At 43.6% G+C, this 72089-nt stretch overlaps 1 protein-coding gene across 1 annotated transcript; it reads right to left on the bottom strand.

Annotated features, from left to right (window-relative positions):
- Nucleotides 1-34110: 34110 nt before the first annotated feature.
- Nucleotides 34111-48605, bottom strand: LOC311590269 (peptidoglycan recognition protein 3). The gene is made up of 9 exons (XM_084769166.1): nucleotides 48278-48605; nucleotides 47884-48062; nucleotides 45434-45543; nucleotides 43454-43655; nucleotides 41152-41270; nucleotides 40097-40249; nucleotides 38575-38773; nucleotides 36770-36888; nucleotides 34111-36081 (listed from the first exon to the last, which is right to left on the bottom strand). The coding sequence occupies exons 3-9, from the start codon at nucleotides 45480-45482 to the stop codon at nucleotides 35903-35905; spliced, it is 1020 nt and encodes a 339-aa protein (XP_084625292.1). The 5' UTR covers nucleotides 45483-45543; nucleotides 47884-48062; nucleotides 48278-48605; the 3' UTR covers nucleotides 34111-35902.
- Nucleotides 48606-72089: the final 23484 nt, after the last annotated feature.

The raw sequence follows: 72089 nt of genomic DNA, 5'->3' as shown, positions 1-72089 counted from the left end.
CTGGAAGCAGAGTGCCTGTAATGCTAGCAAGCCACCAGGACTACAGAAGAGGGGCGGGGGAGTAACAACTTCTTTAAAACTGTCCTCTCCCGCCATCCCTTTAGCTCTTCTGCCCCTCCTCAATCCTTTTTGCTGAAAAGAACCTTCTCAGATTTTTAGCTGAACTAGCTAGCAGAGGTCCAAGTCCGCTTACATGTTCTGACCAGAGAAGAAAGAGCCAACCCGTGAACAAGAAACCCCCCACCCCCAACCTCCAACCCCCGCCATGTAATCTTCCTGCTCACTGTAACTCTCTCCTTTTCTTTCTCCTTGAGTCCTTACTCGTGACCCATGGTATACAGAGCCTTGAGGCAACTAATAAATAAATCTTCTGTATCTTCTCAAGACTGCCAGTCCTTGGCTAAACCTGCCTCCTTCCTACCAATGCAGCTTTCCCGAATATTGATACTGAAACAGGGGGAAGCCTGGCTTTGTTACTCTTAGCAAAATACTACATCATATTCTCAAGAGCCTCTACAGTGTGTTAAGCACTCAACCGGCGATCTACAGGGGCAGAAGGCAGCCCTCTTGAAGGACTCATCAAACTTGAGAAGGTACATCATAAGTATGTGAGATGCTCATCACGAGTACCACAGAGGGCACTAGAAATAAGGGGAGCCTCCCGAATAGCAAGCAAAAAGGTAGAGCTGTTCTCTCTCTCTCTCTCTCTCTCTCTCTCTCTCTCTCTCTCTCTCTCTCTCTCTCTCTCTCTCTCTCTCTCTCTCTCTCTCTCTCTCTCGGAAGTGTGAGCCAGATCCTGCTTTACAAGTCAGATTTGATCAAAATGTTAACTTACTGGTTTACTCAAATTAATTGTGCTACGTTATAAATCCAATGTTCCTTTCTTATATTTAGTTAATGTTAGAAATAAAAAGGCTTGACCCGACTCTTCCATATGGAGTCATCACTGCCTTCATCGTTGGCTTCAGAGAGAAAGAGCAAAGTAGTGACCTCAGTGGCATGGTAGTCCAACCATCACATTTTTTTATTAATTAAATATATTTTTCAACACGGTTATACATGCATATAGTACGTTCTGATTACTCTCACCACTATTCTTTTCTATCTCCCAGCTCCTATCAGTCGTTGTCCTCCCTACAAATCCCTTTCCCACATTCTTGTCACTTGCTTGCTTGGTGGCCCACTGAGTTAACCAGGGGCATCTGTTATGGTCATGGGTTTGGGACTGTCCATTGGGTTCTAACTTGGCATACAGCTGAAGCTAGTGACCCCCCTCCCCCACAGAATCTGTCAGTAGACAATAGTTCAACAGGAAGTGCCGGGCTCCATGCAGAGCTGATGGTTGACATGACCAGTCTTGTGCAGGGCTAGGGCAGGCAATCACAGCGGCTGTAGGCTCATGCTGGCGATGACTGCGACACAGTGAGCAGACGGTATTTTGAAGTCTTTCTTCCCCGTCTTCTGGCTCTCGTGTTCTCTCCAGCCCCCTCTTCGAGGATATCCCTTGAGTCTTGGAGGAATGTGTTGATTAGAACTGAGTGCTGCAGTTGCCATTTGTTTTCAGCATCTTGAGCGGCCATGGATTTCTACATTTAGTTCTGTACAAAGAGAGGGGGCGTCTTTGGTTTAAGTCTGAGAGCAGCAATTCCTCTACGAGTATAAGCACAGAAGTTTAGAAGGCAGTTTGATATTACATCAATTTAGCTCAGAAACAGTAGTAAGATTTCCCCTAGGGTGATGGTTCTTAATTTTTTTTTATATCTTTTTAATCATTTTTTCGTCTATATTTTTATTTATTATGTATACAGTTCTCTGCCTGCGTATACGCCTGCATGACAGAAGAGGGTACCAAATCTCATTCTAAATGGTTGTGAGCCACCATGTGGTTGCTGGGAATTGAACTCAGGACCTTTGGAAGAGCAGACAGTGCTCTTAACCTCTGAGCCATCTCTCTAGCCCCCATGGTTCTCAATCTTCAGGGGTCAAATGACCCCTTCATAGGGGCCATCCAATATCTTTGGGAAAACAAAGATATTTACATTATGATTCATAACAGTAGCAGAATTACAGTTATGAAGTAGCAACAAAATAATTGTATGGTTGGTGGTGGTAGGCGCTCACCACAACATGAGGAACTCTATCAAAGGGTCGCAGCGCTGGGAAGGTTGAGAACCACTGTCCTAGGGTCTACGGCTTCCCTGTCCGCCAGGCTTACAATACCAGGCATGGCCTCCTTCCTCTGCATCAGGCTGCCAACACAGAGAGCAACTAGTCCCGCCCCCACAACAGTTGTGCTTCTGTCGCACAAGTGGCACATCTTGTCTTGGTGACTCATGTTGTAACCTGAGGGGTTCGCTGAGGGATCCCGTTGACACTCTCTCTCCCCTAGCATCCCTGACCTAGCGTCCCCCCCTCCCCCCGCACTCCGGAAGATAACCCAGCAGAGAGAAAACTTCTAGCTCCTCGATTTCTTCTTCGTATCTTGCGACTGAGGTAAGTGGCAGGAGTCCTCAGCAGTAAGGTATTGCTCATAATATAGTTGTAAATATAGTTGTAGTTTTAGAGTAGCTTGTATTGGTTTGGGGGTTCTGGGGCTTCCCTAACCTACCACTCACAAGAAACTATTCCATGGTGTTACCTCAAGGCCCAGCTATACCACTCCTGGGCGTGTACCCGAAAGATGCTCCACCATACAACACGGACACTGGCTCAACTGTGTTCATAGCAGCCTTATTCGTAATAGCCAGACTCTGGAGACAACCTAGGTGCCCTGCAACTGAAGAATGGATAAGGAAACTGTGGCACATTTACGCAACAGGATACTATTCAGCTATCAAAAACAAGGAAATCTTGAAATTTGCGGGCAAACGGGTGGAATTAGAAAAGATCACCCTGTGTGAGGTAACCCAGACCCAGAAAGACACGCATGGTATATATTCATTTATAAGTGGATATTAGCCCAACATAGATGTCCTCTGAGAGACATCACCCAGTGGGGGACCGGGACAGATGCTGGGACTGGCAGTAGGACTCTGGGCGAAGCTCTAAGAGATGCATGGAAGAGTTAGGGGATGGAAAGACCAGGAGGGGTCAGGAACCCCACAAGGAGACCACCAAACCCGGCAGATCTGGACCCAGGAGGCGGGGCCGGGGGTAGGGGCGGGGGTGGGGGTGGGAGAGCTGCACAAGCAGATGCACCAACCACGGACACTGCAAGCAGAGAACCTAGACCCCCTCCTCTTCTGATCCAGCCCGTGGACAGCTCACGCTCCACGTGGGGGGCTGGGTGGGATGAGAGCGGGGACCACCTATGACATGGACTCTGGTGCCCGTGATTTTATCACTGCCCCTTGGTAGGGTGGCCTTGCGGTCACACAGAGGAAGGGGATGCAGGCTTATCCTGAAGAGACCTGATTAGCTGAGGTCAGATGATGGGGGGGAGAAGCTCATCACTGAGATGTAATATGAATAAATTATAATAAACAAAAAATCTTTTTTAATTATTCCACACAGAGTTCTGGGGTTTGTTTGTTTGTTTGTTTGTTTGTTTGTTTGTTTTTGGTAACCACTGATTCTAGAAGCATCAACATCCAGCCGTGTAGATTCGCTCTCTTAAAAGATTCTTTAAGCTACATAAGATACTATGGCATAGGATACCACATTTTCATATAGATTTGTCATATACTCCTCATTTTGGTTGGCCATCATGCCCAATCTTTGTCTCTTCCCTCACCCCACCGCCCCCCAACCCAGACGAAACCTTTCAACCCTGTGTGTTACCTCTCTGATTTCATTTTGCCTCTATTGTACTATTCAACTATCCTAAGCCATCCCCCTACCAATATCTCTTTTCTGAACTGATAGCCCACACCTTTACATCCAGCACTCAAGGCAGAGGTCGATGTATCTCTGAGTTTAAAGCCAGCCTGGCCTACACAGTAGATTCCAAGCCAGCCAGGACTATGTAGTAAGACCCTGTCTCAAAAAAAAAAAAAAAGCCCACTCTTAGCTTCCTAGTTTTCACTTGACTATGAAATTAAACACACAAAACTAAACATTCAAAACTAGCACCCACATCTAGGTTGGAACATGCAGCACTCCTGTGTGGACCTCTGTTGCTCCATCCAGCATAGTCTCACCCTCAAATGCTCATAATTTCATTTTCTTTAGTGCTGAATAAAATTGCATTGGGCAGCCGGGCAGTGGTGGTGCACGCCTTTAATCCCAGCACTCGGGAGGCAGAGGCAGGCGGATTGCTGTGAGTTCGAGGCCAGCCTGGTCTACAAAGCGAGTCCAGGACAGCCAAGGCTACACAGAGAAACCCTGTTTCAAAAAAACCAAAAAAAAAAATTGCATTGGGCAATGTATATCACATTTTCATTATTCATTCTTTGTTTGATGGACATCTAGGCTGATTTCATCTGCAGCTATCGTGAACAAAGCAGCGATGGGCATGGGTGAGCATGAACCTCTGTTAGGATGCAGAGTCCTTCAGGTGCACTCCCAAGAGGCTGAGTCACTGCGAGCTGTATCTCTAGTTGTTGTTAGTAAATTCCCACACTATTTTTTTTTTAAGTGGCTGGATTCAAGTGTATAATGATTCTCCTCACTCCCCCACCCAAATCAGCACTTATTGTCGCTTGTATTCTTGGCAATGGCCATTTGCACTGGGGTGTCCCAGGATTATTCCGTTTTAACCGTATGGCTCTGTAGTTATGGCTGGGAGGGACTACTAACCGCTCTCCTCCCTTTGCAGCCTGTGGGGTGTAAGCGAGACCACAAGGAGGAGGCTGTAAGAATAGATCTAGCTGATACAATTTGAGTTTATGCCCCGGTGTTGCTTCTGCAATAGGGGCTTACCTTCAGCCTCTAAGAGGCGGCCAAGGGCAGCAGCTTAGCTTGCTCCTGTTTCCCCCTCCCCCACCACCAGGTCCTTAAGACTCATCATTAAGTTATTTATTTGTATTCCCTCAGGTTTATTATTTAGTATATGCACTTAGCACTAAAATCTTTGCTTCTGGGACTACTTTCACTGTATGTGATAGATTTCCCGTATGTTCTGTTTCATTTTGATATAGTTTTGATTTAACTCTGGAAATTTTGTTTCATTGTTGATTTCTTCAGTGACCAATTTATCACTAAGTGGTGTGTTGTATAGTCTCCAGAAGTTTGTGTACTTTCTGCAATGCTTATTCCTGTTGATAACTCATTTTATTCCACCTTAAAAATATACCATGCAGAATATTCTTTCAATTTTCCTCTATTTGTTTTTGTCCTAATATGCAATCATTTTGGAGAAAGTTCAGTGCAATACTGAAATGAATTTGTAGTTTTTAATATTGTAGTTTTAATATTAATATTAGTAATAATAATATTAATATTAATAATATTAATAATAATATTAATATAAAGGTCTGTTAAGTCCATTTAACTTACAGTGTCATTTAACTTCAATCTTTTTCTGTTTTTGTCTGTGTGACATGTCTATTGGTGAAACTGAGAAGCTAAATTCACACACTATCACTGCGTTGTGGGTGATATGTGGCTTTACATCTAGTAGTATTTGTTTTACCAAATTGAGTGTGCCTGTATTTGATACATGCATATTTATAATTATAATAGCCTCTTGGTGAATTCATCCCTTAAGGAGTATGAAGTAGTACTCTTTATCTCTTCTAAATAAATAATTAAGGTCTGAAGTCCATTTTATAAGTTACTAAAATAGCTACACCTGTTTGATTCACAGTTACTGTTGCTTGAAATGCTCTTCCCCCCCCCCCCCAATGCTTTTGACATTATATGGTGTCTGTCTTTGATGATGATTTGTATTTCTTTTGTCAGGAAAAAGAAAAAAAAAGATGAACCCTCTTTTCTAATAATCTACCAGTCTGTGAATTTTATTGTAGAATTAAGACTTTTAATATCCAGGGTTCTTATTGAAAAATAAGTATTAATTGTTATTGTTTAGGGTGAATTTTTTAGTGTCTTATTAGATATCTTTCAACTACTAATCCTAATATTGCTGATTTTTTTCAACCCTGTGGCCTTATGGGTGTTTTGATTCTTTTCTTCATCCTGAAGTATCCTCTGTAGGGCTCAGTGGTCATAAATTCTCTTAGTATGTTTTTATAATGCATTTCATTTATGTTTCTTCTACTTACAAGAGATATTTTGCAGTGCATAATATTTTTGGGTTGCCAGTTTTATAGGTTCAGAAATTGAATTACATTCTCTCAGGTCCTACTGGCTTTAAAAGTTTCTGTCAAATAATCATCTGTTATTCTGACAGGCGTGCTTTTATATGTGACTTGGACCTTCTCTCTTGTACCTTTTAATTATTCTTTCATTACTATAAAACACTTACATTATTCTGTTGTAAAAATTTTAACTATAATAATGTGGGAAACCTCTTCTCTAGTCTTGTCTACTTGGTGTTTTGTATGCCACTTTTAGAGGCATAGGCATATCCTTCTTAAGATTTGGGAAATTTTCTTCTATGATTTTACTAAAAACATTTTCTGTGCCATTAACCTGGAATTATTCTCTTCTTTCTATGACCACAATGCACAGATTTGGTCTTTTCATAGTATACCAAATATTCTGCATGTTTTAGCTGTCTGTTTTTGTTTGTTTGTTTATATGAATGAATGATTCAGTTTTTCTACCAGCTTCAAGCCTTGAAATTTCTTTTTTAAAGATTTATTTATTTATTTATTTATTAAGTATACAGTGTTTTGCTTGCATGTACACCTGCACACCAGGTGTGTACCAGATCTCATTATAGATGGTTGTGAGCCACCATGTGGTTGCTGGGAATTAAACTCAGAACCTTTGGAAGAGCAGGCAGTGCTCTTAACCTCTGAGCCATCTCTCCAGCCAAGCCTTGAAATTTCTTGTGAGCATTTCTGCTGGACAGATTTTTTTCCTATTGGGCTTTTTATTTGACTAATTGAAAATTTTATTTCCTGCTTCATTTCAGGTTGGATTTTCTTCCTTATTTGAATCTCTTATTTGAACTTTATTTTTATACCTGAAGATTGTCTTGCTATGTCATTCAGTTTTCTGAGCTTGTTTCTAGCCTGTATAAAAGTCTTCCAAATGTTTTCACTCACTCATTTTACTCACTTACTCATTCCTCATCGTGTCCTTTGAATATGCTTATAGTTGTTTCTTTTAGTTCCGTGTCTTAGATTTTAGGTTCTTCGTGGTGACCGTCACTTTGGGATTAGGGATTGTGTGGAAGACATACTGAATTGGTTTCATGGATTGTTTATATTGGTATGATGACACGGGGACATCTACAGTTAAGTCACTGGTGTGTCTTTTGCCGTTTTCAAGCCAACTGACTGCTGTTTCAGGGCAGAGTGGTAACCTGAGTGTCTTTGAGGAGTCTCGGTGGGACAGATCCTAAGGAAAGTGGTCCCATTATGGGAACCACATGAGGAAGAACAGCTGAATAAGGGTCTCATGCTGGCAGAGTGCGTGGAGCCGTGTCTGAGGTATGGGTCCCTTACTAGGTCTGGTGGCCAGGCCATTGCCGTGGGGCAGCTGGGAAGGCAACTAAAAGCAAGAAAGTGGGTGGGGCTGGGCTAATTGGAGAAGGCTCCTTATGCAAATGGAGCAAGGTGGCTGATGGGGGTTACTGAGATAGGGGAGTGGGAATATCCCGACTGAGGAGAGGTGGTCTGTTACTGAGGCCTCACTGGGCCAGGTCTTCTTAAGCAGTTTGGCTGGTCAAGGCTCCTGAGGTAAGACAGTGGGAAGAATTTTAATAGCCTCTTGATTAATGACATAGTCTTAAGGGATATGAAATAGTCTTCTTTATCTCTTCTAAATAATTTTGGTTTGAAATTTACTTTGTCAGTTACTAGAATAGCTTTACCTGTTTGATTCCTAGTGCAGATATATATATGTATATGTATATATATATATATATACATATATATATGATATTATATATATATATATATATCTGATATGAGCTATGAGAAAATATCTGATATTTATCTTTTTTTAGCCTGGATTATTTTATTTAGCATGGCAATCTCCAGTTCTAGCTACTTTCCCTACAAATACATGATTTAACCAATCACTAATTGAGAAAATGCCTTACAGCTGGATGTCATGGAGACATTTCCTTAACTGTGATGCTCCTTCCTCTATGATGACTCTAGATTGTGTGAAGTGGACACACAAAACCATCCAGTACACTATGTATGCGGAGGTCAAAGGTTAACTTGTGGTGGTGTTCTCTCCTTGTGTCCTGCAGGTCCCAGGGACTGAGGTCAGTTTGCCAGCCTTAGCGTCAAGTGCTTTTGCCTGCTGAGCCATCTTGAAGTTCCTAATGGGGGTTGTTAAACAAGGAAATACGTCAAATTTTGTTTAATAAATGTTTCTACATCAGTTGATAGGATCATGTGGGTTTTGTATATTGAACCATCCCTGTGGAAAACACCACTTAGTCATTATGAATGATGTTTTGACTGCTCTGCAAACTCCTGATTACAAGCACTTGGCTGGGGGACAGGGTTATTATTTTCTTCATTGGTTATATTGGAGTGAATTTTCTCTTCATTTCTTTCTTACTTTTTTCGGTAATATTCATATCTGGATTTGATACCGTGAAGATACTAACTTCATAAAATTAATTCTGCAGTATTCCCTTGCCTAACATTTTCTTAGAAAAGCTGGAGAAGAATTACTATTGTTCCTTAAATGTTTGGGAGTGTTGAGCAGTAAGGCTATGATCCCAGGACTTACAAGATTTTCTATTACTTACTTAATCCTGTGACGTCTTTGTCTGGATTTTCTTCCTTTGTGAGTCAGCCTTGGCGCGGATATCTCTTTATAAATTCATCTGCTTCTTCTTGGTGATCCAGTTTCTTGGCTCCTTGTATTTCTATAGTATCATTTATTTTTTTCTTCAGTATTTTTTTTTTGTCGTCTCTATTTTCCCCTACTTATTTAAGCTGAATATTTGTTGTGTTATTTTGTTGTTGTTGTTGTTTTTATATCTTATCAAAAAGCCAACTACATTGTTTCCACCCTCTGCTGGCATTGGATCTAGTTCATTCATTCCTTGAGACATGACATCAGGTTGTTTCTTTGGGAACTTTCTTTGGAGTGTAGGCATTTGTTAGTACAAGCCTCCCTCTTACAATTGTTGCTGTGTCCCACAAGATTTGGGATATTTTGCACCTATTTTTGTTTCTTCATTGACTCATTACCTGCTCAAGAATATGTTTGATTTAACTTCTTTTTAAACTTTCAAAAACTCCTTTTTCTCCTGATTCTAGTTTTAGATAATACTTGATATAATTTCCATCTTCTTACGTTTCTTAAGACATGTTTTGTTGCCCAGTATTTTACCTGACCTGGAGAGTATGCTGTTTGCATTCGGAAAGAACTCATACTTGCTGTTGGATTGTGTAATCTTTAAATGTCTGTTGGGCATGTTCTCCCTGAAATGTAATTATGTCCAGTCCTCTATTATTTGTTCTTCTTTTTCCTTCTTTTTTTTTTCTTCTTCTTCAACTTTTATTTCATACTATGACCCTTGGTATACCTCCTGCATATAAATCTGGTCATGCCAACCCCAAATCTAATGGTTTCTTTCCTGTGGGTTTACCAGAATTATGCATGAAGCTTTTTTCAGGCAGTTAAAGAACACGTTTTACCTCTTCTGCGTTGCGATGTGAGACTTAGAGCATTTTGCACTAACCTTGAAATTAGGCAACGCTGCACTTAAAATCTCTCTGCCCAGAGTGGGCCAAAGAACTAAAAAACAGTAGAGAGAAATGTTGTGTTTCTTTTTCTCTTACTTCCCTTGCTTCTTTTTTAAAAATATATTTTATTAATTTATTCATATTACATCTCAATTGTTATCCCATCCTTTGTATCCTCCCATTCCTCCCTCCCTCCCATTTTCCCCCCTACCCCCCTCCCCTATGACTGTTCCTGAGGGGGACCTCCTCCCCCTGTATATGCTCATAGGGTATCAAGTCTCTTCTTGGTAGCCTGCTATCTTTCCTCTGAGTGCCACCAGGCCTCCCCATCCCTTTTATTTGTTCTTAATATAGTTATGTCCGTTGTTAAAGTGGAGCAACTCACACACACACACACACACACACACACTGTTGTTATTGACACTTAGTGTTTGGTTTCACTGTTCTGTTTGTTTGCCTGGAAAAGTTTTTATCTCTTCTTCGCCTTTGAAAGACGAAGTATACTTGCCTGGCAGGTTTTCTCCTTTACTATTTTGATTCTATTAATCCTACTTTCCCATGGGCTGCAATGTGCCTGGTAGTAAATCTGAGATCAGCTTTGTTTTAGTTACTTTTCTATTACTGTGATAAGACACTATGTCCAAGGCAACTTGGAAAGTATTTATCTTGGGTTCAGAAGGTTAGAGTCCAAGACAGTGGAGCAGGGGTGTGGTAGCAGGAGCTACTGAGAGTTTACATCTTGATCCAGAAGTAATAATCGGAAAGGGAGACACAGGCTGGGAATGGCATGAATCTTTTGATGCCTCAAAGCCCTTTCTAGTGATGTACTTCCTTCCACTAGACCAAACCTCTAATCTTTTCCAAATAGTTCCACTAACTAGGAACCAAATATTCAAGTATCTGATCCCACGGAGCCATTCTCCTGCAAACGACCACAAGCCTCTTTTATTTTATGCTTCTTTTTTCTTATTGCTTTCAGGATGCTCTTTGTACTTGGTTTTTGACAGTTTGTCTGTAGTACAGCTTGGTGTATGTATGTAGTTACTTCCTCTGAATTGTAAGCTTCAGAAAGAGAAAAAGCAAGATTCACAAGACACAGACAGCTAAGGAAACTGACAGGGCTCAAGGTGCATCTCACCTGGCTGAAGTAACTCAAAAAGTTACAAAAATGAAACCGGGTATGGTAGCACACGCTTTTAACGCCAGCACTTGGGAGGCACAGGCAGGTAGATCCCTGTTAGTTTGAGACCAGCGTAGTCTCTACATAGTGAATTCCAGGACAACCAGAGTTATGTAGAGAGGCCCTGTCTCAGAGAGATGGGGGGTGGGGGGGATGGAGAGGGAGGGAGGTGAGGAGCAAGGGAAAGAGGGGGAAGGCAGCCAAAGATATATGCTGGAAAGTGTTTGTAATGTAGATGCTATCCTGCTGCTGTATGAGCCTTGGGTTTGACAATGGAGGCAGGGGCGGGGCGACGGGGCAGCCGGGATTGGGGAGGGTGGGGGTGGGGGTGGTGGGGTGGGGGGAGGGGAGGAATGACAGATGCAGTGGAGGTATTGGATTGCCATTCTTACATTTTGGAGTTAAATCTGTGCCAAGGAGCTTTTCTTCAGATTCCAAAACTTGGAACCTAGGACAAGAATTAGACACTGAATAAGGAAGGAGTTAGTGAGACTTGATAGAAGCCACTCTTCAAGTTGGACCATTAATAGGGAGAGAAAAATCCATGATTCAACAAGTCTACAAGGACTTCTAAAAGTGGCCCAATACAAAGGAATTGTGATAATTATGGAATATCCTGCATCTGCACCGCTTGAACTGTGGAAGATCTTTAAGTAAATGAGAACTTCCCGCAACCTGCTTGATGAGACTGTGAGACAAGGGGGTTGATTGGTTCAGTTGTGGAAACAGAGACACAGTAACAAGACAACTCATCTGTCTTTTAAAAGCCACAGATCCGTGTCCCAGGGACACCTGTAGCTTCTAGGATCATGTGCAGAAGGGCAAAGAACTGGAGAAGAAACTCAGGTTAGAAATAAAGTCTACTAAGGAGAAGGAATGTAAGATGTGGTGGCCCACACCTTTAATCTCAGCACTTGGGAGGCAGAGCAGGTAGAGATCTCTGAGTTCTAGGACAGAGTGAGTCCCAGGTCACCCAGAGCTATAAAGAGAAATCCTGTCTACACACACACACACACACACACACACACACGCACACGCACACGCACACGCACACGCACACACACCACAGAGAGGGGGCGCTGAGAATGTGAGTAGGCTAGTGAGCTGAGGGAAAATCACACACTCAGGAGGGCTGAATCATGAGATTCATGACCCTTTATAGGTCATGTACGTAATCCTTCTTCTGCATTTGTATATCATAGGCTTTTCTTGGGCATGCTCTGTTTGTTGGGGGGGGGCGGGGAGGAGCGTCAAATCTTTCTGTGCCACCTGGCATCTTTCTTATGTTAATTTCGATGTGGCTTTCCTCCACTTCTACTTTTTTTGCTGCAACCTCAGGATACAGGAGGGAAAACAATCTCTCATGAACTGGTTTTTACAAATGATTGGGGACACGTGGTTACTGCCAGTTTGCCGAGGTCCCTGTGGATAACAGCGACTGAAAGACAACAGATGAAGGAGGATGACACTGAGAGAAGTGGGTGTGAGAGAGGTTTTTGACTCCTAGCTCACTGGTGCCACGTGGAACTGTGTCCAGGAGACATCTAAAAAAGGATTTGATTCATCGGTGACTTGGAACGGAGATAAACCTTTCGTGGCTTTAAAAGGCTTTGTTGTGGGGTATGGTCTTTATGATCCAGGAAAGGTTTGGCAAATCTGAGTTAACAGGTCAGCATATATATTTAATTTTTAAGGTGCTAAAGTATTCAGGAGGCAATGGAAAAAAAGATAAAGTAGACAACACATGCTGCCTGGGTAACTGAAAGGAATGTAACAAAATCTTCAGAGTTCACTTGGGAAGGACAAGAAGCCAAATTCTTGGCTTTTGAGTCTTTGGAAGGCTTTGCGGCCTGATGAACACTTCACACAAGCGTCTGAAAGAGTGAAAGATGGGGCTAGAAAAAGTTTCTCCCATGTGGAGGAAAAGCCGTAATAGGAAGGGAGAAAACTGACAGATTCCAATCAAGGATCTTTGGGAAGTCTGTTCCAGAAATCCCAAATGGTAAAACACCTTATCTCCAAACTGAGAGCCGCGCAGTTTTATAACCTAATGCCATCAGGTTGCGGGCCAGGCCCTGTTAGAAGAGCCTATGACCAGCACTGAGCTTCAGTGGACAGGAACCTCCACTTTTACAAGATCTTCACTGGCACGGCAGGGGTTGCTTAGCTGGGAGGAAATGCACAGTAGCCCGTGCATCTTCCCCCAAGGACACAGGCCAGTTTGGATTGTGCTCACTCACAGGCCAGGAAGCCTGTGTGTGGAAATGGTGCATCATAAAAAGCACTTCACAAACATTGGGACTCACTCCACCACAGCCCGGTGGCTTACGCTGCAGCCATCCGTGCTCTTGGACATCCTGCTCAATGCCCCCTTTGTTGTGTATTCAATAAAATTTGCTAATAAAGGGTAAATTGATTGACTCCCCCCCCTAATTCTGTTGAGCTGTGCTTTGGTTGATCCATCTCTTACCAATGTGTAGAGCATGGGATTTAGTGAGTGGTGGAGGTGAGCGCACTCTAGCCCATAATAACCTTGTAAACACCAAAAGCAATGGTCAGCCGCAGACAGACTTGTGCAGTCATAAGGGCCAAGTCTGTCATAGGGATGGCCCAGCATCCTCTGCCACAGGAACATACTGTCTGTGTTCCTCTGCTTCAGGGAGATGTACTGGTCTCTGTTTCAGGGAGATGTACTGGTGTGGCACACCCTCCATATCACAGTTGGCTTCACCTGAGTAGGGACTTTAAAGATACACTCATCACTGAGCAAGGTGGGAGCTTGTACAATTGCTAAACCCAAGTAAGACCGTGAATATCAAACAATACAAATTGCCAGGGGGCTATGATGAAATTGAAGAAATCAGCAAAGAGTTAGAAAAGCAAGCATATGAATCATTTCCCATCCCAAAGCCTTTTCAGCATCCCAGGGTGTCCTGTGAACAAGCCAGGACACTCCAGCAGAACTGGATTTCAGAGAGCTAAGAAAGTTAGTGTCCTCGATCCACGCTGCAGCCTTCAGCGTTGCCTCCTTTCAGACACAGGCCGGGATCTCTTCGTGCCGCGCTGGATCACGTTAGTCCCTCATTTTCAGTATTCCCACAGCTGCTGAGTCCCGAGATCACCCTGCGTGCACTTACGACAGTTGGCAGTGGACTTCCTGAATACTCCACCAATGTTGCCTCCCCAGTCGTGCTGCTTGGCGTGGCATGGTGATGCAGGCCCTTGCTTGGTCATCCTTCCCAGCCTCAGAAGAAAGATTCCATTACATGACGCTAATATGTCTGTGCTTTGAAGATTTAGAAAAGCACTTGAAAGGTACACAGTTGTAGATATAGGAGCAAGGATTGGGGATCAATGTACATTAGGAACAGAGGCCAGGCAGGTGTAAAATTATTCTATGGTGTTAGAGAAAGACATATATGATAACCAACAAAGTTATTGAGAAAATCCTACAGCAATCTGTTCCTGTCAATGTTAGAGAGATGTAAGTATCCTTAGAGCAATTTTTCATATACCACCTTGCCCATGTTGCGTATCCTTTGCACAAATTGATGGAAAAGAGTTTCATGTGGGTTTAGAAAAGTTTGAGAAGCTTTTTAATAGGCTAAGACCCTTGTGTGGCGAGTTAAACATATGGGTACCCTAATACCCCAGTGTCCTTTTGTGTTAGAAGTCACTAGACACTCAGAAGGCTGTATGTGGTAAAAAAAAAACCCTAAACAAATGGTCTCGATAGTGTTTTCATCCCGGTCACAGAAATGGGCAAGAGACTGATATACAGAACTAGAACAGCAATTGAATTCGGTGAAACTCATCACTGATTCAATTTCATAAATAATGAAAACAGCTTATCCAATAAAGGGTTAGTGTAAAGGACTTTTAGCCAAGCCTTTATCCATGGGTGGCACATATAGTTAAAACATTGTTGTGGAGTGTTCGCAAGTCCTTTCACCAAAGCCATGTAGGCTATGTTTGGAGCAGTGTTCTTTCAAGCCACTGAGCACCAACACACACACACACACACACACACACACACACACACACACACACACTTGAAAAACCAAGCAACCTTATTTCTTTTTTATTATAATTTATTCATATTACATCCTGATTGTTATCCCCTCGCTTGTATCTTCCGGTTCCCCCCCTCCCTCCTCCTTCTGCCCTATTGCCCTCCCCTAGACCCTCGACAGGGGCCTCCTCCCCCACCTTCTGACCACATTAGGTTTTATCCAGATAGACTACATCCCCTTCCTCTGTGTGTCTGCATGGTCTCCACATGAAGGGGAGGTGAGAAAATTGGGAGCACCAGAGTTCTTGTCAGAGGCAGTCCCCGCTCCCCACACAACCTTGGAGAGTGAGCTGTCCACTGACTATATCTGAGCAAGGGGTCTAGGTTCACTGCATGCATTGTCCTTGGTTGGTGCAACAATTTGTGCAGGCCCCTGGATCCAGATCCCCCAGGTTTGATGGTCTCCTTATGAAGTTTCTGAACACTTCTTCCATCCTCCCCCCCATTCTTCAATACCAGTCTCAACCCTCCACCTAGAGTCCAGCAGCAAGTCCCAGCATCTGCCCCAATCCCTTGCTGGGTGGAGTCCTAGTGTACTACTACATTGTGTAAATGCACCACAGTTTCTTTATCCATTCTTCGACTGAGGGGCATCTAGGTTGTTTCCAGATTCTGGCTATTACAAATTAAGCTACTATGAACATAGTTGAGTAAGTGTCCTTGTTGTACAGTGGAGCATCTTTCGGGTATATGGCCAGGAGTGATATGTCTGGGTCTTGAGGTAAAACTATTCTCATCTTACTGAGAAAGCACCAGATTGATTTCCAAAGTGGTTGTACAAGTTTGCACTCCCAGCAGCAAAGAAGGAGTGTTTCCCTTTCTCCACATCTTTCTCCAACATGTGCTGTTACTTGAATTTTTTATCTTAGCCATTCTGGTAGGTGTAAGATGGAATCTCAGAGTTGCTTTGATTTGCATTTCCCTCATAATTAAGGATGTTGAACATTTCTTTAAGTGCTTCTTGGCCATTTGATATTCTTCTGTTAAGAATTCTCTGTTTATCTCTGTACCTCATTTTTTAATTGGATAATTTGGTTTGGTGGTGTTTAATTTCTTGAGTTCTTTGTGTATTTTGGATATTAGCCCTTTGCCAGATGTAGGGTTGGTGAAGATCTTCTCCCTGTCTGTAGGCTGTCACTTTGTTCTGTTGACAATGTCCTTTGCCTTACTGAAGCTTTTCAGTTTAACAAGGTCCCATTTGTTAATTGTTGATCTTAGAGCCTGAGCTATTGGTGTTCTGTTCAAGAATTTGTACCTGTGTCAAGGCTCTTCCCCACTTTTCCTTCTAACAGATTTAGTGTGTCTGCCAACCAACCTTTAAACCTTCTTGAAATAGAAACAATCCATCTATGTAGATGCTAGATCTCTAAATGATACGAGTAGGAACACCAAACAGAAATAAGCAGTTGTAGGAATAAAAGTGAACATATATATGTTGGCCCAAATTAAAAAAAAATAGTCTTATGTATTTGACCATTTGGTTCTCAGTTTGTGGCCTTATGTTGGGGTTCTTGAATTTAACTGGAAATCAGTTGGTGTCACACATAACAATTGTGCTGTTATTGCATCAGTAGGTACATGTTGACAGTGTAGCATGCAGAATCCTCTGCTGACAAGGATTGCTACTGATGGCTTTGCACCATCAGCCTATATGGCATCTTTCTGTCATTGTGAAAGCCAGCTACCAGGGAAAGAATTCACAACCTAGTTTCATCCTGATTTCTTTATATGCCACAGCTTACAGATGTTAGATCTTCAGAAATACCGTCCAGTTCTGACATGAACCAATAGCAATGGTAATAATCTGTTTTGTGAGTCATCTGGAGTCATAGAGTTTTAAGGATCACCATTTGTCTTATTTACTTTTCTAATGCTTTGAAGAAACATGACGGCCAAGGCAACTTATGAAAGAAAGCGTGTAGCTAGGGGCTTGCTCACAGGCTCAGATGAGTCAGTCTATGACCATCACAGTAAGAACAGTGGAAGACAGGCAAGCATGATGCTTGAGTAACAGCTGAGATCTTACGTCTGATCCACAAGCAGGAGGCAAAGAGAGAGACCCGAAGGGCCTGAAGTTGGCTTTAGAAACCTCAATGCCCACCCCCAATGGCACACCTCCTCCAACAAGGCCACACCTCCTAATCCTCACCAAACAGTTCCAATAGTGTAAACCAAACATCCAAATACAAGAGTCTATAGGAGCCACGCTCAAACAGTCACACCATAAAAACAGAAAATGCTTCATTTGCAGGGATTTGCAATGAAAAGAAATAGAATTTTAGAAAACTTTACAAAGCAGGGCATGGTGGCGCACACCTTTAATCCCAGCACTCAGGAGGTGGAGGCAGGTGGATCACTGTGAGTTTGAGGCAAGCCTGGTCTACAAAGCGAGTCTGGACAGCCAAGATAACATAGAGAGACCCTATCTTGAAAAACAAAACAAACAACCAAAAAAAGAGATAACTTTACAAATTTAAAGGAAGATATAGATATTTTTTAGTATGTTGTGTTTTATTTATTTACTGTGTGCGCCTACCACAGTGCATGTGTGAGGAACATAAGGCAACTTTCATGTGTCATTTCTCTCCTTCCAGAGATTAAACCCAAGTCAAGCTCAGAGGCAAGCAGCTTTACAAACTGAGCAATCTCACTGGTCCAAGACACAAATATTGAGGTACAAGAGTGTAAAACATTTCCAGTCAGGTTCAATTCAAACACAAATACTGTTGTGTGAGTTTTCTGGGGATAACTGAGTCATATCTGTTTGTTCAAGAGTGAGCAAGTACTTGTTTGTTCACAAGAGGGGACCAACAAACAGACCAAGGCAATGTTTCCAACCAAGGGAAACCAATGAATTGGGGTGGTGGGGTGCTACCTACAGAAGCATGCATGACTCAATCTAGCTGCAGCACCAAGAAGCTCATGCCACTGGAGGGGATGATTCATAGGAGCTGCGTCCCTAGAGTTCCCGTGCGCAGCACATAGGCAGCTCTGCTCAGGAGACTCTCCTTGTCTCCCAGCGATAGTCTTGAGGCCTTATAAACTTTCACAGCCTCCTGATCCTGGTGAGCTCCTTGAGCCCACTAGGTATCCATAGCATTCTTCAACCTTGTAAGTTTCATTAACTTCTCAAGTCTTGTGATACTCCCTTTTTCCTCATGGAGAAAACGCATCAGTTTTGAGTAGCTCAGGAAGACCCCAGTATTGCATCCGGCTCTTCCGGCCTTTCCTTCCCCTCTTTCGCAATGTTTTCTGAGTCTCAAAGGATGTTACCAGATATCTTTTTATTTTCTTCTATTTGTGGCTAACCATTGGGCCATGGTGCCACAGTGATAGTCGGTTATCCTTGGGAAACTGACCAGTTATGAATCTCTGGAGTAAATGCTGTCCACAGAAGGAGGACAAGGAGACATGATGACAACAGCGGTAACTTACGGTCATAAACACAAACCTTTAAAAGGAAATTTGACAGGCTTAACATACCCACTTAACGAAACATCAGCAGTTTCTTGCCTATGGGCTCCTTACCCTTAGGATTTTGTTCTGGCTTACCGTGCCAAGGGGCTTGGTGTCCAGGCAGGCTTAGAGTCCGTAGGTCCCAGCCTAGAGTTGTGGGGCCTATGAGGTACTGGATTTTATAGAAGAAATGCAGGTTTTGAAGTCTGAGGCAAAGTCTGGAGCTCATTTCCTTCTCATACTCCCAAGAAGGGGCACATTTTTCTGGGGTGCTGCCTGGGACTTGGAGAGAGCATCATAGAGAATGTGAAACTGGCTTTTCTACTGTGTATCTTTTCTTACTTTGATGTTCCATCCAGGTACTGTACCTCTTGTATGGTTTGTTTTCATTCTTATAAATGCAGAGGTAGTTTTTGTTTGTTTGTTTAATTAGTATTTCTCCGAGGGGGTCAAGCAGTAGGAAATGAATTTTTCTTAACTCCTGAGCCATTTCTTGAGCCTGAATGTATTTTTTTTCTATGTTGCTACCATCCATCCTTGAGCAGCTGGTGTGCGGCTTCTTATGTACTTTGTTACTTTTATGATATTATACATACTTACCTATTCATTCTCCAGCCATACAGCTCCAAGCAAAACACACTTTACTGTTACTGTTTGACATTTAGATCACTGTCACAGTATCTTCTTCTGTAGTTGCAAGATCTTTGTACGTCAAGCTCTGGTGGACACTATCCATTTCCCAAAGTGACGCCTCAGGGTTTCCAGTGCTGGCGGTTTTTGCCTCACCGTCACGTGGGTTCGTCACATTCTCCATCTACGTTTAGCTGTCTGTGGGTTAACTAGTAAAACCTTGCTCCCGTTATCACTCATGTAAATATTATAATGTGATTTGCAACATTTGTTTTAGTCTATGAGTTATTAGGAGCAGGACAGCTAACTTCTAAATAATTATGAAAGTGGTAGACAATGTATTACTAATTTCTAACTGTATTCCATTGTGGTCAGTCATAGCCTGCTTTTCAGTTACTATAATAGAATATACCAAGACTGGTTAATTTACATTAAGAACAGAAACGGATTTATTTGGCTCACCATCCTGGAGGTTTGAAAGTTGAAAACTATAGTAATTGGCATCTACTCAGGTTCTGGTGAAGGCCGTGTACTGTTTCCGCTCGTGGCAGAAAAGGCCAAGTGAGCACTTGCTGAAGAGCAAGAAAAGGAGCCAGCTGGATTCCTAAGGACTTGCCCTCTTGGAAGCAAATCCTTTGAGTGCAAGAACTGACAGATTCCTGTGAGATATCCTCAGTCTGTCCACAAGAACGAGATGCAGTTCAAACGAATTCAACCCACGGGACAGCACCAGTGGCTTCTCAAGTGGAACCTATCCAAATGGAGATGGGGTAAGGGTTAGGAGTGTGGATTTAACTTTCTCCCAAAACCTACTGTAAAGTCCCCTGCATTACTCTTGTTGCTGAAGCGGTTCCTGAAGAGGAAGGCGGTGGCTTCGCTGTTTCCGAGAATCTCAATGGGGGTGGAAAATCCTTTGGTTACATAGGAGGCAGAAACACGCACGAGTAAATATTTTTTATTGAAATGTGGTTTTTGTTTTACTGTCAAATCTAAGAAAGAGTCAGTGTGATGTAACAGTGGGAGTCTAAAATGAGAGTGAACAACAGTTAGATCTGGGATTCACTCAACATCTTGCACTCTGAAAAATAAGAGTACAAAACACCACTCCACGCAGCCATAATGCCTGTTTAGGTAAAAGAAGCTCGTCTTCATTGCTCTGTGGTCTCAGTTTGACCCACTGGAGTCGCGGGCCACCTGTACCCTACACAACCTGAATCCAGATAGACGTTACCTGCCCTCTGCTGGTTGGTTAAAGAATTACACCCATGTTTCATATGATGGACTTTCCACCCAGGGGAGTTTCTTTTCTGTCTTGCAGTCTTGCAGCACAGCGAGCCTTGTGACTGATGGGTATTTTCTACCTAGAGTTTAAATGCTTAGTACATATTCCACAAAGTCAGCATAGCATGTTCCTGTATCACGGATGGACATTGGGAGTATATAAATAGCACAAACAGAGAAAAGGACATTGGCTTTTGAACTGAGACAGCTTGAGTTTGCAGATTCTGTGCTGAGGGGACCTCAGCTTCTTCATGCAGGCATATATTGAGAGTTATCTGGTAATAGTCTCTTTTAGATCATGTGTTCTTTAAAAAAAAAATACCAAGAGATGCAAAACAATTTATTTTGTTAAATCCATCACTGTGGGGAGCAATGGTCTTCCCTCAGCAACCTTATTAAAGGCAAAAGGTGAAGAAACTCAGGTTCAGCAAGGTTAATCTATCCAAAGATGCCAATTCTATGTTTCCATTTCTATTTTTCTTATATATAGTCATCACTTTAACTTCAAAGAAAACCTGCAACAGCAGAATACAAGGGTACAGGGTAAGGGAGGGAGGGAGAAAGCCCTCATCTGGGAGCCAGTTTGGATGTTACAAAGCAGTTCCTGGGCAAAGACCCCCAGAGCAGAAACTCCACCGTCCTTGGCTGGGCTCATACAGGGTTTGAGAATCAGGCTTTAAGCAGCGTTCACCAGAGGGCTTTTTTGTCTCTATCCATTATGAAATTCATCTGACTTTCCCAAGCTATGAAGCAACTCACGCAAGCTTGAGAAACTATCCTATACTACACCTAGAATCAATTCTGAGGAAACGATGGCCCACAGGTGCTAGCACTTCAGGAGCCCAAGTGCGTTAACCACTCCACCAGAGCTTATTGATCACCTGGGGCCTAAGAGCACCTCTCAGAGTAAGAGAGAACTGCAAGCTCTACAAAACTCTTAACTGATGACTGACTGAGAAACATGAGCCAACATCCCAGCCCATCAGGAAAAGCAGGAGTTCTCAGGGTCCTTAATTAGGGATCTCTATCTTGAGGATGGAGGGGTGGGTGCTGTCCTGGGGTTTCAGGAGAGATTAAGCTGTCAAAGCCCATTCAGAGGCACTGGCCTATGATGTCGGCTGTATCCAGAAAACACGTACTGGCTGAGTCATTAAGGAAGCAGGACAGAGAAGGGAGGCATGTGCTGCGAAGGCCTCAGTGCGGATTGTGAGGAGCCTGGCGCACCAACACAAGTTTTGATTTTATTCTGTAAGTAGCAAAGACGCTAGGTCCTGAGAAGCTCACTGTGCTGTTCGTTTGACTGATAGTTGCTTTTGTTTTGGTTTTTGTTTGTTTGTTTGTTTTAAGAAACTGCTGCATGAGCAGTGTGAAAAGTGAAAAGCCAGTAACATAATAAATAAGGCACATGAGTGAGATTGATGGGAGCATAACTCTGGCCACAGCACGGGAAATAAGGGAGAGGCTGCAGTCAGGAGCCTTTTCTAAGATCAAAGCCCTAAGGCTTGCAACTAGCAGGTGTGAACCATAGTCAATGTGCACTAGTGTGTGCCTATGCTCTCGGCTGCCAATGGGCACTCCAGCCACACCACTGCATCTGCTCCCCACAGCGGCCTTCTAGGTGACGAACGTGTGCATCTCATCTTGCAGATCTGGAGAAAAGCTTAGATTTGGTCCCAGTCTCGTTTGGATCCAAAGTACAGCTGCTGAACCAGTAACAGTGCAGCTTCCTGCTCTCGGTGTGGATGAAGAAGAGGGAAAGACTGACATGGAGTTTTCTAGCTGGGATAAGGCTTTTGATGAATTAAAGAAAAAAGTATGCGTACTGTTGAATTGTGAGAACTGGGATTTTCATTGCAAAGTTCATTGTATAAAGAGATCGGGCACTCAAAGAAGGATCTTGGCTGAATCCGCAGAATAAAGCGGCATCTGTGTAGGTAAAGCTGTGACTGTGGGTGAGATAATCTGTAGAAAAAGTAGAGGAGAAACAGAAAAGGACAGTAAATTTTGATATTCCAGGTAGGCAGAAGAAAGGCACTGTGGAGGAACTTGATAAGATGTAGGCGAAGAAGCCAGAGGAACAGCACATGCTCCTGCAGGGCCACCCCCCCACCCTCACCCCCCCACACCCCCACCCCGGCCTTGGCTTGCCTCTGCTAAAGAGAACTGAGTAAGGCTTGTGAACTTGGACTTCTGGCTACTGATCCAGGAACTAATAAAGTGATCAGAAGTCTGGAGACATGACTCATCAGGTTAGAGCGCTTTCTGCACAAGCTTGGAGGCCTGGGTTCAAATCCCCAGTGTGCATGTAAAAAGCTGGGCAAGGCTATGTATGCACCTGTTAGCACCAATGCTGTGGGGAACAGAGGCAGGTGGATCAGTGGGGCCCCAGGTTCGTGGAGAGACCCCCATCTCAGAGGAGTAAGGTCCAGAGTAACCAAACAAGGCCCTGGATACCCTCCTCTGGCTGTCGCACACCTGCATGTGTTCATTCACACAGATACCACACGAAGAAGCAAACGTACACATTCAAAGCTGCATCAGAACTGTCAGCCCCGGCCTGCTTCTCTATTACTCTCCAGATAAAAACGGCAGCGAGAACATTGACATCCAATCACTCTAGAGCTGCTTTCCAGAAACACCACTGTCCACACTTGCCCTTAGGTACGAGCCTTCGCTTCTATGCTTACGTGTCATTTCAAGTCCACATGGGAAATGCTTCTGTGCCTCCAGTTTCGGAATGCCCTGATACAGGAGGCAGAAGCAGTCTGCGCCCCTGCAGCCCTGCCCCTGCAGCCCCGCCCCTGCAGCCCTGCCCCTGCAGCCCTGCCCCTGCAGCCCTGCCAGTCATAATCACGCGTCTAAGCGGAGGGGCCGTGTGGATCAACCCTGCTGAGTAGGAACACAGTGTGTGCTGATGAGAGCCAGAGATGCGCTGCACAGACCAGGAAGGAGAGGCAACCTGAGTGTTTCACCAACTGCGGACGGCTGTGCAGAAAATCCCGAAGGATCATCACAAACCCCGGAACTAGGAAATAAAATCAAGTCACGGGGTGCTAATAAACGCCAACTGCTCTGCTGCTGTGTACCAGTCACGAAAAAATCCAAACCTGAAAGTTAAACAGTATAATGTGTAACAATAATAAAATCCGTAAGATCCCTGAGTTTTGATGTAAACACGCACAGGATTTATATGCAGAATATGGCAGAACTGACAGGCTCCGTGTAGTTAAGGCCTCCGGCCTCCCAGCTTGATTTATAGGTTTGATGCAAACCAGTCAAGATCTCAGAAAAGCTGGTTTGTCCATATTGAGAAATGGATTTAAAAATTTATAGAGGAAGAAAAAAGACCTAGAAGAGACAATATACTATACTGCAGGAGGAAAAAAAAATCTTAAATGATTAACACTGTTTAATTTTGAGACATGTTAGAAAGCTACATTAATCAAAACTGTGTGATAACACTGAAAGAACAGAAAAACAGCCCAGTATACTACAGACTGCCCTAAGAAAGGAGCAGAAGCAATTCAAATAGAAAAGATGATAATCCTTTTAAGAAATTGTCCTGGAATCATAAGATGCTTTACACACACAAAAATGATCCTAGACACGTGTACCTTTCACAGAAATTAGTTCAAAATAAGTCATAGCTTTGAAAACAAAACTACAGACCTTCTGGAAGAAAACAGAAGAGAATGTAGGTGCCCGTGAGCATGGAAACAAGCTCTGAGATAAAGGAAAAAACACTGGCAAGTTGAACTTGGTTGAATTTTATAAACTTCTATTCTACAAACTATGTTTTAAATATGAACAGGCAAGCAACAGACTGGGAGGAAATGTTTGTAAAACAGCTTATCTAATAAAGGGCCTACCCACAAAATATGCAAATAACTCCTACAGACTGATGGTAAAGGCCGTTGCCTTAGCTCCTTGTGCCAACAGGTTTGCTGTGCTCTCAACTTTGGTCAGGAAGTTTCTTATTGCAGAGGGCAGTGGTTAGTGTAGTGACTCAGAACTGTTCAAAGCATGGAGAATAAGTGGCTATGGGTGCCATATACAGGACATTTATCACAACCCCCCAAGGCTCAGGGAACATCAAGGAAGAAGGGGCAGAAAGAATGTAAAACCTCAGTCACAGTCATAGGGGAGGAGAGTAAGGGGGAAATGGGAGGGAGGGAAGAATGGGAGGATACAAGGGATGGGATAAAAATTTAGATGTAATATGAATAAATTAATTATATATATATATTAAAAATAATGTAAAACCTAGAGGACATGGGGTGGTGTAGTGAAATGCTAGCCCCTGGACACAGCATGACGTGCTGAACTCATGGTCGCTGTGGTCACCTGCGCAAGTTCTGCAGAAAGCCAAGCCGGTTAAAATGTCCAGTGCAGATGGGGGAGGGGCTCCCCGAGCTTCCCTGGCTGAGGAGCTATTGGCAGTTAATGGAAGCTGAGGGAAGGAGAACTGTTTCTCTTCAGGACAGGTAGCCAATTGGACGGTGCCCAGGTCACAGTGAATGACACTACATCCATGCACGTGTGAGCATATATGAGCAGCAAAGTTAGGACTAAGTGAGTTATTAAAAAGACTAAAGGGTGTGAGGCTGGGAGGGGGATGTGTTGAAGGGACTCACGGGGAAACGGAGGGAGGGGATGTGAGTGCGTATGACCAAAGCACACTGTATACATGTAATACATTTCCAAAGAATAAAATAAAAGATGCCAATGATAGGTAAACAAATAATCCACGTAAGGAGTTAACAAAATATCTGAAAACATTCTTCATACACATGTATGTGTCCACACATACATATTCAGACTAAAACACATTAGTCATTTGCCATTAGGGGATTCCAAACTAAAACACCAGTGATATACCACTGCACATCTTTTAGAATAGATAGACTCAAAAGACTGACACCAAGTGCTGGTGCACAAGAAAAGAAATGAAAGTCATCACCTATTGTTGGTGGAAACAAAATATGTTACGTGTCTTTAAGAAGACAGTTCAGCAATTACCTATGGAGGTAAATTCAGCAGTTATATTGCTAGGGACCCATCTAAAAACTTGAAATGCTATGTGCCTATGGAAACCTTCAAACAAATATTTAGAGAAGTTTTATGTGTAACTGTAAAAACCTAGATGTAGGGCTGGAGAGATGACTTAACAGTTAAGAACACTTGCTGCTCTTACAGAGGACCCAAGTTAGGTTCCTAACACCTACATGGTGGCTCACAGCAATCTGTAACCCCAATTCCAAAACCCTCCATAGGCACCAGGCCTTCACACGGTATACAGTGTATTTTGTCTTCAGACAAAAGACTCACACACATGATTTTTTTAACGGATATAACAACAATGCCATTCCAAAGTTAAATGGATTTTTAAAAAACTGGTGTGTGAATGAAATATCATTTGGTGTTTAAAAAGAAGTGAGTTATCAAGTTTTTTTTAAGCCTTAATTGCATATTGACAAAAAAAAAAGATGTCAATCTTAAAGGGTTACCAACTGTTTAATTCCAATTATATGACATTCCAGAAAAGGAAAGAAAAAACTATATGATAGTAAGATAATTAACACTAATGGTACTAATAACAAAAGATTTTCAGGTTTCAGTGTGGGGGCAGGTGTGACTAGGTAAAACAGGGGATGTTTTAAGGCATGAAGCTGTCCTGCATGGTCTTACAGATGTGAATTCATGACACTAAATTTACCAAAGTGCCATGGCCTGAGCAGAACCTCGAGGGATCGTTAGTGCACGCAGATTTTAAAATCGTTTGGAATGAGGGGAGAATGTGCAGGTAGAAGGTACAGCATGATATTTTCTGTGTGCATGGGTGTTTTGTCTGCAGTCATGTCTGTGTGCTGTGTGTGGCTGTCTGTCTGTGTGCTATGTGTGGTTGTCTGTGTGCTATGTGTGGTTGTCTGTGTGCTGTGTGTGGTTGTCTGTGTGCTGTGTGTGGCTGTCTGTGTGCTGTGTGTGGTTATCTGTCTGTGTGCTGTGTGTGGCTGTCTGTGTGCTGTGTGTGGTTGTCTGTGTACTGTGTGTGGTTGTCTGTGTGCTGTGTGTGGTTGTCTGTGTACTGTGTGTGGTTGTCTGTGTGCTGTGTGTGGTTGTCTGTGTACTGTGTGTGGTTGTCTGTGTGCTGTGTGTGGCTGTCTGTGTGCTGTGTGTGGTTGTCTGTGTGCTGTGTGTGGCTGTCTGTGTGCTGTGTGTGGTTATCTGTCTGTGTGCTGTGTGTGGCTGTCTGTGTGCTGTGTGTGATTGTCTGTATACTGTGTGTGGTTGTCTGTGTGCTGTGTGTGATTGTCTGTATACTGTGTGTGGTTGTCTGTGTGCTGTGTGTGGTTGTCTGTATACTGTGTGTGGCTGGTACCCACAGGGGCCAGAGAAGAACATCAGAACTCTGCGTCTGAATTCACAGCTTAAGCTGCCATGTGGGTGCTGGAAATCAAACTGGATCCTCTGGAAGAGCAGCCAGTGCTCTTAGCCACTCAGCCATCTCTCCAGCTATGAACGTGTTTTTTTTTTTTAAAGCTAGTTATATTGCACATGTGTAAAGCAAATTCCTCAAAAGCACTGGATGGCAAGGCGCTGATCTAAGCACGTTTGGACATTAGCAGTCTCTAACACGAAAGGCAAAGGAGAGTGAACGTAAGCACGTTGCCTTCCTTGATGCAGTTGCTTGACTCAGGAGAATGATTCTAATGCTGTTGCATACGCTGGAACTAAGTCAGACAAGTCATAAGGAGGGCTGGTTTACAAACTGCCTGGGCAGTACTTCTGAAACCTGTTAAGGCTGTCAAAAACACAAGGTATCAAGAGATAACTTTCACAGCCACAGGGGCCTGTGGAGACACCACAGCCACACACAGTACGGCATGGCCAGTGAGCCTCCAGAAGAGAAGAGGTCAGATGAACAACAACAACGAAAACTTCAAGGCTCAAGGATCTATCCTAAAGAGGAAGTGAAAAAAACAGTGAGAGCCATGCGTGACAGAGAGGTCCAGTGGATGATGTCAAGGCAACAAGACCTTTTCAGACACAACAGCTGGTTCATGTATGAACTCGCAAAGACTGTGAGAGCACACACAAGACCTGCACAAGCTCAAGCCAGACAGCCTTCCGGCTCTGAGAAGGGGAGCTGGACACAAAGTCCTGCCACAAAGCTGTCTGCAATTTATCTTCTGGGAAAGGGAAAATAATTTCCCTCTAATGGAGTGTCACTGGGTTTATCAACTGCCCTCCAGGGCCCCATGCCCAGGAGTAGAGGGCCGACACAAAATGAACTCCTGGTTTTTTGTTTTGTTTTGTTTTGTTTGCTCTTTTTTTAAGCCTTTTTGTTTGTTTGTTTGTTTGTTTGTTTTTGTTTTGGGGACGTTTGAGGTTCTTAAAACAAGAGAGAAAAAGCACGAAGCTAGGAGGGTAGAGAGATGGGGAAGATCTTGGAGGAGTTGAAGGAGGAGAGGAATAGACCCAAAAAAAAAAAAGAAGAAGAAGAAGAAAAGAAACAAAACAAAAAACCTGAATTATCTTTTAAACTATAAAAATCTGAATAAAGTATGAATTTTACTTTACTTACCAGTAATATAATTTTTCTATAAATCTAAACCCCTACCCTAGAATAGGTCCATTTTCAAGAATTATAAAATGAATAAAATGCAACAGATGGGACTAATTTTGATAATATTTTATTAAGCCCCGTGTGTTCCCAAATTGTCATTTATTTCAGCATGTAACCAGTATAAAACGTTATTAAACTTTTTACATTCTTTTTTATACTAAGTGCTCAAAATTCAACATCTGGCCTTAGTTAGCACTGTTCTGAGCAGATACCTTTAAGAACTTAATACATGAGCTATAGTGTTAAGTGCGGTAGCCAGGCACAGAGAGAAAGATAACACATACGTTCAAGTATATGTGAAATTAAGAAAAGTCAAGAATGTGGGAGCTGAAGATATAACGGTGGTTTCAGAGGGTCGGAGGAAAAAGAAAACGGAAAGTTGATAGACAACAGACACTTCCGTTACACCACCACATATTCTAAGCCCTGGCGATCTCCTGCATAGCTAGTGGTACTTTATCTTCCAGTTACACTATTTAAAGGGCTAAATCCTGTGCTGAGTGTTTCTACCACTCATAAGATAACAATACTAAGTACATGGAAAGATTTTGGAAAGGGACGGATACATCAAAAGCACTGTCAGTGTGATGACCTTGCACGAGCACGATTGTCCCCAAACTAATAAAATCATCTATATTAAATATACACAGGGTTTTATATGTCAATAATATTTCAATAAAAATGTTTAAAAAGCAAAACAAAGTAGCTCATTAACTACATGTGGCCCATGGCTACTGCGCTTCTGCTGCATAAAGGTTTAGATTAATTCTGCATGTCCGTGTTTGTGTTTATCCTGTCCTCTTTGCCCACCCCCAGAATTTGTGCCATCAGAGTGTTACACAGCAAAGAAAGGCAGCTGCCAATCAAAGAGTTCAGTATGGATAAGAAGTGAGCCAGATACAAGCAAAAGAATAGACAGGTGAAGGCCATGGGGGCCTGGGCCTTCATCACTGCTTAAAAGAGGAGCCTAGGCAGGATGATCAGGAACAGATGTGACACACGGAGACAGCAGCATGAGGCCAGAGGCTGCAAAAGGGGGCCGGAGGAAGCAACGTGTTCACAGGCATCACCAGGGCTAGCAGGGGACATCGCTTGGCATCTCTGACTTGTGGAATCTCAGAACCCATCGCCCTGAAACCAGCACCAAGAAGGTTTAAGAAAAAAATCCTTGACTTTATTGCAACTAGAGTCTTTCGTGCGTGTGGCATATGTTCACGTTCATGTGGGTGTATGCATATATGTGTGCAGGTACATGTGTACATGTGTATGTGTGGAGGCCAGAGGTCGATGCCACATGTCTTTCTTCATCATTTTCCACTTTATTATTTGAGACATGGTCTCTCACTGAAGGTGGAGCTCACAGACTGCCTGGCCTGGTTGGTTGACCAATGAACAGAAACTCTGTGCTGATCCTTACGCTTGATGGGGACTACACTGTTTGTACAACAAGCTCGGCCATCTCTTCACCCCTATATCTAGAATTCAGGCCCAAATTTTCTGTGATTGTAAATGACATCATAGTTTGCATTTCCTCAATCACCAAAAGTCCATGGATTGTGAACTAACAGGGTTAAGGGAACCACAGCTGGGTCAGATGGCCATAATACCGGAAAAATACTCTGGAAATGTGAAACTCAGCATACATAGAAAATATCTAAGGACAAGGGGGCATTGCGAATGGAGTTAATCCAGTTCCAGCTTTCACTGACATCAGGAATGTCAGCGTAGACATAGATGCAGGGAAAGCTACACACAGAAAAATACAACAATCTCTCTTAAGAGAACAGAGTTAAGGGATATCCTTGCTGCCAAGCCCAAAATAAATAAATAAATATATTTTTTTTTTACCATCATTAGAATACTAGTTATCACTGCAGTCATCAGGGCTTTCGGTAACAGAAGTGGACTCCCAATAGCAATGATCAGCAGCACTGGTTTAACACACAGGAGCACGCGTGCACGCACTTGGATTTTAGCCCCAATTCCTCTCCATCCGGCAGTCACAGACTTATAAGGCCTGGAAAATGGGTAGGACGTGTCCAGTGCCTTTATGACTGACACAAGAAATAGAATCAAGAGACTAAGGGGGCAGAGGCAGAGGGGTTAGGGATTCGAGGCCATCCTTGGTTACACAGTGAGTTTGAAGCCAACCTGGGGCACATGAGAGGCTGTCAGACATTATAAACAGCTGAAGGCAGATCGCCACAAAACCCACACAAGACAATAGCAAAGAGATAGGCACCAGGCCTCATCGGAGTCTGTTTCTTGCCTGTAAAACAGAGACAATACTACACCCGTGTTCACAGAAGCATTCTCCTGTGTGTCAGATTGGGCGAGCTGCATACAAATACCCCGGGGCGGTTGCCCAATTCACACCAGTGTCTGATGGGTGGGTGATGATCCATGGATAAAGAAATGAGCGATGACAAAGAGAATGACAGAACCAAGGCTCAGAAGGATTTCAACAGATTGGAATTACAGGCAAACAGCTAACAAGACTCTAAATCAAGACAAACCAGGCGTGATGGGGTAAGGGGTGGGCTAACAGCAGCTGTGATAAAAGGGAGGCTGATGGGATGATATGGTGATGAGACACGTAGGGCAGTCCTGCGCTGCAGTGCTAAGGGTTAGGAAGAGTCGGAGAAAGAGGAGAGGAAGGAGGAGGAGCACATGAGCCCAAAACAGCACCACTGACCTAGGATCCTACATCTAATGTCAACTGAAGCGTGTTGTTGGTTCAAAGGGAATATTTCAGTTTGGTTGACTCTGCCAGGCACCGCTAGCCCTTTTCCACCAGCTATAAAGGCTCGGGGAGCGCCCAGAAGACAGCTGCTGTGACAAAGGACTAGTAACCCAGTTCAGCACTGGCATGTACTTAGTGTGTGACCTTAAGAAAGTGACTTGATCCCACCAAGCCCATGCTGTTTCCTCAAGTCTGACAGGAAAGCTACTGCTCTGCAGGGCTAGGGGTTAAACAGAATCGCATATGGGATGTTCCCAGAACAGAGTATGCTCAAGGAGAGGACAAACAAGTGACAGAAGGGCCCCCAGTCACTCACAAGGGCCTTCATTCTTTTTTGTGGTTAACTACAACTTACTTTAACCTTGGCTCAATTTGCCTTTGACCTCTTCCTCTTTGCATAGTAGGACCCTTCTTTACATCTGCCCAAAGGGGCTTAGCAAATACAGACCCATGGGTGGGGGAAACAACTACAGTTGCCACATGCCCCAAGACACACCAATGGAGAATGGCACCTCATGTTCCTTAGATGTAGCAATTCCTAGGTGCTAGCTGAGGCCCTACTGTGTGCCAGATCAGGAAACCAGCACGACTAAACATGGTCCCTTCAGAATTTATAATCTAGTGGGAAAGTGACGGAATGTAGGAAAAGAGGGAGGAAATTACAAGTAAGATGCCAACGAAGGACAACATGAGTCAGTCTTAATTTGGGGGTCTTATGACTTAGACTTCTAGAACTGAATGCTTAGCTGAGAGTAGGGGTCTGTAGGGAATTCCTCATCTTTCCTTCAAAATAGCTGTATCAGGGCTGGAGAGATGGCTCAGAAGCTAAGAGCACTGCCTGCCCTTCCAAAGGTCCTGAGTTCAATTCCCAGCAACCACACAGTGGCTCACAACTACCTGGAATGAGATCTGGCGCCCTCTTCTGGTGTGCAGGCACACATGCAGGCAAAACACTGTATACTTAATAAATAAATAAATCAAAATAGCTGTATCACTCAGGTCAGAGAGCCCTCCCCACCCCCGCCCCCAGTTTCCTGAGAGGCGAGCCCTCGAGGGGAGGGACGCTTCTTGCTTCAATCCATTGTGGAAGCACCACCAAAGGCTTGTGCCCCACCTCCTAGAAATTGCACTTCCTCCCACAACTCCTCCCATGTGATTAATGCCTTCCTCCCTTTCAAAGGCCAGCTGGAAGTCCCTGCCCTTCTCAGGCCTGCCTTTGCAGAACCTGCTGGGCCAGAAACACACCTGGCCCCTGCTCTGCCTGCCTCTAAGCTCCTGAAAAACATACATCTTCCCATCCCAGAAGCACGACACCCTGTTTCCTGCCCTTCTCCTCCCATCCTCCAGCATCTGTGGAAGCCCCAGGCCAGACAGCACAGGCGATTTTCAGGGGCCAGAGCGGAGCTGCTCGTTGAGTGTTTCTTGAGCTAAAGTTTGATGCCACCACACGTTCCCACCGTCTAGCGTAATTCTAGACTAAAGGCAAAGGCAGTGGCCAGAGGGGCACAGAGAGGCAGGAAATTAGATGCCCTGAGAGGCAGAAAAAGAAAGAAATAGAGTCAGGTGAAGATGGGGGAGAGAGACGAGCAAAGATAGAAACAGTAGAGGGAAAGATACAGAGCTACAGATAGGGCAGGCCAAGGGACAATAGGCATAGAATCACGGGGAAGGCAGGGCGAGGGGAGGGGGTCGTCATAGAGGGCAGCAGCGTCAGGTCCTGCGCTCTCCAGGGCTGAGGCCACCGCAGGGAGGTTACAGGCTGCGGATGTCACACATGGATTCTGGAGAACAATGATTCCGCAGTTCTCACAAGTGTTGAGGAAGCCACCACAAGGCGGGGGCAATGAGTGGCCTAGAATTAGAATTAACTTGTAATGAATCTGGCAAAGCGGAGCAAGCGGGATGGGTTCTGTCATTAAAAAAAAAAAAAAATCTCTGGGATTTTCCCACTCCGCAGCAAAGTATGCAAGACCAGCTAAGCAGGGGCCGCCGCCCTCCTCCTGCCTGCCCCACCTACCCTCCCCTCCTTCATTCCACAAACACTTAGTTGGCACCAGTAATGCGCCTGGCTCAGGGTGGGGCCCTGGAGGTGTTAGCACAGACAGCAGACACAGCTCCCAGGGAGGCCAGGATTGGGGGGGGGGGGTAAAGGGGGGGCAGGAATAAGCCATCCAGAGGCCTGTGAAAGTCTGTGGACACCAAGAAGCAGGTATTGTGTAAAAACTAATCTTCAAAAAGTGCCTTTGAAATCAAAAGGAGCTGAAGGCATCAGGATAGGGGATGAGAAGCGAGGCCTAAGGATAGCAATCAGGCAAAAGGGGCGGGAAAGAAGAGGGGACAGTATGCTTTCCAGCAGGGCATGATGGGAGGTATTCCAGCAGGGCATGATGGGAGGTATTCCAGCAGGGCATGATGGGAGGTATTCCAGCAGGGCATGATGGGAGGTATTCCTCACCCCAGATCCAGAGTATCTTCCTTTATTGACTGGATGAAGAGGAACATATTGACTGCTTGGAGTCCAGTCTTATGTAAAATAGGGGTTTTACCCTTTGTAATGCTCATTTCATCAGGAACTAAAAAGATGCGCCACAGTCTTTGACAGAAAGGCCTGTGAAGTGTGCATTCTATGCCTGCTATGAAAAACAACCCAATCAATGAGCTCAGGAGCCAGGTCCACCCCAGAGGGCCAGCAGCCCTGAGGGACACTTCTGCACCCTCACCATAGGCTGTCTCATTTATGCCTGCCTGTGGGTGTAACTGGCTCCTCACAAAGCTGGAACTCAACAGGCACAGAACTCCCCCATGTGGCTGAGGTTGGTACCTGAGAAAGCGCATCATTTCCCTGAGAGTCAGAGATATAACAGAGGCAACCGCACTCCAGCGTGACTGTGCATGCCTTAGCTGAACGATGATTGACTGCCAAAAGTGAGTTCTAAAATCCCTTCTCACACTCACTCACTTAACACTCAGTCATCGGAGGCTGATGTTAATAAAAGTGACTGATGGGGAGCCAGGAAGAATTTCTCAATAAAAAGACACAGAAGAGGCAAAGTTCCTGCAATGGGCTGCCTCCGAGATGACCTTGAAGAAGAGGTTGCCAGCTGAGTGTTCTGCGTTTAGTTAAGACATATATTTAAAATCCTTAAAAAGAGGACGGTTTGGAGTAAACAGTAATCCAGACCGTGCAGGCCTGCCTCACGAGGCAGCCTCCGTGACAGCTGACGGAGATGGGGACTTTGTAATTCCCTTCCAAGGCAATGAGTCCTTGAGACCTGAAAATGGTGACTAATGAGAAGAGAAGGGACCTCTACTTTGGGCGATGGTAAGAAAAGTCAATAAATCAGTATTAATGTCTCAGTCCATTGTGTGCGTCTTAACAGAATGCTAGAGACTGGGTAATTCACAACGAACAAAGATTTATTTTGTGTAGTCTGAACTCTGTGAGGTTCAAAGTAAAGAAAGAGTCGCAAAACACTCTTGCTGTATCATTATGTGGCAGAGTGGAAAAACACAGAGAGTGGGGGGTGTCACACTCAGTTATAACACATTCATACTTACAGTAACGACATTAACTCATTAATCACCCCTAAAAGCCCCATCTCTCAACAACACTATTGCCTGTCAGGGACCGATTTTCTAATACATGGATGTCAAGGGGTACACTCAACCCGTACCAGGTGGCTCTGGGTGAGACTCTTTTCTTAGCATCTCATGACTACTACTATGATCACTTCCTGTATGGGAGGTGTTAAATTTACCTTTGCTGGGAAGTCCGTCCCCAGCCTCTGTCCACACAGGAAAAAAAAAAACTGCATGGTCAAGAGCCTTTGACAGAAAGGCCTGTGGAGTGTGCACTCTACCCCTACTGTGTAAATCAAGAGTTGTTGCTATGTCTCTCGAAGCCTGACCCAATAGACAACTCATTCCTTCTCCTGACTGCGTGCCTGGGATGCCCTGGGGGGGGGGGGGGAAATGACATTCTAACGACATCCAAAGGAAAGGGCCTGTGAAAAAGCAAAAACCCGAGTAAATATGAAGTTGTGAGGGCTCGTAAGAGACATGCAAACACTCTGAAAGCCAACGCACCACAGGATTAACCCACAGGGGAAGGTGTTCATGTGTCCTCCTCTCAAGCCCACCCTTTCTCCTTTCTCCATCCTCACCTTGATTCTGGGTTAGGCCCAAAAGCAAGAACCAGCCTGTACACATCTTTTGAACAGCAAGCGTGTGTTTGTGTGTGTGTGTGTGTGTGTGTGTGTGTTGGGGAAGGGGGCTGTCTCTGCTACAGTGATAAAGGGTTCTTCCCTCTGAGAAGAAGGAGCCAGCAGGGAGGGCTGGGAGCTACAAAACCCAAAGGCTCTGGGCCCTCTCTCAGCTCAGCATGGCCCAGCCAGGCACAGGCAGACCATAGAGAGTGGGGCAGCACCAATGAACATAGGTCTGCCTGGCTGGTCTTCAGGGTGCTCTGAGGACAAGGAACAGAAGACCGGAGATACAGAGTCTGTTACACACGAGTCCCCACAGCCAGCTCGAGCCTCTGGGAGGGGCCAGGGTAAACAGCCACCATCCTGCAGGGCTTTCTATGGATCAGTGATGAGCGAAGAGGACACATAGGAAGGGACTGGAATTGGCTCTTTTACACCTTTTTCCTGCAGCAAACATCTGTAGCATCCAGTGTGTCTACCTCAGCTCAACAGTTGATACGAGGTACGTAGTGACAAAGGAAATTCAGCGGCTGTGCTGGAAAAGCTGATAACACAGTCTCAAGCGAACAGACACGTCTGAAGACAACTGACCTCAGCCCTTAAACGCGAGGAGTGTTCAAATGTGTACAAGAAGGAAATGCACACAGGAAGGCTAGAGCTATGGGTGAGCACCGGGAGCCTCCAGACAGACCATGGGTGATTGCATACAAGGCAAGGGACAGGTAAGAAGGGAAAGAAAGCCTCCCCTGGATGAGCAGGTGAATCCCCTTGGGAGAGGAAGGTGAAGAGAGGAAGCCGTCCCCCGACTGAAGACTGTAAGTGCAAAGCTTGGGAGACCCTGGAGGCTATCAGGGAGACAGGCTGCTGTAACTCGTTGAAACTGTGAAGAGAGGGAGGTGCTGAGCCAAGATGGGGGTGGGGTGGGGGTGAGGACAGACATCCAGCAGGAGGAAGAGCATCCTCAGATGGGACTGGGGCCTCCCTCAGTGCTTGAAGTGAGGCCACGTCTTGATGATGTCGTACAATGCCTGTCCAGGGGAGAGGATGTCGGACACATCGCTGTGGCCCATTAGCAGGTAGTCGGGGGTCAGGTACCCCTTGGCCACGGCACACTGGATCAAATCCTGGGCTGCCTGCAGTGCGGCTTCATTTGGAGGCTTTTCTGCAAAAGGCATTTACCCATAGTCCTTATGGGCTCCAAACTGCTTGGCTATGGCAGTGACAAGTACCCAGCTCCCAGTCTCCCCCCCCCCCCAGCCATCTCCCACCCTATCCCGTCCCACAGTCGCCGAAGCCAACAGCTAGTTAGGCACAACGCATAAAACAAAACTATCGTGTTTCCTTATTCCATCTGAATGAAACGTCTTTAGAAAATTTAAAACTGCCCTGGAATTGAATGCTTAGCATGACACAGTTTTCTCAGTACGTGCGGAACAGACACAGTACTGGGTTTTCTTCTACTGTGTCACTGCAGGCAAGGATACGTCCCACCATTATTGCCATGGTTATTAAGAGAGGGCACACATTTCCCAAATGAGACATAAAGGTACCAAAGTTTTCAAGAACCCCCTCTTCCCTCCCCTTTTCTCCATATTTGTCGTGGGTGTGGATAAAAGATGAAATGCAGTTTTGGGTGCATGTGGAAGGATTGGGGGCAAATATTCTATTTGTGAGATGCTCCGAGGGGCACTCATTCTTTAATGAGAATTTTCCTTAAATCTGAAATGTTCTGCTGACGCTAGCTACCATGTACTTTCGGTGTCACAATGCTGCCCCCTTTGCCCTGTGCCTCCTGAGTATTCCACGTGACACTTCCTTAGGCAGAACTCCCCGCCCCCTTTATGCCTTACCTACAAAGTTTCCCATGAAGGCAATTCCTAAAGCGATGTCATTGTACCCATAGGTGTGGGAGCCTTCGACATGCCAGCCAACTCCTTCGTATACTCCGCCATCCTGGCCCACCAGAAAGCTAGGATTGGGTAAAGAAAAATAAGGAAGTCAGGCTGAGGAGCACGGTTTGCCTCTGTCACTCTGTTTATCACGTGCAGTCTAGGTGCCTCTTATGTGCCAATGTGCAGAAATAAAGGGCAAAAAAACCCACCTTCATCCCCAGCGCGTAATCTGACTCAGCCAAGATGATTGGACCACCTTGACTATGAGCAACGAAGCTCTCTGTTCCCCGGGCTTCAGTGGGCTGTACCATCCTTGGTCTCCTTCGCCATTTTCTTTCTCAGGTCATTTCCATCTCACCTAACCTTCCCTTAACTGCTGTGCTTTTCAGATTCCTGTGATTTCTCCTTAGGACCCAGCTGTCCTCTCAATCATCCACTGAGGACATTCACCCAGGCTAAACAATCATCCACTGAGGACATTCACCCAGGCTAAACAATCATCCACTGAGGACATTCACCCAGGCTAAACAATCATCCACTCCCACAGCTTCAATCATTATCTCTAAAATCCAACATGTCAAAAATAAAGCCAAACAGTCACCTTTTACACAGTCTGCATCCAGAAAGGGAAGCATCACCTCAGATCCCTTATTTTCCCTCTCAGAGCTCCATTCAGCCACCATCAGTTGTGTCTTTCACCTAGCTTTTAAATTCTCCCACTGCTCCCATCCACCTGCCCTTGTCCAACTCCAACTTGGGATACTATACCAGCACGCTGCCTAGAGTTCTGCCTCCTCCCAACCCACTCTTAAAATCATAACCAGGAAGCTAGAGAGATCGCTTCACCGTTGAGAGCACTTGATGCTCTTGCACGGAACAAAGGCTTGGTTTCCAGCACCCGTATAGCAGCTTATAAGCATCTGTAACTCACTACAGGGGATCCAAGGCCCTCTTCTGTTCTCTGCAGGTGCCATATATGCCTGCAGCATATGTGTGTGTGTACACACACACACACACACACACACACACACACACACACACACACACACACACGCACAGACAAACCTCTCATATACATAAAATTAAATACTGGTTTGTTTTTTTTTTAACTTTTAAGGGGGTATGGCTTTCTACACTCTCAGTTCCCCTTCACACAAACTAAGTTTTCATCAGTTTTACTTACAAAATCTCCATAGCATTCCAGCTCCTGCATCCCCTACCCTTCTCTTGTAAACTCACTTTTAGGTTTGAGCAGGACTCATATATAAATTTATATAAGTAATTATATAACAATTATAAATTTATATAATAATATAATATATTTAATATGATACTGGCATGAAGGGAACCAGAAGAGAATATTGGATCTCACTTCCTGTCTTCAAACAGAAAATATTGTCCCTACTGTAGACATTAGACAAAAGAGCCCAGAATGGTTAAAATCTCTGTGTGGTGAGTAACAGAAGAGTAACAAGATTCCAGCCTCACAGAGAAGAAGCTGGAGATAGCCAAGACCTTAACCCTTCTTGTTGGAACTGGAAACCTAAGAAGACACACCCTACTCTGGCCCTGCTTGGGGATTCATACATTACTTTTCTCACTGTCTCTTGTGCCTTATTTTTAGTCTTCCCAATTACACTGGAGAACACGCCTGACAGTCCAGAGTCTTGCAAGAATAAAGCACAGCATCTGTGTAAAACACCTGAGCTCCCCCAGTTTTGCTCTTCACGGCCCTGGAGACAGGGAGGTCGTTTCCCACTTACTGGTATGCAATGTCACAGAAATCTTGCTTGTCTATGTGAAAAGACTGTGTGTCTCTGACGCGAACCAAGCAGTCGGCGGACTGGTTGCAGCTTTCCCCAGCAGTGTGGATGATGATGACAAACTTGGCTGGAAGGCTCATTTGAGAGCAGTGTGTCTCTCTGGCTTCCCAAGCGGACCGTGGGACGATATCGGGGCATGCTGCAGCAAAGTAAAAAACCGAGGGGACGAGAATTTGCTTTGCACTCTCATGAAACCGACATACAATCAATCAGAGGCCAGTTCACACCAGTCTCTCACCAGTGTCTTGCAAGTATGAACACAGTCTAATGTGAACTTGGCAGTAGACGCCTGTAAAGGACAGGAACATAGATCAGGACACTGGAGCAAATAAAAAGCATGGGATTTACTGACATAGGAGCCAATAGGAAAGCAGAAAGGAACAGGTTAGTGAGACAGAGGCGAGCCTGTAGTCTTCAAACCACAGGGCACCTACATGCTTATATGTGTGCCACATAATAAGGTGGACCTGTGCAAACTCAGCCCACTCTTTAAACCAATAAAGTTCATGTGGAAATAATATGGAGTCTACCAAGAACTTACAATGTTACAGAAATATCATTATTGAGGATAGTACCAGCCAAAAACAAGATGATTTTTATTTAGAGATTTATAATCTTAAAAACAAAATTTTAAATATCAGTGGATCTGAGGGAGGGGAGCTGTTTACTGGGTGTGTGCATTAATTTTTATTGGTTTTAATTTACTGATATTTTTTTCCCAATCTAGCACACCATTTTCATTATTTGGTTTCTTAGAATTCTAATATCAGTACTGCCTGTAAATTTCAATTTCCTAAGCACCATGGCCATGGAAAAGGTTGGCTTGACTTGGAAAAGCGTGTGTGTGTGTGTGTGTGTGTGTGTGTGTGTGTGTGTGTGTGTGTGTATGTATGTGTATGTATGTGTGTGTGTGTGTGTGTGTGTGTGTGTTTCCACACTATGTAAATGTGTCCACTCAGTTTCCACACATTGCTTTCCTCTCTCTTATCCATGCTATCTAGCACACTGCATTTATTGCTTGCTCATGTTCTGACTTTCCTCACTGAAGTGTGAGTTCCCTGATGGCAGGAGATTCATATGTATTTTTTTCCTCATAGATATATGATAAATTTAAAGATTTCATGCTTCTTGTAGACTCAGGAAAAATATGATTATACATTTATTTGTGGCAAGAATGGGTCTGTGATGATAACATTTTGGTGAGATGGAGAGGAGAGAGAAAACGAGTCTCCTTAACTTCTTCAGTTAGCAGGGATGCCATTCAACAGTGGAGCACTTGTCTAGCTAGTGTGTTCAAGCTCTGACTAAGTCTTAAGTGATCAAATAATAATACCTTTCCCAATTTCATAGTTCTGGCATAGGCTCTTAATCCAAGAAACCTTTGAGCGCCCAACAGGAGAACATTTCTCAAATGTAGTTGGAAGGCAACACAATGGTAGGCATATTGAGTTGAGGGTCTTACCTTTTTTGGGTATCTCTGAATGCTGAGGAACCAAGCAGGTCTCTTCTTTTAAGAGAAATGGCTGGATGTACCTGGGTGACAGGTAGCCCTGCTGAGTGGCGAGTGAAATCAAGTCCTCGGCAGCTGATAAAGCATCAGGACTGGGGCTGCTGCCTTCAGGAGAATAATATGAAGTAAAAAACAGTTAGTAAGGAACTCCAGCCTGAGTGACCGGTACACAGGAAAAGACAGGCAGAAGGCCTGAGAGGTAGGAACTATTTGGTCAGAACTCTAAGCGACCACTTAGGAACCTCCTCTAAGGGCCACAATTAGGCTATTCGTTCTGGGTTCGGACAGAAGGGAAAGAACCAGCTGAAAGACACGTGGGGAGAGACGGACGTGCTTGACCAAGTCAGGTGAACCCAACCAGATGAGAAAGGGTGGCGGTGTTTATTGAGCAAGTGCAAGGACCAGGCATGCCTTAAACCCCTTTATATCGATTAACTCGTATGATTCTCGCTGAACCTCCCTATTAAAATCCCTAGTAAAGAGTGGCTTGTCCTGGTGGATATCTCTTCCTGACCTATTACCCTGCAGCACATCCTCCCCTCTGGTCTCTGCTCTGCTTTCCTTGGGAGTGGAGCCGTGGAGGTAGCGGGCGGGAGGCCATTAACTACTTCAATTCCTTTTCTTTGCTTACTGACCTCTTTTTGTCTCTACCAACAAAAGTTACCGGAAGAAAGAAATAACCCATGCTCTCTGCCTGTGGCAACTGAAATATCAGTGGCAGACGACTTTAGATTCCACTGGCCGTAACTATTGCAGCTGTAGCCGTATACAAACAAGTATAGAGCATGAACGAGGAGAAAAAAAAAAGAGCTCTGTGCCATAGAGTGCAACAGCAGAAGGGGGTTTCCAGAAACAGTGGTTATCAGGGACGGCAAAATACAACGGAGGCTAAAAAACTAGGAGCATTGAGAAAAGGAGGAGGAGGAAGGGTGTAGAACACATTCCGAGTCTGGAGGGAGGAGGAAGGGTGCAGAACGCGTTCCGAGTCTGGAGGGAAGCACTATTACCTATCTTACTACCAAAGAAGGCAATGCCCAGAGAAACATTCCTGTAGCCTTGAGCATGGGAGCCTTGGACACGCCAACCGACACCTTCATATACTTTGCCATCATCCCCAACCAGGAAGCTGCCAAACAAAGATATAGATTTAGTGGTAAATCTCCGTACCAAGAAAATTCACTTTCCCAACATGATCCTAGAGGCTCGTGGAAAAAAAAAATGAAGTTCCAATAACGCAGCAATGGGAACAAAATAGAGTGACTGTTTTAGATTTCCTAAAGAAATAGGAATATATTTCAATTTTGGTTTTGACTTGGATCTTGACTTGTTCTCCAGGCTCTCACTTATTAAAGAAAGAAAGAAAGAAAAGAAAGAAAGAAAGAAAGAAAGAAAGAAAGAAAGAAAGAAAGAAAGAACTCACTTCAAAGTGGAATTTGAATGTGTGACTCGCCAGGACCTGAGGACAATTAGTTGCATCTTTTTGAGGGCCTGCTTGGTAATTCATTATGTTTTTGTTGTTGCTGCTGCTATTTGGGATGGGCAGGCATCGAAACCTGATTTGTTCCTGTTACCAAGGCTAGCTTGAAACTTAATGGAGTCATGGACCACTACACCCAGCGAATTCATCTTGGTTTTGTTTTTAGCTATCGGACCAAGCACTTGAGCATTCTTTAAAACAATTAAAGACAATTCAAGAGTTTCCTAAAACTGACTCTTCACAGACTCCTGTAGGTCACAGAAATTTTGTTTGCTTCATCTTATTGTTTATTTTTTAAATCACATCTATATTCTTTTAATCTACTCCCTTCCTTTATCTCTGTCCATCCTGCTGTTCTCTACCTTCCAATCCATCTTGGAAATGGCCTTTCATAACCCTTGCTAGAGTCCAGCCTTTTACTAGACTGTGAATTCCAGAGCAAACTGAACACGGAAAGAACACTTTCCAAGGTTAAGTAGGCCTGCCAGGACGGAGGCTCTTTCACCTGACCCAGAGAACCAGATGGCACCTGAAGCGTGGCCATCACTTCTCTGCTCTTTGGTGGTTCCAGCAGGCTCCACGGTCACTTCTGCAGAGCCCGTGATTACTTCGATGTGAACGCTCCCTCACAGAACCACACTGTCAAAAGGTGGCTTACACTGCCACTGCAGAAACCTGATTTTTAAAGGCAGAGCAGTTGAAACCACCTACAGAAACCATGATTGAAGTGCGCAGCACTTCAGCAGCAACCGTGGAACAATGTGGAACAGGGACTGGCAGGTGCACTGTAGTTAACGAAGTCAACGAGACTCCCACCAAGGGCTGACCAGAAGTCAACGCGACTCCCACCAAGGGCTGGGCTGAGCAGAGGTCCCCGGCAACATGCAGTTTTAGGTGGTGCAGCCAGTCGCCAGCTGGTCTTACTTATCTGGCTTTAAAGCTGAAAATATATGAAAGCACAGACTATCCTTTGCAAAATGGAGACTTCAGAAGTTATTTCTATTTGTCTTTTAAATCCACCACTACCCCTACTCTCCTTCTTTATATAATGGTGAGCTTCCTGGTTCTTGAGGCTAATCCAAAAAACAAACAAACAAACAAAAACAACCTTGGGGCTTTGAGTAGAACTCTCAAGGTAGACGCTCACTGCAGGATAAGAGAGCTACTTGTGCCTTGCGCTCACTTTAGCATGGGCTCTCTTTTCTACCGTTCCCCATGCCCACTCATCCCCTGGTGACACCTAGTGGTCATCCAGGGTAGTAAACGGGAAAATGCTTCATGGCTATGAGAGCTGCCTGGAAGGGAAGGAGAGAGTGTGTGCTGCATCAACGTGCAGCCTTGCCACAACTCTGAGCGAGCCCACTCCCCCTTGGTACATGCTACTGTAACCAAGTTCTTTGGTTTCCATAGACTGCGACACTCTCATTTAGGTAATAAAGGTGGCAACCTTCCTTTTCCCCACTGCTCCTAGTTGGGCAAAAGCAATGAAGACCTTTGTGATCTGTCATTGGGGTGGGGGGTGGGGGGAGGGGGCTTTCCAAAGGTGGCAGCAGTTGTTACACAACCTTCTCTGTGTCCTTCATGAGCTCTCCTGAATACTCAGAGCTGTTCCTCCTAATGACTTCTGGGTGATCATGATGATGATGATGATGATGATGATGATGATGATGATGATGATGATGATGTAGCCCTTTTTTTCTAACACCCTTCAGTCATAATAAACACAACACAACACAACACAACACAACACAAGTGAAGCCTCCCAAAATGGGAAACGTGGAAAAGGAATAACACCGAGAGAGTGGGGTTTGGAGACCTGACCATCCTCTTACTTGAAGGCCACATCACACCAGCCTTTGTTGTAGGCAGAATGAGACTGTAAGACCCGCACCATCTGGCTGCAGGTGATCTGATCTTGGCACTCCATCCTGGTAAGCTGCTCTATTATGAGGTAGGGCACAGGCAGGCTCAGCGGGACTTTGCAGGTGAGTGAACTTGCTCCCCACTCCTTTCGGGAAACTATGGAAGGACCACCTGTAAGAAAGACTACAGATCAGCAAGTAACAGGCCCTACCCAAGACACCAGCTCCCCCACCATAGCATACGTAAGCCCTGGAAGGAGCTTCCTCACTCCAAACGACCCATTCTCATCTCTGTGGCCTGGGCACAGTCGACATCCAAATCTGTACTCAGCCCTGCTAAGTTGCCTGGTTACAGGCGCGACTGCTGAAGTTGGAAACCTATTCATCTATCCAAGAATGGGGCACGAACAATAAGGGATAAAGGGACCTGAGAACGAGCCTAGAGAAAATGATCCTTATTAAATTGTCGACACGTGGGGTTTCTGAAGACAGTCAGAGTGATGCATATATTTCTGCCTCGAGAACCAGCATATGCTTCATAAATCTATTATGGTGGGCACCATTATTTTGTATGTGGCCCTATCATGTGTACCCATGACTCTGTTGGTAGGTATGCAGGTGCCCCAGGGAAAGCAACGTTGCTCTAACTTGGGGCAAGGGAAGGCTTCAGCAAGTGTGGGTTTAATGGAGGTAGATGTAAATGCAGGAGGCCTCACCAGAGCAGGAGACTGGGACAAGCAAACCCACAGGACCCTCAGAGACAAAGAATAGCCATCAGCCAGTGAGTAGACAGATGCAAAGTAGAGCCAGGCAACTGACTGAGGGCCAGTTCCAACTCACTGTCACATCTGGGCAGATCACTTCCCCCATCAGGCTTTAGTGTCCTCACACACGGGATGAAAAGATGAACTACGCACTCTCTGATCTGTCAGTGTCCCCAACACTAACTTCATGCAACCCAGTAACATGGCTACCTAAGAGTAGAAGGCAGAGACATAGCTAAGTTGTGGCGGACAGTGTGGAAATACACTCAGCATTTAAGAATTGCCAAACTCAAGCCCACTTAATTCAACAGAATTTACATATATTTACTCTGTGTCTAATAACTTTACAAAACGAGAAAGCATGTCATGATGTTGTAAAGGCAGCCCTGCACTGACATAATTGGTTGTTTATTTATGAATGTAAACTCTGAGCTGGGTTTAGCTGTGATGGTGATGATGATGGTGATGGTGATGGCAATTCGAGCTATAAATTTCCTAATATTCATTATTTGAACAATGTGCTAAACCTTTATAGTCAACTTGACTAGACTTAGAATCACTGAAGAGACAAGTCTCTAGACATGACCACAAGGAAGTAACTAGATTAGGCTAGTTAAACTGGGAACAGATGCCCTTCATTTAGGCAGCACTTTCCATGAGCTGGGGTACCAGACTGAGCAAGAGGAAGCTGAGCACCAGCATTCACTGCTTTCTGCATTACAGCTGTAGAAACAAGGTGACCAAATGCCTTACATTCCTGCCATCATGTCTTCCCACCATTATGGTATACATACATGCATCTATCTGTATATACGTACATACAGACACACACACACACACACACACACATCATAGAACTGCAAGACAAAATAAACCATTTTTTTCAAATATTTTGTCACAGAAAAGTAATAAATACAATATCTAATTGAATCATCAATAACAATTCTTTGAAGTGGCTGATATCTTTATAGCATGAAATCAAATAAGACTCATGGACTAACTTATGGAAGATCACAACAGGTGGCAGGACACTTATGGAAGATGTCAATTCCAGAGCAGTTCAGCACGTGGCAGAGCTATACATGCTCTCGCAAAGACAATACTGGGAGCATTTCTTTTATTCCACACAAGAACAATTGTGTGTCATTCAGCAAACACACACCAGACAAGAGGAAAGAAAACTTACCACATGCCAGTAGACCCAGAGCAGAGAAGACCAGAAGCTGAGGCAGCATCTTCGAGTGGTCCCAGGACACCGACACAGAGTCTAATCAGCAGTCCTGGAGGGCACTGGCACTGCAGAACACTGACAGTTAAAATGGCTGTGCTAACTGCAGGGCACCCTGTCTGTTCCCCTATACTTAGTGTGCCTGCGGAGGGCCGGCGTCTGGCTCGGACTTCTCAGAGCCACCTGCACACGTGAGTTGCTTCATAGAGGTGAGGAGCCTAACGTCTGTGTCTAGCAGACCCTCTGCACAGCTACGTTCTACAGGCCCAGGAGATGCCTGCTCCTTGCAGTGGATGTGGCTGATCCTGAGCCTCCCACATCGAACAAATGAAACCATTTCTAAAGCTCTTTAATGGCAGTCATAACGACCCAGAATAGATATTTCCATTTCTATTGCTGTAGCTTTATATTTGGCACCTACAAAAATCCCTGTAAGGGCTGGACGTGGTGGCGCACGCCTTTAATCCCAGCACCCGGGAGGCAGAGGCAGACGGATCGCTGTGAGTTCGAGGCCAGCCTGGTCTACAAAGAGAGTCCAGGGCATCCAAGGCTACACAGAGAAATCCTGTCTCGAAAAACCAAAAAAAAAAAAAAAAATCCCTGTAAGACAATTATCCTGAAGGCCATTCCTTTTTCCAGAGGAGAATATTTAGACTCAGAAGTGCTGAATGACAAGTAGAGGCAGGTAGGGGCTCCACAATTTGCAGCACTGGACAATCAGAAGTATGGAAGGTCACAGGGTTAAGTTCCCTATTCTAAAATCACTGAGAAGTTATCAGTCGGCCTCTACTCTAACATCAAGAGAACAGCCATCTGTTTCCACTCATTATTCACATTCTGGGGTCCAAATATTGTGTGGGAGACTCTTTAGACACTACACTAAGCCTCACCTAAGCTCACCTGTGCGAGCATTACGTCAAAATATCAAAAGTTCCCAAATGAGTAGGAACAGAGACTACCCCTCCAGGACTGACCTGTCAGACTTCTGGGCCTCCACTGAAAACCCCAATTCTGACTTTCTTTCTTTTTTTTTATTTTATTAATTTATTCATATTACATCTCAATGGTTATCCCACCCCTAGTATCCTCCGATTCCTCCCTCCCTCCTATTTTCCCCTTACTCCCCTCCCCTATGACTATGATTGAGAGGGGACCTCCGCCCCCTGTATATGCTCATAGGATATCAAGTCTCTTCTTGGTAGCCTGCTATCCTTCCTCTGAGTGCCACCAGGTCTCCCCCTCCAGGGGACGTGGTCAGATATGGGGCACCAGAGTTCGTGTGAAAGTCAGACCCCACTCTCCACTCAACTGTCCTATTGGGACTCTCGGTGAGAGAAGCATAGGAGAATGAGGAAACAGAAGGATCCAGAGGGTCCTAGAAACCTATAAGAAGAACATTATGATGGGTGGATCTGGGCCCAGGGGTCCTGCGCAAACTATAGCCCCAGCCAAGGACAACACGTGCAGTAAACTTCAAACCCCTACCCAGATCTAGCCAATGGACAGGATGCCTTTGTTTCTCTTGGCAGAGATTCTCAACGCGGGACTAAGGGAAAGGTACAGGGTTACTTTGATGCTCCCCAGATCCAAGAGCCATGTCTGCCTTTGCAGGCAGAAATGAGCCTTTTACTCATGTTAGATGTGAAAGGCCCACTCTCTTTGTTGCCAACCAAATCATCAGGTTCCTCCAGCTGAAGGAAAGTAGCATAGACATCGCCCTGCACTGTTTTGATACTACAGTTGATACGTCCAGATGGAAACTTGTTATTTATTTATCTATTTATTATGTATACAGTGCTCTGCCTGCATGGACACTTGCATGCTCTATCACATTACAGATAGTTGTGGGTGCTGGGAATTGAACTCAGGACCTCTGAAAGAGCACTCAGTGCTCTTAGCCTCTAAGCCATCTCTCCAGCCCCTAGATGGAAACTTTTAACATTACCACTTAAGGATTTAACATATGAAGGCTTCTAGAACAACACACACACACACACAGACACACATAACACACACATAACACACACACCCAACACCAACAAAACAAAGCAAACAACAACAGAACAAAACAAAAAACACCAAATAACACACAAGACCCATTCATTCAGAAAGCTTTCCTCCAGCCACACGCCCCGCAAAATGAGCCCATTACAGCAGGGCAGACACCTCATATGTATGTGAGGAAAATCCACCCTCTTCATTAGTCAAATTAAAGGCAAGAACCAACTTGCCCACGACAGAACCTCTGTCAGCTGCCTCCCAGAAAAGAATCTGCCTCCTGGAAACTACTGGAAAACACTGTTAGTCCTGACTAGCACGAAGCTTGGATCCTCGTCATGTGACTTTTCTGCTTCCCTAGCCATTAGTAGTGATGTCACAGCCATAACCTCGACCTTGTCATACCATACCTCTAAACTCTGAGGGATGGAAACAGGCCTGATCTTGCAGATCACTAAGCTGATGGCCTCTGTCCCTTCTCCTGGACTGCAGGCAGAGAGCTGGCAGGATGGGCTGAAGCCTGGGTCACACTGCTGTGCATCCTTTATACACAAAGTCAACGGCAGGCAACGCTTCAAGGCTTGAAAGACTGGGAAGAAATTGTGTAGAGCTAAATCCAAAACTAATAGCCTCTGCAAGAAGATAAAGGAGTGCTAGTTCCTGATTTATCTAGAAAAAGACGGAAAGAAAACTTTCCTGCTTGGAGGACAGCTTAAATGAGAGAGATAAGGAGAGTTTCCTCCACTGTGCTTCCTGAGGGAAGTCTAGCTTCTTAAGGAAAGAGGGCATCTGGAGAACACTCACATTCGGAAATTCCTGAGGACCTTGTGCTGTCCCAGCCCAGCAGGGCAGCGTGAAGCCACTTCTCCCTTTGTTGGTTGCTGCTTTCTTCTTCAGTCTGGTCCTCCAGTCCCTGCCCTTTTCCCAGCAGTGTCTCCTCCTTCAGCCTTTGCTTTCTGTAGCTCTGGAAGGCACGCCCTCCCTGGGAGTACAGCACTCAGGCTCCAGCTTCCCAAAGAGAAGCTCTCACAGAGAGGTCCCCCTAACAGAAGACAGGCAGGAGGCTGAGGCTCATTGCTGCCTCTAAGCACCTAGAGGAACTAAAATGAAACAAAACCGAGGCTGATCTCACCTGGGGAGAACCCCGTGAATAAACTCAGGTTCCTCCTCCCTGGGCAGGACCCATATTGCCACATCCTTTATAGTGTCTACTCAATAGCATCCCTCAGTAAGCCCTGGCAACCCGGGCCTGGCACACGCCAGGAAAACTGGGTTTAAGGACCATTGATTGCTAGCTAGACAGAGAACAGTTCTCAAAGGCATCTTCTAGATGTAGAGATGGAAACAGAAAGCTTTGGAGAGTTCGGTTAGTGTCCTGGGACTAAGATCAGGTCCTAATTTGATCAAATGCATGTCCTGTTTTGCTTTGCTTTCTTTATGCTTACAAGTGTCCTCTCCTGTGACCACAACACAGCATCACAAACACATCCAGACAGTGGCACCAAATTATGCACCAGCATAGATGAACCCTTAACAACAACAACATCAACATCATCAAGTGCCTCTTTAAAAGAAGCCCTCCCTCGGGTGCCCTGAAGTTATAGACCTTGTACTTGGAAGGCAATAGTTTTCCTCAGTTTTGGACACGTCCACAAAAAGGAAACACACACCCTTCAACCTTGCAGCTACGCCATTGGTTAAGGAATATATCATTTGCAGATGACTTTCACACACATCACCAGGTGTCGCTATGGCATGCTGTTATCTACGGTGTAATGGCTCTGAGTTCTACCTGCATGAGGGAACCTGGAAAAACTGTGTTCACATCTGGTGACATAGAAGGAGCCTGAAGTCTGGAGAAGGCTTGCCCCGCCATAATACTTGAAAGACCTGAAGTCAGATACACGACCGCGAAGGCCTCACCATGGCACTGAACTCACACGCTATGTGATGTCAGACCCTCTCAGTCTTATTCACTCCTCTGGGCCTGTTTCCCTCAGCAGCCAGGTGGCAACGACAATATTTACACAGTTGTCATGAAGTTCCATGATTTCTGAAGGCAGGTGCTCACAGAGAGGGCTCCACAGAGGCTGTTTAGCCCATGGCAGGGGCTTCTGTGGGATGCTGCCTCTGTGGCTGTAACCCTGCTGACAGCAATCCCAGATATGCTTCCTTCTGCCTTTCATCCAGCCCAGCACTGACTTGCCTGAGGAATTTGGAGGCTCTTGGACGGTGTGGGGGGAGGGGGGGACACATCCAGTCAAAACAGCTATTTCCCACGACTCAACTTTCACCCATTTAACACACACTTAGTGAGAAACTGCTGCCCAGGAGGAGCTGGATGTTCAGTAATGGAAAACAGGTGAGTTTTCTGAGTCTGCAGTTTGGTCAGCTGGGATGTGTGTGTGTGTGTGGTGCTGAGTTACTGCAATCTCAGTCCCTTGTCTCGTTAGCATTTTCAGAGTGCTGGTACCTGAATGCTGCCCTTATTTCTCATGCGTTTACTATAACACTTTGTTAGAGGAAGTTTCTCTAGCGTTTTTGTTTGTTTGTGTGTGTGTGTGTGTGTGTGTGTGTGTTTTTTCAGTTATATTCCTTTCGTAGGAAAGGCAGAACAGGATTTTCCTCCTTGTTGACCTCCAGGTTTTTAATTAAAGAAGTGGATTTAAGTGGTTTCCTAGTGTTTTGCTAATGTGCCCAGTTTTGGGGTTTTGTGTCATCCTAAAGCAACAGACCTAAAGTTAATGAGCCTAGACTCGCTGAGGTTATTAGTATTGATTTGAGACTTATCCTTTAGAAATAGGTGTTGAAACTCTCTGTCTAGACAACACAGATCTCCCAACACTTTTTAAAATACAACTTGAGAAATATTTGGCAGCCTTTCCCCACAGTTCTCGACCTGTGAGCTGTGACTCCTTTGGCAGACCTCTATCTCCAAAAGGATTTACATTACGATTCATGGCAGTAGCGAAGTTACAGTTATGAAGTAGCAATGGAAATAATTCTATGGTGGGGGGGGTGTGGTCACGACAGTGAGAGGAGCTGAGTCAAAGGGTCGCAGGGTTAGGAAGGTAGAAAACCATGATAAGACCCCATTGCTCCCCAATGCATAAAATGTCTCAGCTTCTGTGTCAACTGGTGCACTCCTAAAGTCATCCATTCCTCACAGAAATGCTGAGTGCTTTTACAGTTGTCAACTTAAACCAGTCAATTAAGGTAAGAAGTAAACCTTCTACAAACAAAGTTTTAAAACATATTTCATGGAGTTTTTCAGTTTAGTAGTAGTAGTAGTAGTAGTAGTTGTTGTTGTTGTTGTTGTTGTTGTTGTCTCTCTTACGAGATCAATGGATTTTTTAAATTTATTCACTTTACATCCCAATTGTAGCCTCTCCCTTCCTCTCCTCCCGCTCCCACTGTCCTCCCTTTTCCCTCCTCCCCTCTCTCCTATTCCTCAGAAAAGGGGAGTCCTCTCTATCCACCCACCCCAGCCCGTCGCATCAGTACTGAGCAAGTCCTCCTTCCCTGTGGCCTGATGAGGCAGCCCCGCCCAGAGAGAGTGATCAGAAAGCAGACAACAGAGTCCATGACACAGACAGCCCCCGCTCCCCTAACCAGGACACCACATAAAGTCTGAGCTGCCCATCAGCTACATCTGTGAGGGGGCCTACATCCAGTCTATGTGTGGTCCTTGCTTGGTGCTTCAGTCTCTGCAAGCCACTGTGGACCCTGGTTAGTTGGCTCTGGTGGTCGTCTTGTGGAGCTCCTCTCACCTCCAGGTCCTTCTGTCCTTCCCCCACTTTTCCACAAGATGCCCTACACTTTGCCCAATGTTTGACTGTGATTCTCAGCATCTGTTTTGAGCCACTGCTGGGTGGGGCCTCTCAGAGGACAGCTATGGTAGGTTCCAGTCTGTGAGCACAGCAGAATGTCATTAGTAGTGTCGAGAGTTGGTTCTTTAGAACACTGTGATGGGTGGATCTGGGCCCAGAGGTCCTGCTCGATCTAAGGCACCAACCAAGGATAATACGTGCAGTCATCATCAAACCCCTACTCAGATCTAGCCAAGGGCAGGACATTCTCCACAGTTGAGTGGAGACTAAGGACTGACTTTCACACAAACTCTGGTGCCCCATATTTGGCCATGTCCCTTGATAAGGAGGCCCGATGGAACTCGGAGGAAGAATAGCAGACTAGCAAGAAGAAACTTGATACCCTAGCATCATATTCAAGGGGGAGGAGGTACCCCTTAGCCACAGTCATAGGGAAGGGGAAGGGGTGAAAGCAGGAGGGAGGGAGGAATGGGAGGATGCCCGGGATGGGATAGCAATTGAGATGTAGTATGAGTGATTTAATTTTTCAATTAAAAAAAAGAGTTGGTTCTTTGCCATGAATTAGGTCTCAGGTTGGGCCAGGCATTGGTTGGACAGTCTCTCAATTCTGTTCTATCTTTTCTTCTTTTTAAAACTTTTTAATTATGTGTGTGGAACACACACACCAAACTAAGTTTTATCCCTGAGCATCTTGTAGGCAGGGTAAATTTTGGGTCAAAGTTTTTGTGAGTTAGTTGGTGTTCCCTCACCTCCACTAAGAGTCTTGTCTAGTTGGAGAGTGTCCTCTTCGGTACCCATGACCCCCGCTACCAGCAGTCTCATCCACAGCCACTCCATGTGCTCCCAGAAGCCTACCCTGTCATAGGTTTCCAGACTGTCACAGAGATGCCTCCACCCATGGTTTCTCTTCTCTCTTCAGGCACGCTGTCCTCCACCCCAATTTCCCCAGGTCTGATTTCTACCCTCATTTCTCTCTGTGCTCTGTCTCCTACTTTGTTCCCTCTCTTCAACCATGTCTCCTGTTTATTGTATTCCCCCTTCTGAGTGAGATTTAAGCATCCTCTCTTGGGTCCTCCTAGTTACTTAGCTCCTTTGGGTCTGTGAATTGTAGTGTGTTCATTCTGTACTGTATGGCTAAAATCTTCTTATAAGTGAGCACATACTATGTGTGTCTTTCTGGGTCTGGGTTAGTTCACTCAGGATGATTTTTTCTACTTCCATCCATTTGCCTGCAAATTGCATGATTTCCTTGTTTTTAGTAGGTGAGTAGTATTACATTGTATAAATGTACCACAGTTTCTTTATTTATTCTTCTGTTAAGGGGCATCTAGTTTGTTTCCACATTCTGGCTATTACAAATAAAGCTGCTATGAAAACAGTTGAGCAAGTATCCTTGTATGTTGAAGCATTTTTCAGTATATGTCCAGGAACGGTATAGCTAGATCTTGAGGTAGAGGTTTCCTCAATTTTCTGAGAAAGTGCCAGATGAATTTCCAAAGTGGTTGTACAAGTTTGCATTCCCACCAACAGTGAAGGAGTGTTCCCCTTTCTCCACATCATTACCAGTATGTGTTGTCACTTGAGTTTTTGATCTTAGTCATTCTGATGGTGTAAAATTAAATCGCTGAGTCATTTTGATTTGCATTTCCCTGACAACTAAGGACACTGAGCATCACTTTAATGGCTTCTTTGCCATTCAAGATTCTTCTGTAGGGAATCCTCTGTTTAGCTCTGTATCCTATTTTTAATTGAATTATTTTGTTTGTTAGTATTTAATTTCTTGAGCTTGTTATATATATTTTGGATATTAGCCCTTTGTTGGATGTTGGATTGATGAAGATCTTTTCCCAATATGTAGACTGCTTTTTGTTCTATTGACTGTGCCCTTTGCCTTAAAGAAGCTTTTCAGTTTCATGATGTCTCATTTATTAATTGTTGATCTTAGAGCCTGAGCTGTTGGTGTTCTGTTTAGAAAGTTGTCTCCTGTGGCAATGAGTTCAAGGCTCCTCCCCACTTTCTCTTCTAATAGATTTAGTGTATCTCTCTGATTTTATGTTGAGGCCTTTGATCCACTTGGCCTTCATTTTGTGCAGGGTAATAGATATGAATCTATTAGCATTCTTCTACTTGTGTCACTCAGTGTTCAGTGGGGTGGCCAGTGTACTACAACCTGTTGGAGGGCCCAGGTTCCACGTCCCGCAGGTTGATCCAGGACCTGCTTGCCTCTGGACAAGGACTGATGGATCTCAAAGTAAAAGGTCCCAAGGTTCCATTTCTTGCTCAGGGGCATTTTAGAGCAGCCCTCAGGCTGAGGCTCCTGGCCTGGGCACTAAGCCATGTTCTTGACCTCTCAGGGGGAAGTGGAAAATGAGTTTTCCACAAGTGGTAGTTACAATTTTGTTCTTTTAGAGTGAGACTGTAGGTCTCAGATGGCAGCAGAGACTTGGGAGCCCACATGGCTGTGAGGATACCAGTGTGTCACAGATCCTTGTTTGAGCTACTGTGCTAAACAGAGCAGAGGATGTGGATGGATATTCAAAAGCTGTTGGCAGGCAGGTAACTCAGGTGAGATGGAGGCCTAGCGATGCTAACCAGGGGTCAGTTAGTGGCAGTGTTGGAACAGATCCCAGCAGCTGCAGAGGCCATTGCTGCCTGACCACCACGTATTCAGGGGCAGCTCCCCTGGAATAAACAGAGTCTCAAAAGATCATGGTGGAGAAATGTCTAGTGAGAGAGCCCCCAAGCACACCAGCCAGCCTTTATTGATAAACCTTAGGCAGTGGGGAGGGGTTTTGATGACAAATGTTTCTGATTTCCTAGAGCCAAGGGTGCCAGGATACTTAATCTACATGCATTGGTACAGTATCTCATTTACATGTATTAACAGGGGGTCCTATCACAAGGAAGAGAAAACAGTTACTTAATTATCCTATTGTTGAGGAAATGTCTTTGAGGTACAATTAAAGGTCATTTGCTGAAGGCTGTGATCTCCTCAGCATAGGGTAGGGTACTTCTAGGAATTTCCTATGCTTGAACAAGTTCCTTATCAGGAAAGGATCACGCCTGTAATCTTCCATGAGGGATATGTGACACTCCTCACAAAATCTGGGGTTACCAGATCAGGTGGAGTGAGAGCTCTATTGAGAAAATGGAGTCCACCTTCATACGCTGAGCACAAATGGCTGTCTGGAGACGTCAGACTTTAACCTTACTTACTCAGTAGAGTCCCCCATAGGTGTAGACATTTAGTTAGACCATTTGTTGAAGATGCTTTCTTTTTCCATTGTTTGGCATTTGACTCTTTTGTCAAAAATCAGGTGTCTGTGGGTGTGTGGGTTTATTTCAGGGTCTTTGACTCAATTCCATTGATCAACCAGTCTATTTTTATGCCACTGCCATAGAGTCTTTATTAATATTGCTCTGTTAGGTAGCTTGAAGTCAGGGATGGAGATAATTCCAGAAGTCCTTTTACTGCATTGGATTGTTTTTTTAACTATTCTGGGTTTTTTTGGTTTTCCCTGTGAAGTTATTCATTATTCTTTCAATGACTGTAAATAATTGTGCTGACGTTTTGGTGGGATTACATTGAATTTGTAGATTGCTTGCAGTAAAATGGTCACTTTTACTATGTTAATCTTACCAGTCCATGAGCATGGGACATACTTCCATCTTCTGATATCTTCTTCAATTTATTTCTTCAGAGACTTGAAGTTCTTGTCATACAGATCTCTGTCTTGCTTGGTTAGAGTTACACCAAAATACTTTACATTATGTGTAACTATTGTGAAGGGCGTAGTTGCCCCTACTTTCTTTTTAGCCTATTTGTTGTTTGTATATAGGAGGGCTACCAATTCTGTTAATTTTGTATCTAGCACTTTGTGTTGATCATATGTAGGAGTTTCCTGGTTGAATTTTGGGGTCACTTATGTATATTATCATATCATCTGCAAATAGTCTTTCCAATTTTATCCACTTGATCTTTTTCAGTTGCTTTACTGCTCTGGCTAGGACTTCAAGTACTATATTAAAGAGAGACAGAGATATTGGGCAGTCTTGTCTTGTTGCTGCTTTCAGTGGACTTGCATTAAGTTTCTCTCCATTTAATTTGACGTTGGCTTGCTGTATATTGCTTTTCTTCTGTTTAGGTATGTAGCTTGTATCCCTGATCTTTCCAAGACTTTTAACATGAAGGGGGGTTGGATTTTGTCAAATGCTTTTTCTTCTTCTAATTAGATGATGATGTGTTTTTTTTTTCTTTCAAATTATTTATATGGTGGATTATGTTGATGTGTTTTCATATGTTGAATCACCCCTGCATGCCTGGAATGAAGCCTACTTGATCACAGTGGATGATATTTGTTATGTGTTCTTGGATTCAGTTGTTTGTTTCTTTGTTTGTTTGTTTTCCTTTTGGCTGTTTGGTTTTGTTTGGTTTTGGTTTATTTTTTAATTTTTAAGTACTTTTGCATCAATGTTCATAAAGGAAATTGGTCTGAAATTTTTTCTTTGTTGTGTCTTTGTGTGGTTTACGTATCAGGGTGACTGTGGCCTCATAGAATGAGTTTGCCAATGTTCCTTCTATTTCTAGTTTGTGGAAGTGTTTGAGGAGTGTTAGTAGTAGCTCTTTTTGGAAAGTCTGGCAGAAGTCTGTGATGAAACTGTTCATTTGGCTCTGGGTTTTTGGTTTGTTGTTGTTTTGTTTTGTTTTGTTTTGTTCTTGTTTGGTTTGGTTTGGTTTTTTTGAATGAGAGACTTTTAATGACTTCTTCTATTTTCTTAGTGTTAGTAGGATTATTTAACTTGTTGGTAAGTGGAATCTATCAAGGAAATTGTCCATTTAATTTAGATTTTCAAATTTTATGGAATGGAGTCTTTTGAAGCAAAATCCAATGGTTTTGTAGCTTTTAATATTTTTTCTTACTTTTGTAGATTTAGTGTTTAGATTATTATGTGGCAAGGAGATTTTATTTTTTCGGCTAATCTATTTGGTGTTTCATAAGTCTCGTGTATGTTTAAAGGCATATCTTTCTTTAGGTTGGGGAAATATACTACAATTTTTGTAAAAATATTTTCTGGTCTTTGAAACTGGGAATCTTTTTTCTTCTATTCCTGTTATTCTTAGGTTTGATCTTTTCATGGTATCCTTGATTTTTTGGATGTTCTGGGTCAGGAATATTTTCATTTAAAAATTTTTTTCCTTTTACGGATGTATAAATTTCTTCAATTTGTCTTCTATGGCTGAGATTCTCTCCTCCATCTCTTGTATTCTGTTAATATGCTTACCTCTGTGGTTCCTGTTCTCTTCCCTAAGTATTTCCTCAGTTTGTGTTTTCTTTATTGATGCTATTTCCATTTTCAGGTCTTGAACGTATTTATTCATTCCTTTCATCTGTTTGATTGTGTTTTCCTGATTTTCTTTAAGTGATTCATTCATTTCCTCTTTTAAGGCCTCTATTTGTTTGATTGTATTTTCCTGTATTTTGGGGGATATTTATTCATTTCTTCTTTAAAGGCCTCTACCATCTTCATAGGAATAGATTTAAGGTCATATCCCTGGATTTAAATTATATTAGGATAGCCAGAGATTGCTGCCATAATGTTCTGGTTTTGGTTGATGTAGCCATATCTGGTTGTCCCTTGCCTTGGCTGGTTATTCCTGGAGATTGTTCAGTTTCTTCAGCAAGTGTTGTGGAGGAGCCCTACGTAATGGACTGGAAGCTGGATCTCCTCAAATAGCCTGAAGCTATTTTTTTCTTTTCTTTCTTTCTTTCTTTCTTTCTTTTTTCTTTCTGATGTGCCCCCAGGTAGACCTATAGGCAGGGAATTATGGTGTGCGTTTTTAACCTGTGTGATCCTGAGGGCCTGCATGTCTCCTGAAGACAGCTAGTAGAGCCATGAACTGTAGACTGGATCTGCACTTCTCTGAGATCTAGACTCATCCTCAAGATGTTAGGAGTAGCTGGGAGGTCTGAGGGTGGCACCATGCATGCCTGACAAATGGGATCCTCTCCTCTCTCTTGGAAAACATGAACAGATGCTAGTGTTTGGAGTCCTTGGCCCAGCGTCTTTCTTGACCCTCAAACACTGTGCCTCTTGTACTCAGAATTTGCTAGGCTCTGACATCTTGGAAAGGGGCTTTGTATGCTCCTATTGCCCAGCAGGTCTCCACTGGTGGATGGGTAGAACTATGAACAGGGGGCTTGAGATCAGTGGATTTAATAGAATATTTCAGCAAACCCAAAATAAAACACTAAACCGTAAAATGTAAGCTGACTTCTCTTGTCTTGTTACTTTAGCAATGTAGGGATGGCATGCTCAGCTGGTACAGGAACTAGGCTACGAGTGTGGAGTTGGCCTGGGAAGGGTAGCAGAGAACTCATCAGGTTAGGAGAGGGTGAGAGAAAGAGTTCAGAGCAAAGTCAGGGTATGTGAGGGTTGCATAGGCAGATAAGATTCTGTTTTCTCTTCTACTCTGTTTTTTTTAATGGATGAGTTGAGACCATTGATATTCAGATTTATTATTAAACAGTGTGCATTACTCCCCCCCATCTTTTTGTTGACTTCAGAATAATTTTTTTCTTTGGTAAACATCTTAGCTTCACATATGTTTTCTTCCTGTAGTCTCTTGATATGTTTATCTTTCTCACAGACTGAAAATATTTATTCCAGGAGTCTCTGTAAGCCTGATTTGGTGATCATAACTTTTCGTTAGCCTGCTTTTATTTTCCTTCACCTTCAATTATTTCAGTGTTGTTGGGTTGGCAGTTGTGATTATTTTTAAAGTTGAAAGGCACCTCTCTACTCCCTCACCACTTTTATGGTTTCAGCTGAAAAGTTGGTAATTGTTTTAAGTGAGTGACCTTTGTATGTGACTTGGTCCTTCTTTCTCACCTGTAACAATTCATTTTGTAATTGGTACATTTGGTTATTTGACTACAATGTGATGTGAGAGTTTCTCTTCTTGTCCTGGTATATCTGGTGTTCCGTGTGCCTCTTATATCTGAGGAGCTTCTATTTACCTGGATTTGGAGAGGTTTTTTTTTCAACTTTTCTTTTCATTTTTGTATGTTTATAATTTGGAGGTTTGGTTTTCATATGGAATCTCAAAATTCTGGTGTGTTCCTTTCAGCCTTTTTTTTTTTTTAAGTTACCATTGACTTTAAATGCATGATCATTTCTTTTCCCACATGATCCATTTTGTTGCTGAGGCTCTCACTGAATTATTTCTATCTCTTCATTAAATTATATCTGGTATCATTAATTGACTTCTTTATCTTACTCAGATGTCTGTATAGCCTTGGAAAATCATAAAGTCCTGCTTCAGTTCTATTATGATATTTGTAATCATTCTTTTAAATTCTGCATGTGGAATTTGGTCTAAGTCATTTTGACCTGGGGTCACTTCTATAGGACTGGCTATGTTACCATGACACACGTTGGCCTTGGTTTTCTTGCAAACAGTCCGAGATTAGATCATTAGTGTTTTGTTGTTCTTTTCTTTTATCTGGGTTCTCTCTCATCTTTGGGTGAATGTGTTTGCAGTGCTTAGGAGAGACAAGGTTATAGTTCAGTTGTAGTGATGCTTTTATTTGTTACACTTGGATACCAGGCACCAGGCTCTATCTTCAGTCGGCCCTGTGGATTGAATACTGTCTCCAGGAATGGTAACCAATCAGTAGTTAACTCACTCTAATAACAGAGTCGTAAGTAACTACAAAGCAAACACATGTTCAATACCAATGAGTTTCATGAGTAAAGAACCTCCAATAGTCCTGCTGTACACACTAATACAGTGTTAATATAAGTACAAAAAAGAAGAGGAAAACAATGAAGGTGACACTGATGCATTGTTAGGTGGGACCAGAGAAGAGGGGCATGTCTAGTAGTAAGAAGAGTGAAAACAAAGACAAAGGGGAAAATTGGGAGGTTTTGTCAGTGTTAGACTAAAAACAGAAGATAAAGATATTTATCCATAAATCATAAGTCAGATCAGCACCTGGGATTTGGGAGATGTAACAGTAAGAAAATAGGTTTGAGAAAAGAGAAAGAACGGAAGAAAAAAACGGGAAAAGGGGAAAGAGACAGTTTAAAATATGACCAGTAGATGGCAGTGTTGACCTGCTTCAATGACCTAGTGATGCACTAACTGGGGAGGGAGGAGATAAGAGAGCCATTGGCAAGTACTGGCTGTAATGGACAGAAGAGCTGTGTAGCAGCGAAGGAAAATTAAATTGCTGCTTTTTGTCTCTGTGGCAGATCATTGCTTCGTCTCCCTGGTACTGATCTGGATTGTACTCCATGTTGATTTTTACAAGAACCTCCTATTTTCTGTTCTCTTGGGTGACTTAGTTGTAAATTTTTTAATTTTGTTTCTATGTGCTGTAATGGTCACACTATTGGTTTCTGTTTCCAATCAACACTGGGCGTTATTCTGCCCACTCAATTCTTAGTGCTTAGAGTCAGTGTCAATTGCTTAGCTTAGTTTTTAAAGTTCCTCATCATGTGACCCTAACAAATTTATTGATCTTCACCCTCCTTCTTAACGCTCTCTTGCACCAACTCCTGAGTCATATTCAGTTACTTATTTGTCTTTTCCATGTGCTTCTGATATTATTTTCCTACAGATCTTGACTATAGTTTTCTCTATTATCTAAAATTTTGTAGGAGATTACACACACACACACACACACACACACACACACATACACACACACCAAAGCATAGTTCTTATCTTAAAGGGGCGTAAAAGACAGTTTAATCGGGAGCCGTTTAGAATGACCATGCACAAGAACACATATTTAAGTTAAACTAAATTCTATGTTCCAATGTAGAATCACTTTCCTGAAGCTTTATAGTTTATTTTTTAAAAAAAGAAAGTCATAAGTCAATGCAATTTGGAAACACATTGGCTGGTACATCAGAGAGGAAATTACAGGGAGATGAGGGAGACATTTCAATACGTGCTGTATTAGCCAGGGTTCAGAGTTGACAGAGTGAATATGTGTGTTACCAGAGAGCAATACAAACTGTGGTCCAGGTAGCCTGATACTGGCTGTATCCCAATTGAAAGGCCAAGAATCCAGTAGATGTTCAGTTCCCAAGACTGGAAGTCTCAGCAGCCCCATCTAGTGGTAGCCTCCTGGGGAAATCCTAGACACTTGCCTCTGTCTACCTTCTCACATACTCCTAGTGCAGACGTAATTAAGTCAAAGAAGCCCCAGAAACTCTAGGAAACACTCACTGTTGTGGCACCTGAAAGTGAGATGTGAAGTGGAGCAAACAGGTACCAACGCTCTCCGAAGAAGCCCCTGGCTGGGATTTAATCCCACTGCACCTGTGGAATGGCCCTGCAAAGGATCGCTGGTGCTGGTCCTGAGTGAATACCTACCATGTATGATCAGTGACACGGCCCTCACACCCACCACAGAGTCCACAGACCCTCGGATTCTCAAGTTCCCACATTTTATCTAGCAAACAATGGAGGAGAAACACAGATGTCTCTGGTCTCAGCCTGCCACACGTTTCCTAATCAATCCTTCAAATTCCCTGCCCTAATCCAATTCACCATTAAGCATCACTACAGCCTCCCTGCAGACATAGATCCCGGTAGAGTCACCTGCACACCTAACACGCATATCCACGGGCACCTCATAGTGCCCCATCCTGAGGTAGTATTCACTATCTTGAGCAAAATTTCAATGGATGTATTTAGAAATACTGGTGCAGCAGAGAGCCCTTGAAACATAAACATGAACCCATTGTGGCTCAGAGAGCACAGCTGATTTCTCTAACAGGATCCAAATCCTAAGCAGTTGACTATGATTCTGATTGGGCTCTCTGACCCTTGATCTTGAGTTTAAGTCCACTCCTTCTGCAGCTTCTCAGACATTTTTTTCAAATTTTTAAATATATTTTATTAATTTATTCATATTACATTTCAATTGTTATCCCATCCCTTGTATCCTTCCATTCCTTCCTCCCTCCCATTTTCCCCTTACTCCCCTCCCCTATGACTGTGACTGAGGGGGACTTCCTCCCCCTATATATGTTCATAGGGTATCAAGTCTCTTCTTGGTAGCCTGCTGTCCTTCCTCTGAGTGCCACTAGGCCTCCCTATCCAGGGGATGTGGTCAAATATGAGGCACCAGAGTACGTGAGAAAGTCAGTCCCCACTCTCCACTCAGTGGTGGAGAATGTCCTCTCCATTGGCTAGACCTTAGAGAAATCCTCAACCTCCTTAGTCATCAGGGAAATGCAAATCAAAACAACTCTGATATTCCATCTTACACCCATCAGAATGGCTACGATCAAAAATTCAAGTGACACCACATGCTGGCGAGGATGTGGGGAGAGAGGAACAATCCTTCATTGCTGGTGGGAATGCAAACTAGTACAGCCACTTTGGAAATCTATCTGGTGCTATCTCAGAAAACTGGGAATAGGGCTTCCTCAAGACCCAGCTATTCCACTCCTTGGAATATACCCAGAAGATGCTCCAGCACACAACAAGAAAATTGTCTCAGCCATGTTCATAGCAGCCTTATTCATAATAGCCAGAACATGGAAACAGCCTAAGTGTCCCTCAATAGAAGAATGGATAAAGAAACTGTGGTACATATACAGTATGGAATACTACTCAGCTATTAAAAACAAGGAATTCCCGAAATCTGTATACAAATGGATTGAGCTAGATATGATCATAATGAGTGAGTTAACCCAGAAGCAGAAAGACTCAAATGGTATATACTCACTTATATCTGCATATTAGCCCAAGGGGCATGTCCCATGAAAGCCTTCACTTACCAGGAAACTGGGACAGAGGGGAAGACATCCTATTGGGACTCTAGATGAGACAAGCATGGGAGAATGGCAAAGTAGAAGGATCCAGAGGGTCCTAGAAACTCACAAGAAGAACATTATGGTAGGCAGATTTGGGCCCAGGGGTCCCGCTCAAACTATGGCACCAGCCAAGGACAATACAGGCCGTAAACTTTAAACCCCTACTCAGATCTAGCCAATGGACAGGACATTCTCCACAGTTGAGTGGAGAGTGGGGTATGACTTTCACACGTACTCTGGTGTCTCATATTTGACCATGTCCCCTGGAGGGGGAGACCTGGTGGCACTCAGAGGAAGGACAGCAGGCTACCAAAAAGAGATTTGATACCCTATGAGCATATACAGGGGGAGGAAATCCCCGTCAGGCACAGTCATAGGGGAGGGGAATAAGGGGAAAATGGGAGGGAGGGAAGAATGGGAGGATACAAGGGATGGAATAACCATTGAGATGTAACAAGAATAGATTAATAAAAAAATTTTAAAGAAATTATATTTTTTATTTGATTTTTTTCATTTCTACTATGATCATACAACTTTCAAAACATGTGAAATACTGTTGAATATTAAATCAAAAAAATTCTGAGGATTAAAAAGTTTTTGTAATCAAGAAGGAGAACTCATTTTTAAAATATGTAATACAACCATGTTTTTCTCTAAGGCATAACAAGTGTAGGGAGAAGAATCAGGCTCAGTAAATATTACATAAAAATAAAAATTTTTTAAAAATTAAAAAAAAAGAAAGTGGTGCTCAGAGGAAAATGCATAGCACTAAGTGCCTTTATAAAGAAATTGGAAGCATACCACATAAGCACTTAATGACACATCTGGAAGCCCTGGAAAAAAAGAAGCAGAAACAAGCAAGAGGAGTAGACGTCTGGAAATAATCAAACTCAGGCCTGAAATCAATATATTAGAAACAAGAAGAACAATCCAAAGAATCAACAAAACCAGAAGTTAGTTCATTGACAAAATCAACAAGATAGACAAACCATTAGCCAAATTAATGAAAAGGCAGAGAGACACTATCCAAATTAACAAAATCAGAAATGAAAAGGGAAACATAACAACAGACACAGAAGAAATACAAAGAATCATAAGATCCTACTTTAAAGGCATATATGCCACAAAATTTAAAAATCTAAGAGAAATGGACAATTTTCTTCATCGATTCCATTTGTCAAAACTGAGTCAAGATTAGATGAAAAATTAATAGTCCTATTTCTCCTATAGAAATAGAAGTAATCATTGATAGTCGCCCAATTAAAAAAAAAAGCCCAGGGTCAGATGGTTTCAGCGCAGAATTCTATCAGACCTTCAAAAAAGAGCTAATACCGATATTCTTCAAACTACTCCAAAAGATAAAAATGGATGGAACATTACCAAATTCATTCTGTGAGGCCACAGTCACATTGATACCTAAACTCAACAAAGACACAACAAAAAAAGAGAGAGAATTTCAGGCCAATTTCACTTATGAACATTGATGCAAAAATACTCAGTAAATACTTGCAAACATAATACAAGAAAACATCAAAGATATCATTCACCATGACCAGATAGGCTTCATTACAGGCATGCAGGCATGGTTTATATATGGAAGTCCATCGATGCAATCCACCATATTAACAAACTGAAAGAAAAAAACCCACATGATCATCTCCTTAGATGCACAAAAGCATTTGACAAAATCCAACACTCTTTCATGTTTATAGTGTTGGAGAGATCAGGAACACAAGGCACAAACCTAAAAGTAATAAAGGCTATATACAGCAAGCCAATAGACAGCATCAAATTAAATGGAGAGGTAGTCAAGGAAATCCCTCTAAAATCAGGGACGAGACAAGGATGCCCACTTTCTCCATAGCTCTTCAATATAGTTCTTGAATTTCTAGCCAGAGCAATAAGATAACAAAAGGAGATCAAGGGGATCCACATGGGAAAGGGGGAAGTCAAATTATCCCTATTTGCTGATGATATGATAATGTACATAAGTGACCCCCAAAATTCCACCAGAGAACTACTACAGCTGATAAACACCTTCAGCAAATTGGCTGCATACAAAATTAACTCAAAAAAAGTCAGTAGCCTTCTTATATACAAATGACAATCATGCAGAGGAAGAAATTAGGAAAACTACACCCTTCACAATAGCCACAAGCAATATAAAATATCTAGGAGTAACTCTAACCAAGCAAGTGAAGGACATGTTTGAAAAAAAAACTTTAAATCTCTGAAGAAAGAGATTGAAGATGACATCAGAAAATGGAAGGATCTCCCTTGTTCATGGATCAAGAGAATTAATATAGTAAAAATGCCCATCTTTCCTAAGGCAATTTACAGATTCAATGCAATCCCTATCAAAATACCTACACAATTTTTAAAAGTTCAATTCTCAACTTCATATGGAAAACCAAAAAAACCAGAATAACTAAAACAATCTTCTACAATAAAAATATCCTCCAGAGGAATCTCCATAGCTGATCTCAAGCTGTACTATAGAGAAACAGTAATTAAAACTGCATGGTACTGGCATAGCAATAGGCTGGTTGATCAATGGAATTGAATTGAAGACCCAGAAATGAATCTACACACATATGGTCACTTGATTTTGGACAAAGAAGCCAAATCCACTCGATGGGGAAAGGATAGCATCTTCAACAAATAGTACTGGTCTAACTGGGTGTCTACATGTAGAAAAATGCAATTAGATCCATATTTATCACCATGCACAAAACTCAAATCCAAATGGATTAAAGACCTCAACATAAAAGCAGAGACACTAAATCGGTTAAAAAAAGTGGGGAAAGGATGGAGCACATTGGCACAGGAGACAACTTCCTAAACAGAACACCAACAGTCCAGGCCTTAAGGTCAACAATTAATAGGCTGACAAGCTTCTGTAAGACAGAAAACACTGTCAATAGAACAAATTGACAGCCTACAGACTGGGAAAAGATCTTCACCAACCCTAAACCTGACACAGGTCTAAGATCCAAAAAATATAAAGAACTCAAGAAATTAAACACCTAATAACCCAATTGAGAAATGCAGCTCAGAACTAAACAGAGAATTCTCAACAGAGGAATATCAAATGGCTGAGAAACACTTAAAGAAATGCTCAATGTCTTTAGTCATCAGAGAAATGCAAATCAAAACAACTCTGATATTCCATCATACACCCATCAGAATGGCTGATTAAAAATTCAAGTGACACAACATTCTGGCTAGGATGTGGAGAGAGAGGAACACTCCCTCATTGCGTGTGGGAATGCTAACTTGTACAACCATTTTGGAAATCTATCTGGTGCTATCTCAGAAAACTGGGAATAGGGCTTCCTCAAGACCCAGCTATTCCCCTCCTTGGAATATACCCAGAAGATGCTCCACCACACAACAAGGATGTAAGCTCAACCATGCTCATAGCAGCCTTATTCATAATAGCCAGAACATGGAAACAGCCTAAGTGTCCCTCAGTAGAAGAATGGATAAAGAAACTGTGGTAAATTTACACTATGGAATACTACTCAGCTATTAAAAACAATGAATTTCTGAAATTTGTGGACAAATGGATTGAACTAGAAATGATCATACTGACTGAGTTAAACCAGAAGCAGAAAGATTCACATGATATATACTCACTTATAATTGGACACTAGGCCAAGAGGCATGTCCCATGAAAATGTTCACTTACCAGAAGGTTGGGTTTTATTTATAAATGTGACTCCTGTATTGAGTTTAACTATAATTCATATAATTATGGTGTTAAATGTGGAGATAATCAAATATGGGATACACACTAGCAGCCACTTTTTATATATTTTTTGAAATATTTTGCATTTGGTATATATGATGGCTAATTTTTTTTTTATTTTAACCGAATTTGGAATCACTGAACACTCAAGTGTGTTGGGGATAATCTAGACTACATTAACTGAGATAAGATGACTCACCTTAAATTGGGGAGTCTATTATTGTGCTAGGACTTGATAGAAAGAAAAGCCTAGCAGATCACTTGCATTCATTCATCTCTTTCCTGGATAGAAACAATGTAACCAAATGCCCCATGTTGCTGCCACCACTCTCTCTTTGATGTAGTAGACTGTTGCTGGAACTGAGAGCCTAAACCAACTCTTCCTTAAATGAATTGTTCATGTATTTTGTCACAAACTAATAATGGAAACTAATATCACAATCAACTTAAATCACACACTAATTATAAAAGATAGATTGTTTTACCTCTCCATGAATCAAACAAACCTCAAAGTACTGCTTTGTGGACTTGATAGCCACTGGCAGGATTCCAATTTGAATAGTGATTTCTTTACTCTAGAACAATGTCACAAAATACGAAAACTACTCCAACCTCTGGCAAAGAGGACATTGGGAACATGTCTGTCATTCAGCTCAAGGGCAGTGTCGCTCAACCAAAGAACTTTGTTTAAGAGTTAAAAAGACTAAGTTGATAATGACAATATGTGATGGAGATTTATTTAGATTCAGAAATTTAGATGTACCAAGATAGGAAAGATGTCTTTTTCAAGGCTGTCAAATACAAATAGCCAAAACACTATATAATTCCTGACTGTGTCAGGGTTCTTCTTGCCATAAGTAATCTATTGTATATATGTGTAGTAATATAAATTTATATGTACAAAAATAAAATAATTTTTTAAAAAGTCAGGGTCCACGCAGCAAGCGCAGGTCTGCAGGGTTTGAAAGATGAGGTCCTCAATGCATTCTGAGGAGGATGATTGTGTTCCAGAGCGACACAGAAATGTTCACCCCCCCACCAAGAGCAGCCTGATTGGGAGGAAACACTTAGCCCAATGTCTTAGAAATACCCAAGATGGCATCGATCACACACTGTGTCTGATCTGCAGAACAGCAGTGACTGCACAGCCACCAAAGGACCATAATGAGAGCTCCAAAACACAGTGCTGGTGTTTCCTAGAAAGAAGGAAATCCTGTCATATGGATCATCCATGCCCTCCCTCTGCAGGACCATGGAACCATGCTCAGGTGAGCTCCCAGGGACCCTGGGCAACAGCCACTCAGCAGCCACTGCTTTTCGGGTTGTGGCCTGGCACAGTGTGGGCCAAGGAGATGGTGTTCGAGGAGGGGTTGCTGTTCGAGTCGAGCCACCCACACCATAGGCCTCATGGACCTCCTCTCATAGGCCAGGGCCATGCTCAGTGTTCAGAGCTGTCGTGCAGAAGTTGATAGTAGGGGCAGCACTGAGGCAGGGGCCCATGGCAAATGGAGCATGAGATTGAACCAGAGACTTGGGAGGCATAAATCAACAGAGCCACAAGTTCCCCAGGACAAGAAGCTGAGCTGGGCCAACATCAATGGCTTCTGCGAGTTATTCAATGAAGAGTTTGAGGAGCCTCAGCTTGCCACCTGCTTGATAGCCCAGTACCCACAAGATCCAGTACCCACAGGAGTAGGAAGCCATACAGGCCTTGACAGCCAACAACAACATGGCAAATTGAATGGGAGCAGGAGAGTTGGCCCCGAGGACATGGAAGCAGGAGAGCTGGCCCTGAGGACACAAGAACAGGAGAGCTGGCCCTGAGGATGCAGGAGCAGGTGAGACAATGCTGGAGACATAGGAGCCAGAGAGCTTGCCCTGCCCTGAGGACAGAGGAGCTGGAGAGCTGGTCCTGCCCTGAGGACACAGGAGATAGAGAGCTGGCCCTGCCCTGAGGACAAGGGAGCAGGTCATGATCCAGGGCTCTGAGTGGACCTCACCCCAACATCTACCTCACGTATGACCTGCTGGAACACATGAAGGGGCCAGACCTCCAGATTCAAAGATTAAGAATCTCCTTGACACACAGCAACAACGGGATATCTGGCAACAGTCCCAGTAAGGATCTGTTAATGATAGTGTAGGCCTCAAACCATACCCAGGACTGATAACAATGAACATTTGAAAGTAAACATATGTGGACAAAAGGCTATACTGTGTGATACACTACAGCGTCTGTGACAAGATTTTTTCTTTGTTTTATTTTACTGGGGGGAGGAGAGGGACTTTGGTGCATGACATGTAAATCATAGATATTCAATAAAAGTAAAAATAAATAAATAAGTAAGTAAATAAATAAAAATACAATCTAATTTTTTAAAAGACAAAAACTAAAAAAATTTAAAAAGAAACAAACAAACAAAAAAAGAAACCTGGGCAGCATCTTCAAGTGTACCCAGCACACTGACAGTGAGCAAAGTCAGCATCCCTGAAGGGTACTGAAAACATGATTCTGCTCACTCTGTAATTGGACACACAGGACTTCATGTCCTCCTTTTTGCCTCCCCAGGGCCAGGACTTACCTCAGGTATCTCAGGATGACCTACACATTTCAGATGCTATATAAATGTGAAGAAATTGATACCCATGTCTCGCCAATCTTCTCCACAACCACCTTATATGACCCCAAGAATTCCTCTCCCCATGTAGAAGCTCTGGATTGGTGGTAAGCCTACCCCAGCTGACAAATATAACAGCTTCTGAAATCCATATGAAACAGTTATGGAAGACCTGTATAGACATTCTCATTTCTAGTTGTAAGGCGTGGCCGCACTCAATGATGGCGGCAACAGCTATATCGCTCCCGCTCATGTTTGGACGTAAGCCCTCTCAATGCACCCCTGCCGAACAGGGGCATGCAAATGAAGCACTCAGGTGCGGCCCTCTCCACTGCAGGTATGCTAATGAGGCATCCAACTACAGCCTATGAGACTTTGACACGCCACGTACGGACTGTATTTAAACGGTGTGCTCACGGGCATTCGGGGTCTTTCGCTTCAGCTTCAAGGGCGCTCCCAATAAAGCGCGATTGAGAAGAATCCTGGTGTCTACATCGTTCCTGCCGGCAGGAGGGCGTGACATCTAGTACTGTAGTCTTGTGGCTAACACTCATACAATTCTGAAGAAAAACATCCTGTTCCTCATTTTTATAGAGAGTGTCATGGCTTGGATAGACTGAGTGAGAAGTTGAGGCAGGTTGTGCCTCATTCCCTTCATTGTAGTGGAGTCAGAAGTATGTGAGGTATCTAATCAGTATGAAACATGAAATCTATATACTGCCAACCAAATCATCAGTTTTCCTCAGTTAAGAAACTCTGTAGGTATTATTGAGGTATTTGGGATATGCATACCACCTTCCTTTACTTTTGACACATGGCCATTTCAAGATAGAAAATGTTAGCACCATAATTTAAATTTTGAGCCTATTGAAAATTTCCTAGCCAATGGACAGAACACTCTCCACAGTAGAGTGGAGAGTGGGATATTACTTTCTCACATACTCTGGCGCCTCACCTTTGACCATGTCCCCTGGAGGGGTAGACATGGTGGCACTCAGAGGAAGGACAGCAGGTTACCAAGAAGAGACTTGATACCCTATGAACATATACAGGGGGAGGTAATCCCCCTCAGGAACAGTCATAGGGGAGGGGAATAGAGGGAAAATGGGAGGGAGGGAAGAATGGGAGGATACAAGGAATGGGATAACCATTGAGATGTAACAAGAATAAATTAATAAAGAAGAAAAAATTCCTTAATTAGCATAAGATACTTCTTATCAAATAACATTCTAGATCTCATGCATTCAGGAAAACTGTGCCCTTCACACCCAATATAATGAGTTCCCCACACTGTGGCAGTCTGATAGTAAAATGAAAATGTGAGAGTGGATTCAAGTTCTTCATCAAACCAGAGCAGCAAGGACCTACTTGCCCAAGACAGAAGCCCTACCCACTGACCTCCTTAAGTCAAGGTGAACAAATAAGTCAAGGCCAACAAGTCAACCTGCCTCCTGAAAATTATGAGAATTAATGTAAATCTAGGTAAACAAGATGTTTGGCTCTTGATCATCTAATGATGATCCTTCCCACACATAAGTATTCATGACACAAGCCATGCCCACTCTTGTCATACTGTAGATCAGAGCTCTTAGAGATAAGAACAGGTCTGGCCTTGCAGACTGATGAACTGATGGTACCCCCTCTCTCCACAACTTCAAACACTGAGCTTACAGGACAGGGTAAGGCCTCAGTCATAGCAGATTGTCACTTGTGCCAAGAACGACAGAGAGTGTCCTGCTTCGGAAATGACACAAACATTTTAACCACTGCCTTAGAAAATCCCTTCTTCTTCCAATCTTGAGAACCTAGAGCAGACATCAAATAGCACTTAGCAATGGCATCTGGTCCTTTGAGTTTAAGAGCCATTCTCTTTTGGAGAAAAGCCATTACTATGTAGCAATTCCAAATTAGATGTGTGTAATTCTGTAGATCATCATAGTCGCCATGTCTTATAGCAAGTCCTCTATCCCCCTCATTTTTCTGTAAGTAGAGTTCCATGGTGTGCTGTTTGAGTGCTACTATGTCCTGTTCTGCAGTTACATAGCGTCCCAATGTGTATTCAACATGAAAATGCTGTAATAAAACGTTGGACCTAGAAGTGGAAATATTTTGTGCACTATGAAGAGAGGTGGAACTGTAGACTCAAAAGTGTTGAGAAACAACCATATGTGTACCACATGCACTGCCTCTTGAGGCCATGATGCTGTCCCCAGTCATGCTGTTACTAAGGGCCTTGTCTAGATCCTGCATCAGTAGGAGTCTGTGTTGATGTCAATTTCCCACGGTACCACCAAGGCCATGTGGATGCCCCTGGTCTGAGATGCTGCTTGGAGACAAGCTGATGCCAGAGGGATACAGAACTGGCCCTACTCATCCCAGGTTGTGATGTTCTGTAAAGCTGTTTCCACTTTTCACCTGGGCATCTTGGAAGAACGGCCCCTGAAGGCATGAGGGTGGGAGAGTGGCCATCACCCATTACCAACTATAGCGTTCTGGAGAGCTGGCTCTCTACCCCTCATCAGAATGGTGTCAGAGATCTAGACTGTCCCTTGCAGGTGTTTTCCCCACCCCATGAAAGATTGTATCACAAATATACAGGGTAATATCCCTGCAGGGAATGGGAGGAAATTAGTTGGACAGGAAGTGTTCACACAGTTCTATGAGTGTAAAGCTATTAATAAGTGACTAGGAAAGGGAGGATGATCCTCATCTGGAATTTTCAGCAACTGGTTCAAAAATTCAAAACAGCTAAGCACAGAATACTCTAACCTTACATCAAAGAGCAGCTTCCTGACATCCAGTGACTCAAGCCTTTAAACTTGACTGTTGTTGTTGTTGTTGTTGTTGTTGTTGTTGTTGTTGTTTTAATCAATTAGTTCACCTTCATTTTTATGCCCCCATTTCACATGGCCACAACTTGCATGGCTGACGCTGCCCACAGAGAAATTACATTTACAGTAACTCATTGTAAGCATGAGAGTTGCATGGCATTCAGTCAGGGTTGTCTCCTTTTGCGTGTTGTGAATTACATGCCAGGAAACCGCAAACAAATTCACTCACTCTAATCATAAAAGGAATTCTCTGAAATGGATACATCTTATCCTGTTTTTGGGCCATTCTCCAATTCCTGCCTACCCAGAAGATTTCTAGGAGCACACAATAAAATATCTTATAACTATAAGCTCATTAGTGGTTTTCCACCTTTAATAATTATGGCATATATCCAACCAACTACACTGAAGCCCTCTGAGGAATTTCTAGGGAGCAGGGCCTGTGCTATTATTTCTTCTTCCTCTTGGCCCTCACACTTGTCGTGCATTGGCTTGGCTTGGATCCATGAAGGTTTCTGGCTAGGTAGCCCCAGCATCGTTGAAATGTGTTCTTCCTGCAGGACGTGAGTTAGGGCCTCTGAAGTTCAGCATCCTTGCTGTTGGGTTGTTTTGACTCTCCTCCAGCTTCTGGCTTTCTGTCCAGATCACTGGCCTATGGTCTCAGAGACACCCTATGTGTTCTAGCAGGGCATTCTTGGCATGCTAAAAAAGCTACCTGCCTCAGGGCTGCACATCGGGGTTCTGGTA

This window comes from Acomys minous (genome assembly GCF_964271855.1).
Source record: "Acomys minous genome assembly, chromosome: 19".
Lineage (NCBI taxonomy): Eukaryota > Metazoa > Chordata > Mammalia > Rodentia > Muridae > Acomys > Acomys minous.
This window is presented reverse-complemented; position numbering and strand designations above follow the sequence as displayed.

Coding starts and splice junctions, on each gene's coding strand:
- LOC311590269 (XM_084769166.1), bottom strand. CDS start 45,482: ATGCTGCCTCAGCTTCTGGTCTTCTCTGCTCTGGGTCTACTGGCATGT. Junction 36,889..38,574: donor TTCTGTGACATTGCATACCA/GTAAGTGGGAAA, acceptor ACCCAATCCTAG/CTTTCTGGTGGGCCAGGATG. Junction 36,082..36,769: donor CTTCATGGGAAACTTTGTAG/GTAAGGCATAAA, acceptor TGCCTTTTGCAG/AAAAGCCTCCAAATGAAGCC.